Below are 72,089 nucleotides of genomic sequence, written 5' to 3' on the forward strand. Positions count from 1 at the left end.
CAATTTGAATTAAACATTTGGCACCATATAGTTCACAAGGCACTTTTTATGACCTATATAACTAATGTATAGTGCAAATGTTTTAGTTAAGTTCTTTTAACGATAACAGACAAACCTTTTATTGGTTAACTGTTATACTTTTATTATTTACTTATTAGACTCTAATAAACATTTTGAGACCCGTTAGAACTTTTTGCAATGTGAATTAAACATTTGGCACCATATAGTTCACAAGGCAATTTTTAGGACTTATATAACTAATGTATAGTGCAAATGTTTTAGTTAAGTTCTTTTAACGATAACAGACAAACCTTTTATTGGTTAACTGTTATATTTTTATTATTTACTTATTAGACTCTAATAAACATTTTGAGACCCGTTAGAACTTTTTGCAATGTGAATTAAACATTTGGCACCATATAGTTCACAAGGCACTTTTTAGGACCTATATAACTAATGTATAGTGCAAATGTTTTAGTTAAGTTCTTTTAACGATAACAGACAAACCTTTTATTGGTTAACTGTTATATTTTTATTATTTACTTATTAGACTCTAATAAACATTTTGAGACCCGTTAGAACTTTTTGCAATGTGAATTAAACATTTGGCACCATATAGTTCACAAGGCACTTTTTAGGACCTATATAACTAATGTATAGTGCAAATGTTTTAGTTAAGTTCTTTTAACGATAACAGACAAACCTTTTATTGGTTAACTGTTATACTTTTATTATTTACTTATTAGACTCTAATAAACATTTTGAGACCCGTTAGAACTTTTTGCAATGTGATTTGCACATTTGGCACCATATAGTTCACAAGGCACTTTTTAGGACCTATATAACTAATGTATATGGCAAATGTTTTAGTTAAGTTCTTTTAACGATAACAGACAAACCTTTTATTGGTTAACTGTTATAGTTTTATTATTTACTTATTAGACTCTAATAAACATTTTGAGACCCGTCAGAACTTTTTGCAATGTGAATTAAACATTTGGAATCATATAGTTCACAAGGCACTTTTTAGGACCTATATAACTAATGTATAGTGCAAATGTTTTAGTTAAGTTCTCTTAACGATAACAGACAAACCTTTTATTGGTTAACTGTTATACTTTTATTATTTACTTATTAGACTCTAATAAAAATTTTGAGACCCGTTAGAACTTTTTGCAATTTGAATTAAACATTTGGCACCATATAGTTCACAAGGCACTTTTTATGACCTATATAACTAATGTATAGTGCAAATGTTTTAGTTAAGTTCTTTTAACGATAACAGACAAACCTTTTATTGGTTAACTGTTATACTTTTATTATTTACTTATTAGACTCTAATAAACATTTTGAGACCCGTCAGAACTTTTTGCAATTTGAATTAAACATTTGGCACCATATAGTTCACAAGGCACTTTTTAGGACCTATATAACTAATGTATAGTGCAAATGTTTTAGTTAAGTTCTTTTAACGATAACAGACAAACCTTTTATTGGTTAACTGTTATACTTTTACTATTTACTTATTAGACTCTAATAAACATTTTGAGACCCGTCAGAACTTTTTGCAATGTGAATTAAACATTTGGCATCATATAGTTCACAAGGCACTTTTTAGGACCTATATAACTAATGTATAGAGCAAATGTTTTAGTTAAGTTCTTTTAACGATAACAGACAAACCTTTTATTGGTTAACTGATATACTTTTAATATTTACTTATTAGACTCTAATGAACATTTTGAGACCCGTTAGAACTTTCTGCAATGTGAAATAAACATTTGGCACCATATAGTTCACAAGGCACTTTTTAGGACCTATATAACTAATGTATAGTGCAAATGTTTTAGTTAAGTTCTTTTAACGATAACAGACAAACCTTTTATTGGTTAACTGTTATACTTTTATTATTTACTTATTAGACTCTAATAAACATTTTGAGACCCGTTAGAACTTTTTGCAATGTGAATTAAACATTTGGCTCCATATAGTTCACAAGGCACTTTTTAGGACCTATGTAACTAATGTATAGTGCAAATGTTTTAGTTAAGTTCTTTTAACGATAACAGACAAATCCTTTATTGGTTAACTGTTATACTTTTATTATTTACTTATTTAACTCTAATAAACATTTTGAGACCCGTTAGAACTTTTTGCAATGAGAATTAAACATTTGGCACCATATAGTTCACAAGGTACTTTTTATGACCTATATAACTAATGTATTTACTTATTAGACTCTAATAAACATTTTGAGACCCGTTAGAACTTTTTGCAATGTGAATTAAACATTTGGCACCATATAGTTCACAAGGCACTTTTTATGACCTATATAACTAATGTATAGTGCAAATGTTTTAGTTAAGTTCTTTTAACGATAACAGACAAATCTTTTATTGGTTAACTGTTATACTTTTATTATTTACTTATTAGACTCTAATAAACATTTTGAGACCCGTTAGAACTTTTTGCAATGTGAATTAAACATTTGGCACCATATAGTTCACAAGGCAATTTTTATGACCTATATAACTAATGTATAGTGCAAATGTTTTAGTTAAGTTCTTTTAACGATAACAGACAAACCTTTTATTGGTTAACTGTTATACTTTTATTATTTACTTATTAGACTCTAATAAACATTTTGAGACCCGTTAGAACTTTTTGCAATGTGAATTAAACATTTGGCACCATATAGTTCACAAGGCACTTTTTATGACCTATAAAACTAATGTATAGTGCAAATTTTTTAGTTAAGTTCTTTTAACGATAACAGACAAACCTTTTATTGGTTAACTGTTATACTTTTATTATTTACTTATTTGACTCTAATAAACATTTTGAGACCCGTTAGAACTTTTTGCAATGTGAATTAAACATTTGGCACCATATAGTTCACAAGGCACTTTTTAGGACCTATATAACTAATGTATAGTGCAAATGTTTTAGTTAAGTTCTTTTAACGATAACAGACAAACCTTTTATTGGTTAACTGTTATACTTTTATTATTTACTTATTAGACTCTAATAAACATTTTGAGACCCGTTAGAACTTTTTGCAATGTGAATTAAAAATTTGGCACCATATAGTTCACAAGGCACTTTTTAGGACCTATATAACTAATGTATAGTGCAAATGTTTTATTTAAGTTCTTTTAACGATAACAGACAAACCTTTTATTGGTTAACTGTTATACTTTTATTGTTTACTTATTGGATTCTAATAAACATTTTGAGACCCGTTAGAACTTTTTGCAATTTGAATTAAACATTTGGCACCATATAGTACACAAGGCACTTTTTAGGACCTATATAACTAATGTATAGTGCAAATGTTTTAGTTAAGTTCTTTTAACGATAACAGACAAACCTTTTATTGGTTAACTGTTATACTTTTATTATTTACTTATTAGACACTAATAAACATTTTGAGACCCGTTAGAACTTTTTGCAATGTGATTTGCACATTTGGCACCATATAGTTCACAAGGCACTTTTTAGGACCTATATAACTAATGTATAGTGCAAATGTTTTAGTTAAGTTCTTTTAACGATAACAGACAAACCTTTTATTGGTTAACTGTTATACTTTTATTATTTACTTATTAGACTCTAATAAACATTTTGAGACCCGTCAGAACTTTTTGCAATGTGAATTAAACATTTGGAATCATATAGTTCACAAGGCACTTTTTAGGACCTATATAACTAATGTATAGTGCAAATGTTTTAGTTAAGTTCTTTTAACGATAACAGACAAACCTTTTATTGGTTAACTGTTATACTTTTATTGTTTACTTATTGGACTCTAATAAACATTTTGAGACCCGTTAGAACTTTTTGCAATTTGAATTAAACATTTGGCACCATATAGTACACAAGGCACTTTTTAGGACCTATATAACTAATGTATAGTGCAAATGTTTTAGTTAAGTTCTTTTAACGATAACAGACAAACCATTTATTGGTTAACTGTTATACTTTTATTATTTACTTATTAGACTCTAATAAACATTTTGAGACCCGTTAGAACTTTTTGCAATGTGATTTGCACATTTGGCACCATATAGTTCACAAGGCACTTTTTAGGACCTATATAACTAATGTATAGTGCAAATGTTTTAGTTAAGTTCTTTTAACGATAACAGACAAACCTTTTATTGGTTAACTGTTATACTTTTATTATTTACTTATTAGACTCTAATAAACATTTTGAGACCCGTCAGAACTTTTTGCAATGTGAATTAAACATTTGGAATCATATAGTTCACAAGGCACTTTTTAGGACCTATATAACTAATGTATAGTGCAAATGTTTTAGTTAAGTTCTCTTAACGATAACAGACAAACCTTTTATTGGTTAACTGTTATACTTCTAATATTTACTTATTAGACTCTAATAAACATTTTGAGACCCGTTAGAACTTTTTGCAATGTGAAACAAACATTTGGCACCATATAGTTCACAAGGCACTTTTTAGGACCTATATAACTAATGTATAGTGCAAATGTTTTAGTTAAGTTCTTTTAACGATAACAGACAAACCTTTTATTGGTTAACTGTTATATTTTTATTTTTTACTTATTAGACTCTAATAAACATTTTGAGACCCGTTAGAACTTTTTGCAATGTGAATTAAACATTTGGCACCATATAGTTCACAAAGCACTTTTTTGGACCTATATAACTAATGTATAGTGCAAATGTTTTAGTTAAGTTCTTTTAACGATAACAGACAAATCTTTTATTGGTTAACTGTTATACTTTTATTATTTACTTATTAGACTCTAATAAAAATTTTGAGACCCGTTAGAACTTTTTGCAATTTGAATTAAACATTTGGCACCATATAGTTCACAAGGCACTTTTTATGACCTATATAACTAATGTATAGTGCAAATGTTTTAGTTAAGTTCTTTTAACGATAACAGACAAACCTTTTATTGGTTAACTGTTATACTTTTATTATTTACTTATTAGACTCTAATAAACATTTTGAGACCCGTTAGAACTTTTTGCAATGTGAATTAAACATTTGGCACCATATAGTTCACAAGGCACTTTTTAGGACCTATATAACTAATGTATAGTGCAAATGTTTTAGTTAAGTTCTTTTAACGATAACAGACAAACCTTTTATTGGTTAACTGTTATACTTTTATTATTTACTTATTAGACTCTAATAAACATTTTGAGACCCGTTAGAACTTTTTGCAATGTGATTTGCACATTTGGCACCATATAGTTCACAAGGCACTTTTTAGGACCTATATAACTAATGTATATGGCAAATGTTTTAGTTAAGTTCTTTTAACGATAACAGACAAACCTTTTATTGGTTAACTGTTATAGTTTTATTATTTACTTATTAGACTCTAATAAACATTTTGAGACCCGTCAGAACTTTTTGCAATGTGAATTAAACATTTGGAATCATATAGTTCACAAGGCACTTTTTAGGACCTATATAACTAATGTATAGTGCAAATGTTTTAGTTAAGTTCTCTTAACGATAACAGACAAACCTTTTATTGGTTAACTGTTATACTTTTATTATTTACTTATTAGACTCTAATAAACATTTTGAGACCCGTTAGAACTTTTTGCAATTTGAATTAAACATTTGGCACCATATAGTTCACAAGGCACTTTTTATGACCTATATAACTAATGTATAGTGCAAATGTTTTAGTTAAGTTCTTTTAACGATAACAGACAAACCTTTTATTGGTTAACTGTTATACTTTTATTATTTACTTATTAGACTCTAATAAACATTTTGAGACCCGTCAGAACTTTTTGCAATTTGAATTAAACATTTGGCACCATATAGTTCACAAGGCACTTTTTAGGACCTATATAACTAATGTATAGTGCAAATGTTTTAGTTAAGTTCTTTTAACGATAACAGACAAACCTTTTATTGGTTAACTGTTATACTTTTACTATTTACTTATTAGACTCTAATAAACATTTTGAGACCCGTCAGAACTTTTTGCAATGTGAATTAAACATTTGGCATCATATAGTTCACAAGGCACTTTTTAGGACCTATATAACTAATGTATAGAGCAAATGTTTTAGTTAAGTTCTTTTAACGATAACAGACAAACCTTTTATTGGTTAACTGTTATACTTTTATTATTTACTTATTAGACTCTAATAAACATTTTGAGACCCGTTAGAACTTTTTGCAATTTGAATTAAACATTTGGCACCATATAGTTCACAAGGCACTTTTTAGGACCTATTTAACTAATGTATAGAGCAAATGTTTTAGTTAAGTTCTTTTAACGATAACAGACAAACCTTTTATTGGTTAACTGTTATACTTTTAATATTTACTTATTAGACTCTAATAAACATTTTGAGACCCGTTAGAACTTTTTGCAATGTGAATTAAACATTTGGCTCCATATAGTTCACAAAGCACTTTTTTGGACCTTTATAACTAATGTATAGTGCAAATGTTTTAGTTAAGTTCTTTTAACGATAACAGACAAATCTTTTATTGGTTAACTGTTATACTTTTATTATTTACTTATTAGACTCTAATAAAAATTTTGAGACCCGTTAGAACTTTTTGCAATTTGAATTAAACATTTGGCACCATATAGTTCACAAGGCACTTTTTATGACCTATATAACTAATGTATAGTGCAAATGTTTTAGTTAAGTTCTTTTAACGATAACAGACAAACCTTTTATTGGTTAACTGTTATACTTTTATTATTTACTTATTAGACTCTAATAAACATTTTGAGACCCGTTAGAACTTTTTGCAATGTGATTTAAACATTTGGCACCATATAGTTCACAAGGCACTTTTTAGAACCTATATAACTAATGTATAGTGCAAATGTTTTAGTTAAGTTCTTTTAGCGATAACAGACAAACCTTTTATTGGTTAACTGTTATATTTTTATTATTTACTTATTAGACTCTAATAAACATTTTGAGACCCGTTAGAACTTTTTGCAATGTGAATTGCACATTTGGCACCATATAGTTCACAAGGCACTTTTTAGGACCTATATAACTAATGTATAGTGCAAATGTTTTAGTTAAGTTCTTTTAACGATAACAGACAAACCTTTTATTGGTTAACTGTTATACTTTTATTAGTTACTTATTAGACTTTAATAAACATTTTGAGACCCGTTAGAATTTTTTGCAATGTGAATTAAACATTTGGCATCATATAGTTCACAAGGCACTTTTTAGGACCTATATAACTAATGTATAGTGCAAATGTTTTAGTTAAGTTCTTTTAACGATAACAGACAAACCTTTTATTGGTTAACTGTTATACTTTTATTATTTACTTATTAGACTCTAATAAACATTTTGAGACCCGTTAGAACTTTTTGCAATGTGAATTGCACATTTGGCACCATATAGTTCACAAGGCACTTTTTAGGACCTATATAACTAATGTATAGTGCAAATGTTTTAGTTAAGTTCTTTTAACGATAACAGACAAATCTTTTATTGGTTAACTGTTATACTTTTATTATTTACTTATTAGACTCTAATAAACATTTTGAGACCCGTTAGAACTTTTTGCAATGTGAATTAAACATTTGGCACCATATAGTTCACAAGGCAATTTTTAGGACTTATATAACTAATGTATAGTGCAAATGTTTTAGTTAAGTTCTTTTAACGATAACAGACAAACATTTTATTGGTTAACTGTTATACTTTTATTATTTACTTATTAGACTCTAATAAACATTTTGAGACCCGTTAGAACTTTTTGCAATGTGAATTAAACATTTGGCTCCATATAGTTCACAAGGCACTTTTTAGGACCTATATAACTAATGTATAGTGCAAATGTTTTAGTTAAGTTCTTTTAACGATAACAGACAAACCTTTTATTGGTTAACTGTTATACTTTTATTATTTACTTATTAGACTCTAATAAACATTTTGAGACCCGTTAGAACTTTTTGCAATGTGAATTAAACATTTGGCTCCATATAGTTCACAAGGCACTTTTTAGGACCTATATAACTAATGTATAGTGCAAATGTTTTAGTTAAGTTCTTTTAACGATAACAGACAAATCCTTTATTGGTTAACTGTTATACTTTTATTATTTACTTATTTAACTCTAATAAAAATTTTGAGACCCGTTAGAACTTTTTGCAATGTGAATTAAACATTTGGCACCATATAGTTCACAAGGCACTTTTTATGACCTATATAACTAATGAATTTACTTATTAGACTCTAATAAACATTTTGAGACCCGTTAGAACTTTTTGCAATGTGAATTAAACATTTGGCACCATATAGTTGACAAGGCACTTTTTATGACCTATATAACTAATGTATAGTGCAAATGTTTTAGTTAAGTTCTTTTAACGATAACAGACAAACCTTTTATTGGTTAACTGTTATACTTTTATTATTTACTTATTAGACTCTAATAAACATTTTGAGACCCGTTAGAACTTTTTGCAATGTGAATTAAACATTTGGCACCATATAGTTCACAAGGCAATTTTTAGGACTTATATAACTAATGTATAGTGCAAATGTTTTAGTTAAGTTCTTTTAACGATAACAGACAAACCTTTTATTGGTTAACTGTTATACTTTTATTATTTACTTATTAGACTCTAATAAACATTTTGAGACCCGTTAGAACTTTTTGCAATGTGAATTAAACATTTGGCACCATATAGTTCACAAGGCACTTTTTAGGACCTATATAACTAATGTATAGTGCAAATGTTTTAGTTAAGTTCTTTTAACGATAACAGACAAACCTTTTATTGGTTAACTGTTATACTTTTATTATTTACTTATTAGACTCTAATAAACATTTTGAGACCCGTTAGAACTTTTTGCAATGTGAATTAAACATTTGGCACCATATAGTTCACAAGGCACTTTTTAGTACCTATATAACTAATGTATAGTGCAAATGTTTTAGTTAAGTTCTTTTAACGATAACAGACAAACCTTTTATTGGTTAACTGTTATCCTTTTATTAGTTACTTATTAGACTCTAATAAACATTTTGAGACCCGTCAGAACTTTTTGCAATGTGAATTGCACATTTGGCATCATATAGTTCACAAGGCACTTTTTAGGACCTATATAACTAATGTATAGTGCAAATGTTTTAGTTAAGTTCTTTTAACGATAACAGACAAACCTTTTATTGGTTAACTGTTATACTTTTAATATTTACTTATTAGACTCTAATAAACATTTTGAGACCCGTTAGAACTTTTTGCAATGTGAATTAAACATTTGGCACCATATAGTTCACAAGGCACTTTTTAGGACCTATATAACTAATGTATAGTGCAAATGTTTTAGTTAAGTTCTTTTAACGATAACAGACAAACCTTTTATTGGTTAACTGTTATACTTTTATTATTTACTTATTAAACTCTAATAAACATTTTGAGACCCGTTAGAACTTTTTGCAATGTGAATTAAACATTTGGCTCCATATAGTTCACAAGGCACTTTTTAGGACCTATATAACTAATGTATTTACTTATTAGACTCTAATAAACATTTTGAGACCCGTTAGAACTTTTTGCAATGTGAATTAAACATTTGGCACCATATAGTTCACAAGGCACTTTTTATGACCTATATAACTAATGTATAGTGCAAATGTTTTAGTTAAGTTCTTTTAACGATAACAGACAAATCTTTTATTGGTTAACTGTTATACTTTTATTATTTACTTATTAGACTCTAATAAACATTTTGAGACCCGTTAGAACTTTTTGCAATGTGAATTAAACATTTGGCACCATATAGTTCACAAGGCAATTTTTAGGACTTATATAACTAATGTATAGTGCAAATGTTTTAGTTAAGTTCTTTTAACGATAACAGACAAACCTTTTATTGGTTAACTGTTATACTTTTATTATTTACTTATTAGACTCTAATAAACATTTTGAGACCCGTTAGAACTTTTTGCAATGTGAATTAAACATTTGGCACCATATAGTTCACAAGGCACTTTTTAGGACCTATATAACTAATGTATAGTGCAAATGTTTTAGTTAAGTTCTTTTAACGATAACAGACAAACCTTTTATTGGTTAACTGTTATACTTTTATTATTTACTTATTAGACTCTAATAAACATTTTGAGACCCGTTAGAACTTTTTGCAATGTGATTTGCACATTTGGCACCATATAGTTCACAAGGCACTTTTTAGGACCTATATAACTAATGTATAGTGCAAATGTTTTAGTTAAGTTCTTTTAACGATAACAGACAAACCTTTTATTGGTTAACTGTTATACTTTTATTATTTACTTATTAGACTCTAATAAACATTTTGAGACCCGTCAGAACTTTTTGCAATGTGAATTAAACATTTGGAATCATATAGTTCACAAGGCACTTTTTAGGACCTATATAACTAATGTATAGTGCAAATGTTTTAGTTAAGTTCTCTTAACGATAACAGACAAACCTTTTATTGGTTAACTGTTATACTTCTAATATTTACTTATTAGACTCTAATAAACATTTTGAGACCCGTTAGAACTTTTTGCAATGTGAAACAAACATTTGGCACCATATAGTTCACAAGGCACTTTTTAGGACCTATATAACTAATGTATAGTGCAAATGTTTTAGTTAAGTTCTTTTAACGATAACAGACAAACCTTTTATTGGTTAACTGTTATATTTTTATTTTTTACTTATTAGACTCTAATAAACATTTTGAGACCCGTTAGAACTTTTTGCAATGTGAATTAAACATTTGGCACCATATAGTTCACAAAGCACTTTTTTGGACCTATATAACTAATGTATAGTGCAAATGTTTTAGTTAAGTTCTTTTAACGATAACAGACAAATCTTTTATTGGTTAACTGTTATACTTTTATTATTTACTTATTAGACTCTAATAAACATTTTGAGACCCGTTAGAACTTTTTGCAATTTGAATTAAACATTTGGCACCATATAGTTCACAAGGCACTTTTTATGACCTATATAACTAATGTATAGTGCAAATGTTTTAGTTAAGTTCTTTTAACGATAACAGACAAACCTTTTATTGGTTAACTGTTATACTTTTATTATTTACTTATTAGACTCTAATAAACATTTTGAGACCCGTTAGAACTTTTTGCAATGTGAATTAAACATTTGGCACCATATAGTTCACAAGGCAATTTTTAGGACTTATATAACTAATGTATAGTGCAAATGTTTTAGTTAAGTTCTTTTAACGATAACAGACAAACCTTTTATTGGTTAACTGTTATATTTTTATTATTTACTTATTAGACTCTAATAAACATTTTGAGACCCGTTAGAACTTTTTGCAATGTGAATTAAACATTTGGCACCATATAGTTCACAAGGCACTTTTTAGGACCTATATAACTAATGTATAGTGCAAATGTTTTAGTTAAGTTCTTTTAACGATAACAGACAAACCTTTTATTGGTTAACTGTTATACTTTTATTATTTACTTATTAGACTCTAATAAACATTTTGAGACCCGTTAGAACTTTTTGCAATGTGATTTGCACATTTGGCACCATATAGTTCACAAGGCACTTTTTAGGACCTATATAACTAATGTATATGGCAAATGTTTTAGTTAAGTTCTTTTAACGATAACAGACAAACCTTTTATTGGTTAACTGTTATACTTTTATTATTTACTTATTAGACTCTAATAAACATTTTGAGACCCGTCAGAACATTTTTGCAATGTGAATTAAACATTTGGAATCATATAGTTCACAAGGCACTTTTTAGGACCTATATAACTAATGTATAGTGCAAATGTTTTAGTTAAGTTCTCTTAACGATAACAGACAAATCTTTTATTGGTTAACTGTTATACTTTTATTATTTACTTATTAGACTCTAATAAAAATTTTGAGACCCGTTAGAACTTTTTGCAATTTGAATTAAACATTTGGCACCATATAGTTCACAAGGCACTTTTTATGACCTATATAACTAATGTATAGTGCAAATGTTTTAGTTAAGTTCTTTTAACGATAACAGACAAACCTTTTATTGGTTAACTGTTATACTTTTATTATTTACTTATTAGACTCTAATAAACATTTTGAGACCCGTCAGAACTTTTTGCAATTTGAATTAAACATTTGGCACCATATAGTTCACAAGGCACTTTTTAGGACCTATATAACTAATGTATAGTGCAAATGTTTTAGTTAAGTTCTTTTAACGATAACAGACAAACCTTTTATTGGTTAACTGTTATACTTTTACTATTTACTTATTAGACTCTAATAAACATTTTGAGACCCGTCAGAACTTTTTGCAATGTGAATTAAACATTTGGCATCATATAGTTCACAAGGCACTTTTTAGGACCTATATAACTAATGTATAGAGCAAATGTTTTAGTTAAGTTCTTTTAACGATAACAGACAAACCTTTTATTGGTTAACTGATATACTTTTAATATTTACTTATTAGACTCTAATGAACATTTTGAGACCCGTTAGAACTTTCTGCAATGTGAAATAAACATTTGGCACCATATAGTTCACAAGGCACTTTTTAGGACCTATATAACTAATGTATAGTGCAAATGTTTTAGTTAAGTTCTTTTAACGATAACAGACAAACCTTTTATTGGTTAACTGTTATACTTTTATTATTTACTTATTAGACTCTAATAAACATTTTGAGACCCGTTAGAACTTTTTGCAATGTGAATTAAACATTTGGCTCCATATAGTTCACAAGGCACTTTTTAGGACCTACGTAACTAATGTATAGTGCAAATGTTTTAGTTAAGTTCTTTTAACGATAACAGACAAATCTTTTATTGGTTAACTGTTATACTTTTATTATTTACTTATTTAACTCTAATAAACATTTTGAGACCCGTTAGAACTTTTTGCAATGAGAATTAAACATTTGGCACCATATAGTTCACAAGGTACTTTTTATGACCTATATAACTAATGTATTTACTTATTAGACTCTAATAAACATTTTGAGACCCGTTAGAACTTTTTGCAATGTGAATTAAACATTTGGCACCATATAGTTCACAAGGCACTTTTTATGACCTATATAACTAATGTATAGTGCAAATGTTTTAGTTAAGTTCTTTTAACGATAACAGACAAATCTTTTATTGGTTAACTGTTATACTTTTATTATTTACTTATTAGACTCTAATAAACATTTTGAGACCCGTTAGAACTTTTTGCAATGTGAATTAAACATTTGGCACCATATAGTTCACAAGGCACTTTTTAGGACCTATATAACTAATGTATAGTGCAAATGTTTTAGTTAAGTTCTTTTAACGATAACAGACAAACCTTTTATTGGTTAACTGTTATACTTTTATTATTTACTTATTAGACTCTAATAAACATTTTGAGACCCGTTAGAACTTTTTGCAATGTGAATTAAACATTTGGCACCATATAGTTCACAAGGCACTTTTTATGACCTATAAAACTAATGTATAGTGCAAATTTTTTAGTTAAGTTCTTTTAACGATAACAGACAAACCTTTTATTGGTTAACTGTTATACTTTTATTATTTACTTATTTGACTCTAATAAACATTTTGAGACCCGTTAGAACTTTTTGCAATGTGAATTAAACATTTGGCACCATATAGTTCACAAGGCACTTTTTAGGACCTATATAACTAATGTATAGTGCAAATGTTTTAGTTAAGTTCTTTTAACGATAACAGACAAACCTTTTATTGGTTAACTGTTATACTTTTATTATTTACTTATTAGACTCTAATAAACATTTTGAGACCCGTTAGAACTTTTTGCAATGTGAATTAAAAATTTGGCACCATATAGTTCACAAGGCACTTTTTAGGACCTATATAACTAATGTATAGTGCAAATGTTTTATTTAAGTTCTTTTAACGATAACAGACAAACCTTTTATTGGTTAACTGTTATACTTTTATTGTTTACTTATTGGACTCTAATAAACATTTTGAGACCCGTTAGAACTTTTTGCAATTTGAATTAAACATTTGGCACCATATAGTACACAAGGCACTTTTTAGGACCTATATAACTAATGTATAGTGCAAATGTTTTAGTTAAGTTCTTTTAACGATAACAGACAAACCTTTTATTGGTTAACTGTTATACTTTTATTATTTACTTATTAGACTCTAATAAACATTTTGAGACCCGTCAGAACTTTTTGCAATGTGAAACAAACATTTGGCACCATATAGTTCACAAGGCACTTTTTAGGACCTATATAACTAATGTATAGTGCAAATGTTTTAGTTAAGTTCTTTTAACGATAACAGACAAACCTTTTATTGGTTAACTGTTATACTTTTATTGTTTACTTATTGGACTCTAATAAACATTTTGAGACCCGTTAGAACTTTTTGCAATTTGAATTAAACATTTGGCACCATATAGTACACAAGGCACTTTTTAGGACCTATATAACTAATGTATAGTGCAAATGTTTTAGTTAAGTTCTTTTAACGATAACAGACAAACCTTTTATTGGTTAACTGTTATACTTTTATTATTTACTTATTAGACTCTAATAAACATTTTGAGACCCGTTAGAACTTTTTGCAATGTGATTTGCACATTTGGCACCATATAGTTCACAAGGCACTTTTTAGGACCTATATAACTAATGTATAGTGCAAATGTTTTAGTTAAGTTCTTTTAACGATAACAGACAAACCTTTTATTGGTTAACTGTTATACTTTTATTATTTACTTATTAGACTCTAATAAACATTTTGAGACCCGTCAGAACTTTTTGCAATGTGAATTAAACATTTGGAATCATATAGTTCACAAGGCACTTTTTAGGACCTATATAACTAATGTATAGTGCAAATGTTTTAGTTAAGTTCTCTTAACGATAACAGACAAACCTTTTATTGGTTAACTGTTATACTTCTAATATTTACTTATTAGACTCTAATAAACATTTTGAGACCCGTTAGAACTTTTTGCAATGTGAAACAAACATTTGGCACCATATAGTTCACAAGGCACTTTTTAGGACCTATATAACTAATGTATAGTGCAAATGTTTTAGTTAAGTTCTTTTAACGATAACAGACAAATATTTTATTGGTTAACTGTTATATTTTTATTTTTTACTTATTAGACTCTAATAAACATTTTGAGACCCGTTAGAACTTTTTGCAATGTGAATTAAACATTTGGCACCATATAGTTCACAAAGCACTTTTTTGGACTTATATAACTAATGTATAGTGCAAATGTTTTAGTTAAGTTCTTTTAACGATAACAGACAAATCTTTTATTGGTTAACTGTTATACTTTTATTATTTACTTATTAGACTCTAATAAAAATTTTGAGACCCGTTAGAACTTTTTGCAATTTGAATTAAACATTTGGCACCATATAGTTCACAAGGCACTTTTTATGACCTATATAACTAATGTATAGTGCAAATGTTTTAGTTAAGTTCTTTTAACGATAACAGACAAACCTTTTATTGGTTAACTGTTATACTTTTATTATTTACTTATTAGACTCTAATAAACATTTTGAGACCCGTTAGAACTTTTTGCAATGTGAATTAAACATTTGGCACCATATAGTTCACAAGGCAATTTTTAGGACTTATATAACTAATGTATAGTGCAAATGTTTTAGTTAAGTTCTTTTAACGATAACAGACAAACCTTTTATTGGTTAACTGTTATACTTTTATTTATTACTTATTAGACTCTAATAAACATTTTGAGACCCGTTAGAACTTTTTGCAATGTGAATTAAACATTTGGCACCATATAGTTCACAAGGCACTTTTTAGGACCTATATAACTAATGTATAGTGCAAATGTTTTAGTTAAGTTCTTTTAACGATAACAGACAAACCTTTTATTGGTTAACTGTTATACTTTTATTATTTACTTATTAGACTCTAATAAACATTTTGAGACCCGTCAGAACTTTTTGCAATGTGAATTAAACATTTGGAATCATATAGTTCACAAGGCACTTTTTAGGACCTATATAACTAATGTATAGTGCAAATGTTTTAGTTAAGTTCTCTTAACGATAACAGACAAACCTTTTATTGGTTAACTGTTATACTTCTAATATTTACTTATTAGACTCTAATAAACATTTTGAGACCCGTTAGAACTTTTTGCAATGTGAAACAAACATTTGGCACCATATAGTTCACAAGGCACTTTTTAGGACCTATATAACTAATGTATAGTGCAAATGTTTTAGTTAAGTTCTTTTAACGATAACAGACAAATATTTTATTGGTTAACTGTTATATTTTTATTTTTTACTTATTAGACTCTAATAAACATTTTGAGACCCGTTAGAACTTTTTGCAATGTGAATTAAACATTTGGCACCATATAGTTCACAAAGCACTTTTTTGGACCTATATAACTAATGTATAGTGCAAATGTTTTAGTTAAGTTCTTTTAACGATAACAGACAAATCTTTTATTGGTTAACTGTTATACTTTTATTATTTACTTATTAGACTCTAATAAAAATTTTGAGACCCGTTAGAACTTTTTGCAATTTGAATTAAACATTTGGCACCATATAGTTCACAAGGCACTTTTTATGACCTATATAACTAATGTATAGTGCAAATGTTTTAGTTAAGTTCTTTTAACGATAACAGACAAACCTTTTATTGGTTAACTGTTATACTTTTATTATTTACTTATTAGACTCTAATAAACATTTTGAGACCCGTTAGAACTTTTTGCAATGTGAATTAAACATTTGGCACCATATAGTTCACAAGGCAATTTTTAGGACTTATATAACTAATGTATAGTGCAAATGTTTTAGTTAAGTTCTTTTAACGATAACAGACAAACCTTTTATTGGTTAACTGTTATACTTTTATTTATTACTTATTAGACTCTAATAAACATTTTGAGACCCGTTAGAACTTTTTGCAATGTGAATTAAACATTTGGCACCATATAGTTCACAAGGCACTTTTTAGGACCTATATAACTAATGTATAGTGCAAATGTTTTAGTTAAGTTCTTTTAACGATAACAGACAAACCTTTTATTGGTTAACTGTTATACTTTTATTATTTACTTATTAGACTCTAATAAACATTTTGAGACCCGTTAGAACTTTTTGCAATGTGATTTGCACATTTGGCACCATATAGTTCACAAGGCACTTTTTAGGACCTATATAACTAATGTATATGGCAAATGTTTTAGTTAAGTTCTTTTAACGATAACAGACAAACCTTTTATTGGTTAACTGTTATAGTTTTATTATTTACTTATTAGACTCTAATAAACATTTTGAGACCCGTCAGAACTTTTTGCAATGTGAATTAAACATTTGGAATCATATAGTTCACAAGGCACTTTTTAGGACCTATATAACTAATGTATAGTGCAAATGTTTTAGTTAAGTTCTCTTAACGATAACAGACAAACCTTTTATTGGTTAACTGTTATACTTTTATTATTTACTTATTAGACTCTAATAAAAATTTTGAGACCCGTTAGAACTTTTTGCAATTTGAATTAAACATTTGGCACCATATAGTTCACAAGGCACTTTTTATGACCTATATAACTAATGTATAGTGCAAATGTTTTAGTTAAGTTCTTTTAACGATAACAGACAAACCTTTTATTGGTTAACTGTTATACTTTTATTATTTACTTATTAGACTCTAATAAACATTTTGAGACCCGTCAGAACTTTTTGCAATTTGAATTAAACATTTGGCACCATATAGTTCTCAAGGCACTTTTTAGGACCTATATAACTAATGTATAGTGCAAATGTTTTATTTAAGTTCTTTTAACGATAACAGACAAACCTTTTATTGGTAAACTGTTATACTTTTATTGTTTACTTATTGGACTCTAATAAACATTTTGAGACCCGTTAGAACTTTTTGCAATTTGAATTAAACATTTGGCACCATATAGTACACAAGGCACTTTTTAGGACCTATATAACTAATGTATAGTGCAAATGTTTTAGTTAAGTTCTTTTAACGATAACAGACAAACCTTTTATTGGTTAACTGTTATACTTTTATTATTTACTTATTAGACTCTAATAAACATTTTGAGACCCGTTAGAACTTTTTGCAATGTGAATTAAACATTTGGCACCATATAGTTCACAAGGCAATTTTTAGGACTTATATAACTAATGTATAGTGCAAATGTTTTAGTTAAGTTCTTTTAACGATAACAGACAAACCTTTTATTGGTTAACTGTTATACTTTTATTTATTACTTATTAGACTCTAATAAACATTTTGAGACCCGTTAGAACTTTTTGCAATGTGAATTAAACATTTGGCACCATATAGTTCACAAGGCACTTTTTAGGACCTATATAACTAATGTATAGTGCAAATGTTTTAGTTAAGTTCTTTTAACGATAACAGACAAACCTTTTATTGGTTAACTGTTATACTTTTATTATTTACTTATTAGACTCTAATAAACATTTTGAGACCCGTCAGAACTTTTTGCAATGTGAATTAAACATTTGGAATCATATAGTTCACAAGGCACTTTTTAGGACCTATATAACTAATGTATAGTGCAAATGTTTTAGTTAAGTTCTCTTAACGATAACAGACAAACCTTTTATTGGTTAACTGTTATACTTTTATTATTTACTTATTAGACTCTAATAAAAATTTTGAGACCCGTTAGAACTTTTTGCAATTTGAATTAAACATTTGGCACCATATAGTTCACAAGGCACTTTTTATGACCTATATAACTAATGTATAGTGCAAATGTTTTAGTTAAGTTCTTTTAACGATAACAGACAAACCTTTTATTGGTTAACTGTTATACTTTTATTATTTACTTATTAGACTCTAATAAACATTTTGAGACCCGTCAGAACTTTTTGCAATTTGAATTAAACATTTGGCACCATATAGTTCACAAGGCACTTTTTAGGACCTATATAACTAATGTATAGTGCAAATGTTTTAGTTAAGTTCTTTTAACGATAACAGACAAACCTTTTATTGGTTAACTGTTATACTTTTACTATTTACTTATTAGACTCTAATAAACATTTTGAGACCCGTCAGAACTTTTTGCAATGTGAATTAAACATTTGGCATCATATAGTTCACAAGGCACTTTTTAGGACCTATATAACTAATGTATAGAGCAAATGTTTTAGTTAAGTTCTTTTAACGATAACAGACAAACCTTTTATTGGTTAACTGATATACTTTTAATATTTACTTATTAGACTCTAATGAACATTTTGAGACCCGTTAGAACTTTCTGCAATGTGAAATAAACATTTGGCACCATATAGTTCACAAGGCACTTTTTAGGACCTATATAACTAATGTATAGTGCAAATGTTTTAGTTAAGTTCTTTTAACGATAACAGACAAACCTTTTATTGGTTAACTGTTATACTTTTATTATTTACTTATTAGACTCTAATAAACATTTTGAGACCCGTTAGAACTTTTTGCAATGTGAATTAAACATTTGGCTCCATATAGTTCACAAGGCACTTTTTAGGACCTATGTAACTAATGTATAGTGCAAATGTTTTAGTTAAGTTCTTTTAACGATAACAGACAAATCTATTATTGGTTAACTGTTATACTTTTATTATTTACTTATTTAACTCTAATAAACATTTTGAGACCCGTTAGAAATTTTTGCAATGAGAATTAAACATTTGGCACCATATAGTTCACAAGGTACTTTTTATGACCTATATAACTAATGTATTTACTTATTAGACTCTAATAAACATTTTGAGACCCGTTAGAACTTTTTGCAATGTGAATTAAACATTTGGCACCATATAGTTCACAAGGCACTTTTTATGACCTATATAACTAATGTATAGTGCAAATGTTTTAGTTAAGTTCTTTTAACGATAACAGACAAATCTTTTATTGGTTAACTGTTATACTTTTATTATTTACTTATTAGACTCTAATAAACATTTTGAGACCCGTTAGAACTTTTTGCAATGTGAATTAAACTTTTGGCACCATATAGTTCACAAGGCACTTTTTAGGACCTATATAACTAATGTATAGTGCAAATGTTTTAGTTAAGTTCTTTTAACGATAACAGACAAACCTTTTATTGGTTAACTGTTATACTTTTATTATTTACTTATTAGACTCTAATAAACATTTTGAGACCCGTTAGAACTTTTTGCAATGTGAATTAAACATTTGGCACCATATAGTTCACAAGGCACTTTTTATGACCTATATAACTAATGTATAGTGCAAATGTTTTAGTTAAGTTCTTTTAACGATAACAGACAAATCTTTTATTGGTTAACTGTTATACTTTTATTATTTACTTATTAGACTCTAATAAACATTTTGAGACCCGTTAGAACTTTTTGCAATGTGAATTAAACTTTTGGCACCATATAGTTCACAAGGCACTTTTTAGGACCTATATAACTAATGTATAGTGCAAATGTTTTAGTTAAGTTCTTTTAACGATAACAGACAAACCTTTTATTGGTTAACTGTTATACTTTTATTATTTACTTATTAGACTCTAATAAACATTTTGAGACCCGTTAGAACTTTTTGCAATGTGAATTAAACATTTGGCACCATATAGTTCACAAGGCACTTTTTATGACCTATAAAACTAATGTATAGTGCAAATGTTTTAGTTAAGTTCTTTTAACGATAACAGACAAACCTTTTATTGGTTAACTGTTATACTTTTATTATTTACTTATTTGACTCTAATAAACATTTTGAGACCCGTTAGAACTTTTTGCAATGTGAATTAAACATTTGGCACCATATAGTTCACAAGGCACTTTTTAGGACCTATATAACTAATGTATAATGCAAATGTTTTATTTAAGTTCTTTTAACGATAACAGACAAACCTTTTATTGGTTAACTGTTATACTTTTATTGTTTACTTATTGGACTCTAATAAACATTTTGAGACCCGTTAGAACTTTTTGCAATTTGAATTAAACATTTGGCACCATATAGTACACAAGGCACTTTTTAGGACCTATATAACTAATGTATAGTGCAAATGTTTTAGTTAAGTTCTTTTAACGATAACAGACAAACCTTTTATTGGTTAACTGTTATACTTTTATTATTTACTTATTAGACTCTAATAAACATTTTGAGACCCGTTAGAACTTTTTGCAATGTGATTTGCACATTTGGCACCATATAGTTCACAAGGCACTTTTTAGGACCTATATAACTAATGTATAGTGCAAATGTTTTAGTTAAGTTCTTTTAACGATAACAGACAAACCTTTTATTGGTTAACTGTTATACTTTTACTATTTACTTATTAGACTCTAATAAACATTTTGAGACCCGTCAGAACTTTTTGCAATGTGAATTAAACATTTGGCATCATATAGTTCACAAGGCACTTTTTAGGACCTATATAACTAATGTATAGAGCAAATGTTTTAGTTAAGTTCTTTTAACGATAACAGACAAACCTTTTATTGGTTAACTGTTATACTTTTAATATTTACTTATTAGACTCTAATGAACATTTTGAGACCCGTTAGAACTTTCTGCAATGTGAAATAAACATTTGGCACCATATAGTTCACAAGGCACTTTTTAGGACCTATATAACTAATGTATAGTGCAAATGTTTTAGTTAAGTTCTTTTAACGATAACAGACAAACCTTTTATTGGTTAACTGTTATACTTTTATTATTTACTTATTAGACTCTAATAAACATTTTGAGACCCGTTAGAACTTTTTGCAATGTGAATTAAACATTTGGCTCCATATAGTTCACAAGGCACTTTTTAGGATCTATATAACTAATGTATAGTGCAAATGTTTTAGTTAAGTTCTTTTAACGATAACAGACAAATCCTTTATTGGTTAACTGTTATACTTTTATTATTTACTTATTTAACTCTAATAAACATTTTGAGACCCGTTAGAACTTTTTGCAATGTGAATTAAACATTTGGCACCATATAGTTCACAAGGTACTTTTTATGACCTATATAACTAATGTATTTACTTATTAGACTCTAATAAACATTTTGAGACCCGTTAGAACTTTTTGCAATGTGAATTAAACATTTGGCACCATATAGTTCACAAGGCACTTTTTATGACCTATATAACTAATGTATAGTGCAAATGTTTTAGTTAAGTACTTTTAACGATAACAGACAAATCTTTTATTGGTTAACTGTTATACTTTTATTATTTACTTATTAGACTCTAATAAACATTTTGAGACCCGTTAGAACTTTTTGCAATGTGAATTAAACATTTGGCACCATATAGTTCACAAGGCACTTTTTAGGACTTATATAACTAATGTATAGTGCAAATGTTTTAGTTAAGTTCTTTTAACGATAACAGACAAACCTTTTATTGGTTAATTGTTATACTTTTATTATTTACTTATTAGACTCTAATAAACATTTTGAGACCCGTTAGAACTTTTTGCAATGTGAATTAAACATTTGGCACCATATAGTTCACAAGGCACTTTTTATGACCTATATAACTAATGTATAGTGCAAATGTTTTAGTTAAGTTCTTTTAACGATAACAGACAAACCTTTTATTGGTTAACTGTTATACTTTTATTATTTACTTATTTGACTCCAATAAACATTTTGAGACCCGTTAGAACTTTTTGCAATGTGAATTAAACATTTGGCACCATATAGTTCACAAGGCACTTTTTAGGACCTATATAACTAATGTATAGTGCAAATGTTTTAGTTAAGTTCTTTTAACGATAACAGACAAACCTTTTATTGGTTAACTGTTATACTTTTATTATTTACTTATTAGACTCTAATAAACATTTTGAGACCCGTTAGAAATTTTTGCAATGTGAATTAAAAATTTGGCACCATATAGTTCACAAGGCACTTTTTAGGACCTATATAACTAATGTATAGTGCAAATGTTTTAGTTAAGTTCTTTTAACGATAACAGACAAACCTTTTATTGGTTAACTGTTATACTTTTATTGTTTACTTATTGGACTCTAATAAACATTTTGAGACCCGTTAGAACTTTTTGCAATTTGAATTAAACATTTGGCACCATATAGTACACAAGGCACTTTTTAGGACCTATATAACTAATGTATAGTGCAAATGTTTTAGTTAAGTTCTTTTAACGATAACAGACAAACCTTTTATTGGTTAACTGTTATACTTTTATTATTTACTTATTAGACTCTAATAAACATTTTGAGACCCGTTAGAACTTTTTGCAATGTGAATTAAACATTTGGCACCATATAGTTCACAAGGCACTTTTTAGGACCTATATAACTAATGTATAGTGCAAATGTTTTAGTTAAGTTCTTTTAACGATAACAGACAAACCTTTTATTGGTTAACTGTTATACTTTTATTATTTACTTATTAGACTCTAATAAACATTTTGAGACCCGTTAGAAATTTTTGCAATGTGAATTAAAAATTTGGCACCATATAGTTCACAAGGCACTTTTTAGGACCTATATAACTAATGTATAGTGCAAATGTTTTAGTTAAGTTCTTTTAACGATAACAGACAAACCTTTTATTGGTTAACTGTTATACTTTTATTATTTACTTATTAGACTCTAATAAACATTTTGAGACCCGTTAGAACTTTTTGCAATGTGAATTAAACATTTGGCACCATATAGTTCACAAGGCACTTTTTAGGACCTATATAACTAATGTATAGTGCAAATGTTTTAGTTAAGTTCTTTTAACGATAACAGACAAACCTTTTATTGGTTAACTGTCATACTTTTATTATTTACTTATTAGACTCTAATAAACATTTTGAGACCCGTTAGAACTTTTTGCAATATCAATTGCACATTTGGCACCATATAGTTCACAAGGCACTTTTTGGGACCTATATAACTAATGTATAGTGCAAAGGTTTTAGTTAAGTTCTTTTAACGATAACAGACAAACCTTTTATTGGTTAACTGTTAAACTTTTATTATTTACTTATTAGACTCTAATAAACATTTTGAGACCCGTCAGAACTTTTTGCAATTTGAATTAAACATTTGGCACCATATAGTTCACAAGGCACTTTTTAGGACCTATATAACTAATGTATAGTGCAAATGTTTTAGTTAAGTTCTTTTAACGATAACAGACAAACCTTTTATTGGTTAACTGTTATACTTTTACTATTTACTTATTAGACTCTAATAAACATTTTGAGACCCGTCAGAATTTTTTGCAATGTGAATTAAACATTTGGCATCATATAGTTCACAAGGCACTTTTTAGGACCTATATAACTAATGTATAGTGCAAATGTTTTAGTTAAGTTCTTTTAACGATAACAGACAAACCTTTTATTGGTTAACTGTTATACTTTTAATATTTACTTATTAGACTCTAATAAACATTTTGAGACCCGTTAGAACTTTCTGCAATGTGAAATAAACATTTTGCACCATATAGTTCACAAGGCACTTTTTAGGACCTATATAACTAATGTATAGTGCAAATGTTTTAGTTAAGTTCTTTTAACGATAACAGAAAAACCTTTTATTGGTTAACTGTTATACTTTTATTATTTACTTATTAGACTCTAATAAACATTTTGAGACCCGTTAGAACTTTTTGCAATGTGAATTAAACATTTGGCTCCATATAGTTCACAAGGCACTTTTTAGGACCTATATAACTAATGTATAGTGCAAATGTTTTAGTTAAGTTCTTTTAACGATAACAGAAAAATCCTTTATTGGTTAACTGTTATACTTTTATTATTTACTTATTAAACTCTAATAAACATTTTGAGACCCGTTAGAACTTTTTGCAATGTGAATTAAACATTTGGCACCATATAGTTCACAAGGCACTTTTTAGGACCTATATAACTAATGTATAGTGCAAATGTTTTAGTTAAGTTCTCTTAACGATAACAGACAAACCTTTTATTGGTTAACTGTTATACTTTTATTATTTACTTATTAGACTCTAATAAACATTTTGAGACCCGTTAGAACTTTTTGCAATGTGAATTAAACATTTGGCACCATATAGTTCACAAGGCACTTTTTAGGACCTATAAAACTAATATATAGTGCAAATGTTTTAGTTAAGTTCTTTTAACGATAACAGACAAACCTTTTATTGGTTAACTGTCATACATTTATTATTTACTTATTAGACTCTAATAAACATTTTGAGACCCGTTAGAACTTTTTGCAATATCAATTGCACATTTGGCACCATATAGTTCACAAGGCACTTTTTATGACCTATATAACTAATGTATAGTGCAAAGGTTTTAGTTAAGTTCTTTTAACGATAACAGACAAACCTTTTATTGGTTAACTGTTAAACTTTTATTATTTACTTATTAGACTCTAATAAACATTTTGAGACCCGTTAGAACTTTTTGCAATGTGAATTGCACATTTGGCACCATATAGTTCACAAGGCACTTTTTAGGACCTATATAACTAATGTATAGTGCAAATGTTTTAGTTAAGTTCATTTAACGATAACAGACAAACCTTTTATTGGTTAACTCTTATATTTTGATTATTTACTTATTAGACTCTAATAAACATTTTGAGACCCGTTAGAACTTTTTGCAATGTGAATTAAACATTTGGCACCATATAGTTCACAAGGCACTTTTTAGGACCTATATAACTATTGTATAGTGCAAATGTTTTAGTTAAGTTCTTTTAACGATAACAGACAAATCTTTTATTGGTTAACTGTTATACTTTTATTATTTACTTATTAGACTCTAATAAACATTTTGAGACCCGTTAGAACTTTTTGCAATGTGAATTGCACATTTGGCACCATATAGTTCACAAGGCAATTTTTAGGACCTATATAACTAATGTATAGTTCAAATGTTTTAGTTAAGTTCTTTTAACGATAACAGACAAACCTTTTATTGGTTAACTGTTATACTTATATTATTTACTTATTAGACTCTAATAAACAATTTGAGACCCGTCAGAACTTTTTGCAATGTGAATTAAACATTTGGAATCATATAGTTCACAAGGCACTTTTTAGGACCTATATAACTAATGTATAGTGCAAATGTTTTAGTTAAGTTCTTTTAACGATAACAGACAAATCTTTTATTGGTTAACTGTTATACTTTTATTATTTACTTATTAGAATCTAATAAAAATTTTGAGACCCGTTAGAACTTTTTGCAATTTGAATTAAACATTTGGCACCATATAGTTCACAAGGCACTTTTTATGACCTATATAACTAATGTATAGTGCAAATGTTTTAGTTAAGTTCTTTTAACGATAACAGACAAACCTTTTATTGGTTAACTGTTATACTTTTATTATTTACTTATTAGACTCTAATAAACATTTTGAGACCCGTTAGAACTTTTTGCAATGTGAATTAAACATTTGGCACCATATAGTTCACAAGGCAATTTTTAGGACTTATATAACTAATGTATAGTGCAAATGTTTTAGTTAAGTTCTTTTAACGATAACAGACAAACCTTTTATTGGTTAACTGTTATACTTTTATTATTTACTTATTAGACTCTAATAAACATTTTGAGACCCGTTAGAACTTTTTGCAATGTGAATTAAACATTTGGCACCATATAGTTCACAAGGCACTTTTTAGGACCTATATAACTAATGTATAGTGCAAATGTTTTAGTTAAGTTCTTTTAACGATAACAGACAAACCTTTTATTGGTTAACTGTTATACTTTTATTATTTACTTATTAGACTCTAATAAAAATTTTGAGACCCGTTAGAACGTTTTGCAATGTGATTTGCACATTTGGCACCATATAGTTCACAAGGCACTTTTTAGGACCTATATAACTAATGTATAGTGCAAATGTTTTAGTTAAGTTCTTTTAACGATAACAGACAAACCTTTTATTGGTTAACTGTTATACTTTTATTATTTACTTATTAGACTCTAATAAACATTTTGAGACCCGTCAGAACTTTTTGCAATGTGAATTAAACATTTGGAATCATATAGTTCACAAGGCACTTTTTAGGACCTATATAACTAATGTATAGTGCAAATGTTTTAGTTAAGTTCTCTTAACGATAACAGACAAACCTTTTATTGGTTAACTGTTATACTTTTATTGTTTACTTATTGGACTCTAATAAACATTTTGAGACCCGTTAGAACTTTTTGCAATGTGAAACAAACATTTGGCACCATATAGTTCACAAGGCACTTTTTAGGACCTATATAACTAATGTATAGTGCAAATGTTTTAGTTAAGTTCTTTTAACGATAACAGACAAACCTTTTATTGGTTAACTGTTATATTTTTATTTTTTACTTATTAGACTCTAATAAACATTTTGAGACCCGTTAGAACTTTTTGCAATGTGAATTAAACATTTGGCACCATATAGTTCACAAGGCACTTTTTTGGACCTATATAACTAATGTATAGTGCAAATGTTTTAGTTAAGTTCTTTTAACGATAACAGACAAATCTTTTATTGGTTAACTGTTATACTTTTATTATTTACTTATTAGACTCTAATAAAAATTTTGAGACCCGTTAGAACTTTTTGCAATTTGAATTAAACATTTGGCACCATATAGTTCACAAGGCACTTTTTATGACCTATATAACTAATGTATAGTGCAAATGTTTTAGTTAAGTTCTTTTAACGATAACAGACAAACCTTTTATTGGTTAACTGTTATACTTTTATTATTTACTTATTAGACTCTAATAAACATTTTGAGACCCGTCAGAACTTTTTGCAATTTGAATTAAACATTTGGCACCATATAGTTCACAAGGCACTTTTTAGGACCTATATAACTAATGTATAGTGCAAAAGTTTTAGTTAAGTTCTTTTAACGATAACAGACAAACCTTTTATTGGTTAACTGTTATACTTTTACTATTTACTTATTAGACTCTAATAAACATTTTGAGACCCGTCAGAACTTTTTGCAATGTGAATTAAACATTTGGCACCATATAGTTCTCAAGGCACTTTTTAGGACCTATATAACTAATGTAAAGTGCAAATGTTTTAGTTAAGTTCTTTTAACGATAACAGACAAACCTTTTATTGGTTAACTGTTATACTTTTATTATTTACTTATTAGACTCTAATAAACATTTTGAGACCCGTTAGAACTTTTTGCAATGTGATTTGCACATTTGGCACCATATAGTTCACAAGGCAATTTTTAGGACCTATATAACTAATGTATAGTGCAAATGTTTTAGTTAAGTTCTTTTAACGATAACAAACAAACCTTTTATTGGTTAACTGTTATACTTTTATTATTTACTTATTAGACTCTAATAAACAATTTGAGACCCGTCAGAACTTTTTGCAATGTGAATTAAACATTTGGCACCATATAGTTCAAAAGGCACTTTTTAGGACCTATATAACTAATGTATAGTGCAAATTTTTTAGTTAAGTTCTTTTAACGATAACAGACAAACCTTTTATTGGTTAACTGTTATACTTTTATTATTTACTTATTAGACTCTAATAAAAATTTTGAGACCCGTTAGAACTTTTTGCAATTTGAATTAAACATTTGGCACCATATAGTTCACAAGGCACTTTTTATGACCTATATAACTAATGTATAGTGCAAATGTTTTAGTTAAGTTCTTTTAACGATAACAGACAAACCTTTTATTGGTTAACTGTTATACTTTTATTATTTACTTATTAGACTCTAATAAACATTTTGAGACCCGTCAGAACTTTTTGCAATTTGAATTAAACTATTGGCACCATATAGTTCACAAGGCACTTTTTAGGACCTATATAACTAATGTATAGAGCAAATGTTTTAGTTAAGTTCTTTTAACGATAACAGACAAACCTTTTATTGGTTAACTGTTATACTTTTACTATTTACTTATTAGACTCTAATAAACATTTTGAGACCCGTCAGAACTTTTTGCAATGTGAATTAAACAGTTGGCATCATATAGTTCACAAGGCACTTTTTAGGACCTATATAACTAATGTATAGAGCAAATGTTTTAGTTAAGTTCTTTTAACGATAACAGACAAACCTTTTATTGGTTAACTGATATACTTTTAATATTTACTTATTAGACTCTAATGAACATTTTGAGACCCGTTAGAACTTTCTGCAATGTGAAATAAACATTTGGCACCATATAGTTCACAAGGCACTTTTTAGGACCTATATAACTAATGTATAGTGCAAATGTTTTAGTTAAGTTCTTTTAACGATAACAGACAAACCTTTTATTGGTTAACTGTTATACTTTTATTGTTTACTTATTGGACTCTAATAAACATTTTGAGACCCGTTAGAACTTTTTGCAATTTGAATTAAACATTTGGCACCATATAGTACACAAGGCACTTTTTAGGACCTATATAACTAATGTATAGTGCAAATGTTTTAGTTAAGTTCTTTTAACGATAACAGACAAACCTTTTATTGGTTAACTGTTATACTTTTATTATTTACTTATTAGACTCTAATAAACATTTTGAGACCCGTTAGAACTTTTTGCAATGTGATTTGCACATTTGGCACCATATAGTTCACAAGGCAATTTTTAGGACCTATATAACTAATGTATAGTGCAAATGTTTTAGTTAAGTTCTTTTAACGATAACAGACAAACCTTTTATTGGTTAACTGTTATACTTTTATTATTTACTTATTAGACTCTAATAAACAATTTGAGACCCGTCAGAACTTTTTGCAATGTGAATTAAACATTTGGAATCATATAGTTCACAAGGCACTTTTTAGGACCTATATAACTAATGTATAGTGCAAATGTTTTAGTTAAGTTCTCTTAACGATAACAGACAAACCTTTTATTGGTTAACTGTTATACTTCTAATATTTACTTATTAGACTCTAATAAACATTTTGAGACCCGTTAGAACTTTTTGCAATGTGAATTAAACATTTGGCACCATATAGTTCACAAGGCAATTTTTAGGACTTATATAACTAATGTATAGTGCAAATGTTTTAGTTAAGTTCTTTTAACGATAACAGACAAACCTTTTATTGGTTAACTGTTATACTTTTATTATTTACTTATTAGACTCTAATAAAAATTTTGAGACCCGTTAGAACTTTTTGCAATTTGAATTAAACATTTGGCACCATATAGTTCACAAGGCACTTTTTATGACCTATATAACTAATGTATGGTGCAAATGTTTTAGTTAAGTTCTTTTAACGATAACAGACAAACCTTTTATTGGTTAACTGTTATACTTTTATTATTTACTTATTAGACTCTAATAAACATTTTGAGACCCGTCAGAACTTTTTGCAATTTGAATTAAACATTTGCCACCCTATAGTTCACAAGGCACTTTTTAGGACCTATATAACTAATGTATAGTGCAAATGTTTTAGTTAAGTTCTTTTAACGATAACAGACAAAACTTTTATTGGTTAACTGTTATACTTTTATTATTTACTTATTAGACTCTAATAAACATTTTGAGACCCGTTAGAACTTTTTGCAATGTGAATTAAACATTTGGCACCATATAGTTCACAAGGCACTTTTTAGGACCTATATAACTAATGTATAGTGCAAATGTTTTAGTTAAGTTCTTTTAACGATAACAGACAAACCTTTTATTGGTTAACTGTTATACTTTTATTATTTACTTATTAGACTCTAATAAACATTTTGAGACCCGTCAGAACTTTTTGCAATTTGAATTAAACATTTGGCACCATATAGTTCACAAGGCACTTTTTAGGACCTATATAACTAATGTATAGTGCAAATGTTTTAGTTAAGTTCTTTTAACGATAACAGACAAACCTTTTATTGGTTAACTGTTATACTTTTACTATTTACTTATTAGACTCTAATAAACATTTTGAGACCCGTCAGAACTTTTTGCAATGTGAATTAAACATTTGGCACCATATAGTTCTCAAGGCACTTTTTAGGACCTATATAACTAATGTATAGTGCAAATGTTTTAGTTAAGTTCTTTTAACGATAACAGACAAACCTTTTATTGGTTAACTGTTATATTTTTATTTTTTACTTATTAGACTCTAATAAACATTTTGAGACCCGTTAGAACTTTTTGCAATGTGAAACAAACATTTGGCACCATATAGTTCACAAGGCACTTTTTATGACCTATATAACTAATGTATAGTGCAAATGTTTTAGTTAAGTTCTTTTAACGATAACAGACAAACCTTTTATTGGTTAACTGTTATATTTTTAGTTTTTACTTATTAGACTCTAATAAACATTTTGAGACCCGTTAGAACTTTTTGCAATGTGAATTAAACATTTGGCACCATATAGTTCACAAAGCACTTTTTTGGACCTATATAACTAATGTACAGTGCAAATGTTTTAGTTAAGTTCTTTTAACGATAACAGACAAATCTTTTATTGGTTAACTGTTATACTTTTATTATTTACTTATTAGACTCTAATAAAAATTTTGAGACCCGTTAGAACTTTTTGCAATTTGAATTAAACATTTGGCACCATATAGTTCACAAGGCACTTTTTATGACCTATATAACTAATGTATAGTGCAAATGTTTTAGTTAAGTTCTTTTAACGATAACAGACAAACCTTTTATTGGTTAACTGTTATACTTTTATTATTTACTTATTAGACTCTAATAAACATTTTGAGACCCGTCAGAACTTTTTGCAATTTGAATTAAACATTTGGCACCATAAAGTTCACAAGGCACTTTTTAGGACCTATATAACTAATGTATAGTGCAAATGTTTTAGTTAAGTTCTTTTAACGATAACAGAAAAACCTTTTATTGGTTAACTGTTATACTTTTACTATTTACTTATTAGACTCTAATAAACATTTTGAGACCCGTCAGAACTTTTTGCAATGTGAATTAAACATTTGGCATCATATAGTTCACAAGGCACTTTTTAGGACCTATATAACTAATGTATAGAGCAAATGTTTTAGTTAAGTTCTTTTAACGATAACAGACAAACCTTTTATTGGTTAACTGTTATACTTTTAATATTTACTTATTAGACTCTAATGAACATTTTGAGACCCGTTAGAACTTTCTGCAATGTGAAATAAACATTTGGCACCATATAGTTCACAAGGCACTTTTTAGGACCTATATAACTAATGTATAGTGCAAATGTTTTAGTTAAGTTCTTTTAACGATAACAGACAAACCTTTTATTGGTTAACTGTTATACTTTTATTATTTACTTATTAGACTCTAATAAACATTTTGAGACCCGTTAGAACTTTTTGCAATGTGAATTAAACATTTGGCTCCATATAGTTCACAAGGCACATTTTAGGACCTATATAACTAATGTATAGTGCAAATGTTTTAGTTAAGTTCTTTTAACGATAACAGACAAATCCTTTATTGGTTAACTGTTATACTTTTATTATTTACTTATTTAACTCTAATAAAAATTTTGAGACCCGTTAGAACTTTTTGCAATGTGAATTAAACATTTGGCACCATATAGTTCACAAGGTACTTTTTATGACCTATATAACTAATGTATTTACTTATTAGACTCTAATAAACATTTTGAGACCCGTTAGAACTTTTTGCAATGTGAATTAAACATTTGGCTCCATATAGTTCACAAGGCACTTTTTATGACCTATATAACTAATGTATAGTGCAAATGTTTTAGTTAAGTTCTTTTAACGATAACAGACAAACCTTTTATTGGTTAACTGTTATACTTTTATTATTTACTTATTAGACTCTAATAAACATTTTGAGACCCGTCAGAACTTTTTGCAATTTGAATTAAACATTTGGCACCATAAAGTTCACAAGGCACTTTTTAGGACCTATATAACTAATGTATAGTGCAAATGTTTTAGTTAAGTTCTTTTAACGATAACAGAAAAACCTTTTATTGGTTAACTGTTATACTTTTACTATTTACTTATTAGACTCTAATAAACATTTTGAGACCCGTCAGAACTTTTTGCAATGTGAATTAAACATTTGGCATCATATAGTTCACAAGGCACTTTTTAGGACCTATATAACTAATGTATAGAGCAAATGTTTTAGTTAAGTTCTTTTAACGATAACAGACAAACCTTTTATTGGTTAACTGTTATACTTTTAATATTTACTTATTAGACTCTAATGAACATTTTGAGACCCGTTAGAACTTTCTGCAATGTGAAATAAACATTTGGCACCATATAGTTCACAAGGCACTTTTTAGGACCTATATAACTAATGTATAGTGCAAATGTTTTAGTTAAGTTCTTTTAACGATAACAGACAAACCTTTTATTGGTTAACTGTTATACTTTTATTATTTACTTATTAGACTCTAATAAACATTTTGAGACCCGTTAGAACTTTTTGCAATGTGAATTAAACATTTGGCTCCATATAGTTCACAAGGCACATTTTAGGACCTATATAACTAATGTATAGTGCAAATGTTTTAGTTAAGTTCTTTTAACGATAACAGACAAATCCTTTATTGGTTAACTGTTATACTTTTATTATTTACTTATTTAACTCTAATAAAAATTTTGAGACCCGTTAGAACTTTTTGCAATGTGAATTAAACATTTGGCACCATATAGTTCACAAGGTACTTTTTATGACCTATATAACTAATGTATTTACTTATTAGACTCTAATAAACATTTTGAGACCCGTTAGAACTTTTTGCAATGTGAATTAAGCATTTGGCACCATATAGTTCACAAGGCACTTTTTATGACCTATATAACTAATGTATAGTGCAAATGTTTTAGTTAAGTTCTTTTAACGATAACAGACAAACCTTTTATTGGTTAACTGTTATACTTTTATTATTTACTTATTAGACTCTAATAAACATTTTGAGACCCGTTAGAACTTTTTGCAATGTGAATTAAACATTTGGCACCATATAGTTCACAAGGCACTTTTTATGACCTATATAACTAATGTATAGTGCAAATGTTTTAGTTAAGTTCTTTTAACGATAACAGACAAACCTTTTATTGGTTAACTGTTATACTTTTATTATTTACTTATTAGACTCTAATAAACATTTTGAGACCCGTCAGAACTTTTTGCAATTTGAATTAAACATTTGGCACCATATAGTTCACAAGGCACTTTTTAGGACCTATATAACTAATGTATAGTGCAAATGTTTTAGTTAAGTTCTTTTAACGATAACAGAAAAACCTTTTATTGGTTAACTGTTATACTTTTACTATTTACTTATTAGACTCTAATAAACATTTTGAGACCCGTCAGAACTTTTTGCAATGTGAATTAAACATTTGGCATCATATAGTTCACAAGGCACTTTTTAGGACCTATATAACTAATGTATAGAGCAAATGTTTTAGTTAAGTTCTTTTAACGATAACAGACAAACCTTTTATTGGTTAACTGTTATACTTTTAATATTTACTTATTAGACTCTAATGAACATTTTGAGACCCGTTAGAACTTTCTGCAATGTGAAATAAACATTTGGCACCATATAGTTCACAAGGCACTTTTTAGGACCTATATAACTAATGTATAGTGCAAATGTTTTAGTTAAGTTCTTTTAACGATAACAGACAAACCTTTTATTGGTTAACTGTTATACTTTTATTATTTACTTATTAGACTCTAATAAACATTTTGAGACCCGTTAGAACTTTTTGCAATGTGAATTAAACATTTGGCTCCATATAGTTCACAAGGCACATTTTAGGACCTATATAACTAATGTATAGTGCAAATGTTTTAGTTAAGTTCTTTTAACGATAACAGACAAATCCTTTATTGGTTAACTGTTATACTTTTATTATTTACTTATTTAACTCTAATAAACATTTTGAGACCCGTTAGAACTTTTTGCAATGTGAATTAAACATTTGGCACCATATAGTTCACAAGGTACTTTTTATGACCTATATAACTAATGTATTTACTTATTAGACTCTAATAAACATTTTGAGACCCGTTAGAACTTTTTGCAATGTGAATTAAGCATTTGGCACCATATAGTTCACAAGGCACTTTTTATGACCTATATAACTAATGTATAGTGCAAATGTTTTAGTTAAGTTCTTTTAACGATAACAGACAAACCTTTTATTGGTTAACTGTTATACTTTTATTATTTACTTATTAGACTCTAATAAACATTTTGAGACCCGTTAGAACTTTTTGCAATGTGAATTAAACATTTGGCACCATATAGTTCACAAGGCACTTTTTATGACCTATATAACTAATGTATAGTGCAAATGTTTTAGTTAAGTTCTTTTAACGATAACAGACAAACCTTTTATTGGTTAACTGTTATACTTTTATTATTTACTTATTAGACTCTAATAAACATTTTGAGACCCGTCAGAACTTTTTGCAATTTGAATTAAACATTTGGCACCATATAGTTCACAAGGCACTTTTTAGGACCTATATAACTAATGTATAGTGCAAATGTTTTAGTTAAGTTCTCTTAACGATAACAGACAAACCTTTTATTGGTTAACTGTTATACTTCTAATATTTACTTATTAGACTCTAATAAACATTTTGAGACCCGTTAGAACTTTTTGCAATGTGAATTAAACATTTGGCACCATATAGTTCACAAGGCAATTTTTAGGACTTATATAACTAATGTATAGTGCAAATGTTTTAGTTAAGTTCTTTTAACGATAACAGACAAACATTTTATTGGTTAACTGTTATACTTTTATTATTTACTTATTAGACTCTAATAAAAATTTTGAGACCCGTTAGAACTTTTTGCAATTTGAATTAAACATTTGGCACCATATAGTTCACAAGGCACTTTTTATGACCTATATAACTAATGTATAGTGCAAATGTTTTAGTTAAGTTCTTTTAACGATAACAGACAAACCTTTTATTGGTTAACTGTTATACTTTTATTATTTACTTATTAGACTCTAATAAACATTTTGAGACCCGTCAGAACTTTTTGCAATTTGAATTAAACATTTGCCACCCTATAGTTCACAAGGCACTTTTTAGGACCTATATAACTAATGTATAGTGCAAATGTTTTAGTTAAGTTCTTTTAACGATAACAGACAAACCTTTTATTGGTTAACTGTTATACTTTTATTATTTACTTATTAGACTCTAATAAACATTTTGAGACCCGTTAGAACTTTTTGCAATGTGAATTAAACATTTGGCATCATATAGTTCACAAGGCACTTTTTATGACCTATATAACTAATGTATAGTGCAAATGTTTTAGTTAAGTTCTTTTAACGATAACAGACAAACCTTTTATTGGTTAACTGTTATACTTTTATTATTTACTTATTAGACTCTAATAAACATTTTGAGACCCGTCAGAACTTTTTGCAATTTGAATTAAACATTTGGCACCATATAGTTCACAAGGCACTTTTTAGGACCTATATAACTAATGTATAGTGCAAATGTTTTAGTTAAGTTCTTTTAACGATAACAGACAAACCTTTTATTGGTTAACTGTTATACTTTTACTATTTACTTATTAGACTCTAATAAACATTTTGAGACCCGTCAGAACTTTTTGCAATGTGAATTAAACATTTGGCACCATATAGTTCTCAAGGCACTTTTTAGGACCTATATAACTAATGTATAGTGCAAATGTTTTAGTTAAGTTCTTTTAACGATAACAGACAAACCTTTTATTGGTTAACTGTTATATTTTTATTTTTTACTTATTAGACTCTAGTAAACATTTTGAGACCCGTTAGAACTTTTTGCAATGTGAATTAAACATTTGGCACCATATAGTTCACAAGGCACTTTTTTGGACCTATATAACTAATGTATAGTGCAAATGTTTTAGTTAAGTTCTTTTAACGATAACAGACAAATCTTTTATTGGTTAACTGTTATACTTTTATTATTTACTTATTAGACTCTAATAAAAATTTTGAGACCCGTTAGAACTTTTTGCAATTTGAATTAAACATTTGGCACCATATAGTTCACAAGGCACTTTTTATGACCTATATAACTAATGTATAGTGCAAATGTTTTAGTTAAGTTCTTTTAACGATAACAGACAAACCTTTTATTGGTTAACTGTTATACTTTTATTATTTACTTATTAGACTCTAATAAACATTTTGAGACCCGTCAGAACTTTTTGCAATTTGAATTAAACATTTGGCACCATATAGTTCACAAGGCACTTTTTAGGACCTATATAACTAATGTATAGTGCAAAAGTTTTAGTTAAGTTCTTTTAACGATAACAGACAAACCTTTTATTGGTTAACTGTTATACTTTTACTATTTACTTATTAGACTCTAATAAACATTTTGAGACCCGTCAGAACTTTTTGCAATGTGAATTAAACATTTGGCACCATATAGTTCTCAAGGCACTTTTTAGGACCTATATAACTAATGTAAAGTGCAAATGTTTTAGTTAAGTTCTTTTAACGATAACAGACAAACCTTTTATTGGTTAACTGTTATACTTTTATTATTTACTTATTAGACTCTAATAAACATTTTGAGACCCGTTAGAACTTTTTGCAATGTGATTTGCACATTTGGCACCATATAGTTCACAAGGCAATTTTTAGGACCTATATAACTAATGTATAGTGCAAATGTTTTAGTTAAGTTCTTTTAACGATAACAAACAAACCTTTTATTGGTTAACTGTTATACTTTTATTATTTACTTATTAGACTCTAATAAACAATTTGAGACCCGTCAGAACTTTTTGCAATGTGAATTAAACATTTGGAATCATATAGTTCACAAGGCACTTTTTAGGACCTATATAACTAATGTATAGTGCAAATGTTTTAGTTAAGTTCTCTTAACGATAACAGACAAACCTTTTATTGGTTAACTGTTATACTTCTAATACTTACTTATTAGACTCTAATAAACATTTTGAGACCCGTTAGAACTTTTTGCAATATGAATTGCACATTTGGCACCATATAGTTCAAAAGGCACTTTTTAGGACCTATATAACTAATGTATAGTGCAAATTTTTTAGTTAAGTTCTTTTAACGATAACAGACAAACATTTTATTGGTTAACTGTTATACTTTTATTATTTACTTATTAGACTCTAATAAAAATTTTGAGACCCGTTAGAACTTTTTGCAATTTGAATTAAACATTTGGCACCATATAGTTCACAAGGCACTTTTTATGACCTATATAACTAATGTATAGTGCAAATGTTTTAGTTAAGTTCTTTTAACGATAACAGACAAACCTTTTATTGGTTAACTGTTATACTTTTATTATTTACTTATTAGACTCTAATGAACATTTTGAGACCCGTTAGAACTTTCTGCAATGTGAAATAAACATTTGGCACCATATAGTTCACAAGGCACTTTTTAGGACCTATATAACTAATGTATAGTGCAAATGTTTTAGTTAAGTTCTTTTAACGATAACAGACAAACCTTTTATTGGTTAACTGTTATACTTTTATTGTTTACTTATTGGACTCTAATAAACATTTTGAGACCCGTTAGAACTTTTTGCAATTTGAATTAAACATTTGGCACCATATAGTACACAAGGCACTTTTTAGGACCTATATAACTAATGTATAGTGCAAATGTTTTAGTTAAGTTCTTTTAACGATAACAGACAAACCTTTTATTGGTTAACTGTTATACTTTTATTATTTACTTATTAGACTCTAATAAACATTTTGAGACCCGTTAGAACTTTTTGCAATGTGATTTGCACATTTGGCACCATATAGTTCACAAGGTAATTTTTAGGACCTATATAACTAATGTATAGTGCAAATGTTTTAGTTAAGTTCTTTTAACGATAACAGACAAACCTTTTATTGGTTAACTGTTATACTTTTATTATTTACTTATTAGACTCTAATAAACAATTTGAGACCCGTCAGAACTTTTTGCAATGTGAATTAAACATTTGGAATCATATAGTTCACAAGGCACTTTTTAGGACCTATATAACTAATGTATAGTGCAAATGTTTTAGTTAAGTTCTCTTAACGATAACAGACAAACCTTTTATTGGTTAACTGTTATACTTCTAATATTTACTTATTAGACTCTAATAAACATTTTGAGACCCGTTAGAACTTTTTGCAATGTGAATTAAACATTTGGCACCATATAGTTCACAAGGAAATTTTTAGGACTTATATAACTAATGTATAGTGCAAATGTTTTAGTTAAGTTCTTTTAACGATAACAGACAAACCTTTTATTGGTTAACTGTTATACTTTTATTATTTACTTATTATACTCTAATAAAAATTTTGAGACCCGTTAGAACTTTTTGCAATTTGAATTAAACATTTGGCACCATATAGTTCACAAAGCACTTTTTATGACCTATATAACTAATGTATGGTGCAAATGTTTTAGTTAAGTTCTTTTAACGATAACAGACAAACCTTTTATTGGTTAACTGTTATACTTTTATTATTTACTTATTAGACTCTAATAAACATTTTGAGACCCGTCAGAACTTTTTGCAATGTGAATTAAACATTTGGCATCATATAGTTCACAAGGCACTTTTTAGGACCTATATAACTAATGTATAGAGCAAATGTTTTAGTTAAGTTCTTTTAACGATAACAGACAAACCTTTTATTGGTTAACTGATATAATTTTAATATTTACTTATTAGACTCTAATGAACATTTTGAGACCCGTTAGAACTTTCTGCAATGTGAAATAAACATTTGGCACCATATAGTTCACAAGGCACTTTTTAGGACCTATATAACTAATGTATAGTGCAAATGTTTTAGTTAAGTTCTTTTAACGATAACAGACAAACCTTTTATTGGTTAACTGTTATACTTTTATTGTTTACTTATTGGACTCTAATAAACATTTTGAGACCCGTTAGAACTTTTTGCAATTTGAATTAAACATTTGGCACCATATAGTACACAAGGCACTTTTTAGGACCTATATAACTAATGTATAGTGCAAATGTTTTAGTTAAGTTCTTTTAACGATAACAGACAAACCTTTTATTGGTTAACTGTTATACTTTTATTATTTACTTATTAGACTCTAATAAACATTTTGAGACCCGTTAGAACTTTTTGCAATGTGATTTGCACATTTGGCACCATATAGTTCACAAGGTAATTTTTAGGACCTATATAACTAATGTATAGTGCAAATGTTTTAGTTAAGTTCTTTTAACGATAACAGACAAACCTTTTATTGGTTAACTGTTATACTTTTATTATTTACTTATTAGACTCTAATAAACAATTTGAGACCCGTCAGAACTTTTTGCAATGTGAATTAAACATTTGGAATCATATAGTTCACAAGGCACTTTTTAGGACCTATATAACTAATGTATAGTGCAAATGTTTTAGTTAAGTTCTCTTAACGATAACAGACAAACCTTTTATTGGTTAACTGTTATACTTCTAATATTTACTTATTAGACTCTAATAAACATTTTGAGACCCGTTAGAACTTTTTGCAATGTGAATTAAACATTTGGCACCATATAGTTCACAAGGAAATTTTTAGGACTTATATAACTAATGTATAGTGCAAATGTTTTAGTTAAGTTCTTTTAACGATAACAGACAAACCTTTTATTGGTTAACTGTTATACTTTTATTATTTACTTATTATACTCTAATAAAAATTTTGAGACCCGTTAGAACTTTTTGCAATTTGAATTAAACATTTGGCACCATATAGTTCACAAAGCACTTTTTATGACCTATATAACTAATGTATGGTGCAAATGTTTTAGTTAAGTTCTTTTAACGATAACAGACAAACCTTTTATTGGTTAACTGTTATACTTTTATTATTTACTTATTAGACTCTAATAAACATTTTGAGACCCGTCAGAACTTTTTGCAATGTGAATTAAACATTTGGCATCATATAGTTCACAAGGCACTTTTTAGGACCTATATAACTAATGTATAGAGCAAATGTTTTAGTTAAGTTCTTTTAACGATAACAGACAAACCTTTTATTGGTTAACTGATATAATTTTAATATTTACTTATTAGACTCTAATGAACATTTTGAGACCCGTTAGAACTTTCTGCAATGTGAAATAAACATTTGGCACCATATAGTTCACAAGGCACTTTTTAGGACCTATATAACTAATGTATAGTGCAAATGTTTTAGTTAAGTTCTTTTAACGATAACAGACAAACCTTTTATTGGTTAACTGTTATACTTTTATTGTTTACTTATTGGACTCTAATAAACATTTTGAGACCCGTTAGAACTTTTTGCAATTTGAATTAAACATTTGGCACCATATAGTACACAAGGCACTTTTTAGGACCTATATAACTAATGTATAGTGCAAATGTTTTAGTTAAGTTCTTTTAACGATAACAGACAAACCTTTTATTGGTTAACTGTTATACTTTTATTATTTATTAATTATTAGACTCTAATAAACATTTTGAGACCCGTTAGAACTTTTTGCAATGTGATTTGCACATTTGGCACCATATAGTTCACAAGGCAATTTTTAGGACCTATATAACTAATGTATAGTGCAAATGTTTTAGTTAAGTTCTTTTAACGATAACAGACAAACCTTTTATTGGTTAACTGTTATACTTTTATTATTTACTTATTAGACTCTAATAAACAATTTGAGACCCGTCAGAACTTTTTGCAATGTGAATTAAACATTTGGAATCATATAGTTCACAAGGCACTTTTTAGGACCTATATAACTAATGTATAGTGCAAATGTTTTAGTTAAGTTCTCTTAACGATAACAGACAAACCTTTTATTGGTTAACTGTTATACTTCTAATATTTACTTATTAGACTCTAATAAACATTTTGAGACCCGTTAGAACTTTTTGCAATGTGAATTAAACATTTGGCACCATATAGTTCACAAGGCAATTTTTAGGACTTATATAACTAATGTATAGTGCAAATGTTTTAGTTAAGTTCTTTTAACGATAACAGACAAACCTTTTATTGGTTAACTGTTATACTTTTATTATTTACTTATTAGACTCTAATAAAAATTTTGAGACCCGTTAGAACTTTTTGCAATTTGAATTAAACATTTGGCACCATATAGTTCACAAGGCACTTTTTATGACCTATATAACTAATGTATGGTGCAAATGTTTTAGTTAAGTTCTTTTAACGATAACAGACAAACCTTTTATTGGTTAACTGTTATACTTTTATTATTTACTTATTAGACTCTAATAAACATTTTGAGACCCGTTAGAACTTTTTGCAATGTGAATTAAACATTTGGCACCATATAGTTCACAAGGTACTTTTTATGACCTATATAACTAATGTATTTACTTATTAGACTCTAATAAACATTTTGAGACCCGTTAGAACTTTTTGCAATGTGAATTAAGCATTTGGCACCATATAGTTCACAAGGCACTTTTTATGACCTATATAACTAATGTATAGTGCAAATGTTTTAGTTAAGTTCTTTTAACGATAACAGACAAACCTTTTATTGGTTAACTGTTATACTTTTATTATTTACTTATTAGACTCTAATAAACATTTTGAGACCCGTTAGAACTTTTTGCAATGTGAATTAAACATTTGGCACCATATAGTTCACAAGGCACTTTTTATGACCTATATAACTAATGTATAGTGCAAATGTTTTAGTTAAGTTCTTTTAACGATAACAGACAAACCTTTTATTGGTTAACTGTTATACTTTTATTATTTACTTATTAGACTCTAATAAACATTTTGAGACCCGTCAGAACTTTTTGCAATTTGAATTAAACATTTGGCACCATATAGTTCACAAGGCACTTTTTAGGACCTATATAACTAATGTATAGTGCAAATGTTTTAGTTAAGTTCTCTTAACGATAACAGACAAACCTTTTATTGGTTAACTGTTATACTTCTAATATTTACTTATTAGACTCTAATAAACATTTTGAGACCCGTTAGAACTTTTTGCAATGTGAATTAAACATTTGGCACCATATAGTTCACAAGGCAATTTTTAGGACTTATATAACTAATGTATAGTGCAAATGTTTTAGTTAAGTTCTTTTAACGATAACAGACAAACCTTTTATTGGTTAACTGTTATACTTTTATTATTTACTTATTAGACTCTAATAAAAATTTTGAGACCCGTTAGAACTTTTTGCAATTTGAATTAAACATTTGGCACCATATAGTTCACAAGGCACTTTTTATGACCTATATAACTAATGTATGGTGCAAATGTTTTAGTTAAGTTCTTTTAACGATAACAGACAAACCTTTTATTGGTTAACTGTTATACTTTTATTATTTACTTATTAGACTCTAATAAACATTTTGAGACCCGTCAGAACTTTTTGCAATTTGAATTAAACATTTGCCACCCTATAGTTCACAAGGCACTTTTTAGGACCTATATAACTAATGTATAGTGCAAATGTTTTAGTTAAGTTCTTTTAACGATAACAGACAAACCTTTTATTGGTTAACTGTTATACTTTTATTATTTACTTATTAGACTCTAATAAACATTTTGAGACCCGTTAGAACTTTTTGCAATGTGAATTAAACATTTGGCATCATATAGTTCACAAGGCACTTTTTATGACCTATATAACTAATGTATAGTGCAAATGTTTTAGTTAAGTTCTTTTAACGATAACAGACAAACCTTTTATTGGTTAACTGTTATACTTTTATTATTTACTTATTAGACTCTAATAAACATTTTGAGACCCGTCAGAACTTTTTGCAATTTGAATTAAACATTTGGCACCATATAGTTCACAAGGCACTTTTTAGGACCTATATAACTAATGTATAGTGCAAATGTTTTAGTTAAGTTCTTTTAACGATAACAGACAAACCTTTTATTGGTTAACTGTTATACTTTTACTATTTACTTATTAGACTCTAATAAACATTTTGAGACCCGTCAGAACTTTTTGCAATGTGAATTAAACATTTGGCACCATATAGTTCTCAAGGCACTTTTTAGGACCTATATAACTAATGTATAGTGCAAATGTTTTAGTTAAGTTCTTTTAACGATAACAGACAAACCTTTTATTGGTTAACTGTTATATTTTTATTTTTTACTTATTAGACTCTAGTAAACATTTTGAGACCCGTTAGAACTTTTTGCAATGTGAATTAAACATTTGGCACCATATAGTTCACAAGGCACTTTTTTGGACCTATATAACTAATGTATAGTGCAAATGTTTTAGTTAAGTTCTTTTAACGATAACAGACAAACCTTTTATTGGTTAACTGTTATACTTTTATTATTTACTTATTAGACTCTAATAAACATTTTGAGACCCGTCAGAACTTTTTGCAATTTGAATTAAACATTTGGCACCATATAGTTCACAAGGCACTTTTTAGGACCTATATAACTAATGTATAGTGCAAAAGTTTTAGTTAAGTTCTTTTAACGATAACAGACAAACCTTTTATTGGTTAACTGTTATACTTTTACTATTTACTTATTAGACTCTAATAAACATTTTGAGACCCGTCAGAACTTTTTGCAATGTGAATTAAACATTTGGCACCATATAGTTCTCAAGGCACTTTTTAGGACCTATATAACTAATGTAAAGTGCAAATGTTTTAGTTAAGTTCTTTTAACGATAACAGACAAACCTTTTATTGGTTAACTGTTATACTTTTATTATTTACTTATTAGACTCTAATAAACATTTTGAGACCCGTTAGAACTTTTTGCAATGTGATTTGCACATTTGGCACCATATAGTTCACAAGGCAATTTTTAGGACCTATATAACTAATGTATAGTGCAAATGTTTTAGTTAAGTTCTTTTAACGATAACAAACAAACCTTTTATTGGTTAACTGTTATACTTTTATTATTTACTTATTAGACTCTAATAAACAATTTGAGACCCGTCAGAACTTTTTGCAATGTGAATTAAACATTTGGAATCATATAGTTCACAAGGCACTTTTTAGGACCTATATAACTAATGTATAGTGCAAATGTTTTAGTTAAGTTCTCTTAACGATAACAGACAAACCTTTTATTGGTTAACTGTTATACTTCTAATACTTACTTATTAGACTCTAATAAACATTTTGAGACCCGTTAGAACTTTTTGCAATATGAATTGCACATTTGGCACCATATAGTTCAAAAGGCACTTTTTAGGACCTATATAACTAATGTATAGTGCAAATTTTTTAGTTAAGTTCTTTTAACGATAACAGACAAACCTTTTATTGGTTAACTGTTATACTTTTATTATTTACTTATTAGACTCTAATAAAAATTTTGAGACCCGTTAGAACTTTTTGCAATTTGAATTAAACATTTGGCACCATATAGTTCACAAGGCACTTTTTATGACCTATATAACTAATGTATAGTGCAAATGTTTTAGTTAAGTTCTTTTAACGATAACAGACAAACCTTTTATTGGTTAACTGTTATACTTTTATTATTTACTTATTAGACTCTAATAAACATTTTGAGACCCGTCAGAACTTTTTGCAATTTGAATTAAACTATTGGCACCATATAGTTCACAAGGCACTTTTTAGGACCTATATAACTAATGTATAGAGCAAATGTTTTAGTTAAGTTCTTTTAACGATAACAGACAAACCTTTTATTGGTTAACTGTTATACTTTTACTATTTACTTATTAGACTCTAATAAACATTTTGAGACCCGTCAGAACTTTTTGCAATGTGAATTAAACATTTGGCATCATATAGTTCACAAGGCACTTTTTAGGACCTATATAACTAATGTATAGAGCAAATGTTTTAGTTAAGTTCTTTTAACGATAACAGACAAACCTTTTATTGGTTAACTGATATACTTTTAATATTTACTTATTAGACTCGAATGAACATTTTGAGACCCGTTAGAACTTTCTGCAATGTGAAATAAACATTTGGCACCATATAGTTCACAAGGCACTTTTTAGGACCTATATAACTAATGTATAGTGCAAATGTTTTAGTTAAGTTCTTTTAACGATAACAGACAAACCTTTTATTGGTTAACTGTTATACTTTTATTGTTTACTTATTGGACTCTAATAAACATTTTGAGACCCGTTAGAACTTTTTGCAATTTGAATTAAACATTTGGCACCATATAGTACACAAGGCACTTTTTAGGACCTATATAACTAATGTATAGTGCAAATGTTTTAGTTAAGTTCTTTTAACGATAACAGACAAACCTTTTATTGGTTAACTGTTATACTTTTATTATTTACTTATTAGACTCTAATAAACATTTTGAGACCCGTTAGAACTTTTTGCAATGTGATTTGCACATTTGGCACCATATAGTTCACAAGGTAATTTTTAGGACCTATATAACTAATGTATAGTGCAAATGTTTTAGTTAAGTTCTTTTAACGATAACAGACAAACCTTTTATTGGTTAACTGTTATACTTTTATTATTTACTTATTAGACTCTAATAAACAATTTGAGACCCGTCAGAACTTTTTGCAATGTGAATTAAACATTTGGAATCATATAGTTCACAAGGCACTTTTTAGGACCTATATAACTAATGTATAGTGCAAATGTTTTAGTTAAGTTCTCTTAACGATAACAGACAAACCTTTTATTGGTTAACTGTTATACTTCTAATATTTACTTATTAGACTCTAATAAACATTTTGAGACCCGTTAGAACTTTTTGCAATGTGAATTAAACATTTGGCACCATATAGTTCACAAGGCAATTTTTAGGACTTATATAACTAATGTATAGTGCAAATGTTTTAGTTAAGTTCTTTTAACGATAACAGACAAACCTTTTATTGGTTAACTGTTATACTTTTATTATTTACTTATTATACTCTAATAAAAATTTTGAGACCCGTTAGAACTTTTTGCAATTTGAATTAAACATTTGGCACCATATAGTTCACAAGGCACTTTTTATGACCTATATAACTAATGTATGGTGCAAATGTTTTAGTTAAGTTCTTTTAACGATAACAGACAAACCTTTTATTGGTTAACTGTTATACTTTTATTATTTACTTATTAGACTCTAATAAAAATTTTGAGACCCGTCAGAACTTTTTGCAATTTGAATTAAACATTTGCCACCCTATAGTTCACAAGGCACTTTTTAGGACCTATATAACTAATGTATAGTGCAAATGTTTTAGTTAAGTTCTTTTAACGATAACAGACAAACCTTTTATTGGTTAACTGTTATACTTTTATTATTTACTTATTAGACTCTAATAAACATTTTGAGACCCGTCAGAACTTTTTGCAATGTGAATTAAACATTTGGCATCATATAGTTCACAAGGCACTTTTTAGGACCTATATAACTAATGTATAGAGCAAATGTTTTAGTTAAGTTCTTTTAACGATAACAGACAAACCTTTTATTGGTTAACTGATATAATTTTAATATTTACTTATTAGACTCTAATGAACATTTTGAGACCCGTTAGAACTTTTTGCAATGTGAAATAAACATTTGGCACCATATAGTTCACAAGGCACTTTTTAGGACCTATATAACTAATGTATAGTGCAAATGTTTTAGTTAAGTTCTTTTAACGATAACAGACAAACCTTTTATTGGTTAACTGTTATACTTTTATTGTTTACTTATTGGACTCTAATAAACATTTTGAGACCCGTTAGAACTTTTTGCAATTTGAATTAAACATTTGGCACCATATAGTACACAAGGCACTTTTTAGGACCTATATAACTAATGTATAGTGCAAATGTTTTAGTTAAGTTCTTTTAACGATAACAGACAAACCTTTTATTGGTTAACTGTTATACTTTTATTATTTATTAATTATTAGACTCTAATAAACATTTTGAGACCCGTTAGAACTTTTTGCAATGTGATTTGCACATTTGGCACCATATAGTTCACAAGGCAATTTTTAGGACCTATATAACTAATGTATAGTGCAAATGTTTTAGTTAAGTTCTTTTAACGATAACAGACAAACCTTTTATTGGTTAACTGTTATACTTTTATTATTTACTTATTAGACTCTAATAAACAATTTGAGACCCGTCAGAACTTTTTGCAATGTGAATTAAACATTTGGAATCATATAGTTCACAAGGCACTTTTTAGGACCTATATAACTAATGTATAGTGCAAATGTTTTAGTTAAGTTCTCTTAACGATAACAGACAAACCTTTTATTGGTTAACTGTTATACTTCTAATATTTACTTATTAGACTCTAATAAACATTTTGAGACCCGTTAGAACTTTTTGCAATGTGAATTAAACATTTGGCACCATATAGTTCACAAGGCAATTTTTAGGACTTATATAACTAATGTATAGTGCAAATGTTTTAGTTAAGTTCTTTTAACGATAACAGACAAACCTTTTATTGGTTAACTGTTATACTTTTATTATTTACTTATTAGACTCTAATAAAAATTTTGAGACCCGTTAGAACTTTTTGCAATTTGAATTAAACATTTGGCACCATATAGTTCACAAGGCACTTTTTATGACCTATATAACTAATGTATGGTGCAAATGTTTTAGTTAAGTTCTTTTAACGATAACAGACAAACCTTTTATTGGTTAACTGTTATACTTTTATTATTTACTTATTAGACTCTAATAAACATTTTGAGACCCGTTAGAACTTTTTGCAATTTGAATTAAACATTTGCCACCCTATAGTTCACAAGGCACTTTTTAGGACCTATATAACTAATGTATAGTGCAAATGTTTTAGTTAAGTTCTTTTAACGATAACAGACAAACCTTTTATTGGTTAACTGTTATACTTTTATTATTTACTTATTAGACTCTAATAAACATTTTGAGACCCGTTAGAACTTTTTGCAATGTGAATTAAACATTTGGCACCATATAGTTCACAAGGCACTTTTTATGACCTATATAACTAATGTATAGTGCAAATGTTTTAGTTAAGTTCTTTTAACGATAACAGACAAACCTTTTATTGGTTAACTGTTATACTTTTATTATTTACTTATTAGACTCTAATAAACATTTTGAGACCCGTCATAACTTTTTGCAATTTGAATTAAACATTTGGCACCATATAGTTCACAAGGCACTTTTTAGGACCTATATAACTAATGTATAGTGCAAATGTTTTAGTTAAGTTCTTTTAACGATAACAGACAAACCTTTTATTGGTTAACTGTTATACTTTTACTATTTACTTATTAGACTCTAATAAACATTTTGAGACCCGTCAGAACTTTTTGCAATGTGAATTAAACATTTGGCACCATATAGTTCTCAAGGCACTTTTTAGGACCTATATAACTAATGTATAGTGCAAATGTTTTAGTTAAGTTCTTTTAACGATAACAGACAAACCTTTTATTGGTTAACTGTTATATTTTTATTTTTTACTTATTAGACTCTAATAAACATTTTGAGACCCGTTAGAACTTTTTGCAATGTGAAACAAACATTTGGCACCATATAGTTCACAAAGCACTTTTTAGGACCTATATAACTAATGTATAGTGCAAATGTTTTAGTTAAGTTCTTTTAACGATAACAGACAAACCTTTTATTGGTTAACTGTTATATTTTTATTTTTTACTTATTAGACTCTAATAAACATTTTGAGACCCGTTAGAACTTTTTGCAATGTGAATTAAACATTTGGCACCATATAGTTCACAAAGCACTTTTTTGGACCTATATAACTAATGTACAGTGCAAATGTTTTAGTTAAGTTCTTTTAACGATAACAGACAAATCTTTTATTGGTTAACTGTTATACTTTTATTATTTACTTATTAGACTCTAATAAAAATTTTGAGACCCGTTAGAACTTTTTGCAATTTGAATTAAACATTTGGCACCATATATTTCACAAGGCACTTTTTATGACCTATATAACTAATGTATAGTGCAAATGTTTTAGTAAAGTTCTTTTAACGATAACAGACAAACCTTTTATTGGTTAACTGTTATACTTTTATTATTTACTTATTAGACTCTAATAAACATTTTGAGACCCGTCAGAACTTTCTGCAATTTGAATTAAACATTTGGCACCATATAGTTCACAAGGTACTTTTTAGGACCTATGTAACTAATGTATAGTGCAAATGTTTTAGTTAAGTTCTTTTAACGATAACAGAAAAACCTTTTATTGGTTAACTGTTATACTTTTACTATTTACTTATTAGACTCTAATAAACATTTTGAGACCCGTCAGAACTTTTTGCAATGTGAATTAAACATTTGGCATCATATAGTTCACAAGGCACTTTTTAGGACCTATATAACTAATGTATAGAGCAAATGTTTTAGTTAAGTTCTTTTAACGATAACAGACAAACCTTTTATTGGTTAACTGTTATACTTTTAATATTTACTTATTAGACTCTAATGAACATTTTGAGACCCGTTAGAACTTTCTGCAATGTGAAATAAACATTTGGCACCATATAGTTCACAAGGCACTTTTTAGGACCTATATAACTAATGTATAGTGCAAATGTTTTAGTTAAGTACTTTTAACGATAACAGACAAACCTTTTATTGGTTAACTGTTATACTTTTATTATTTACTTATTAGACTCTAATAAACATTTTGAGACCCGTTAGAACTTTTTGCAATGTGAATTAAACATTTGGCTCCATATAGTTCACAAGGCACTTTTTAGGACCTATATAACTAATGTATAGTGCAAATGTTTTAGTTAAGTTCTTTTAACGATAACAGACAAATCCTTTATTGGTTAACTGTTATACTTTTATTATTTACTTATTGGACTCTAATAAACATTTTGAGACCCGTTAGAACTTTTTGCAATGTGAATTAAACATTTGGCACCATATAGTTCACAAGGTACTTTTTATGACCTATATAACTAATGTATTTACTTATTAGACTCTAATAAACATTTTGAGACCCGTTAGAACTTTTTGCAATGTGAATTAAGCATTTGGCACCATATAGTTCACAAGGCACTTTTTATGACCTATATAACTAATGTATAGTGCAAATGTTTTAGTTAAGTTCTTTTAACGATAACAGACAAACCTTTTATTGGTTAACTGTTATACTTTTATTATTTACTTATTAGACTCTAATAAACATTTTGAGACCCGTTAGAACTTTTTGCAATGTGAATTAAACATTTGGCACCATATAGTTCACAAGGCACTTTTTATGACCTATATAACTAATGTATAGTGCAAATGTTTTAGTTAAGTTCTTTTAACGATAACAGACAAACCTTTTATTGGTTAACTGTTATACTTTTATTATTTACTTATTAGACTCTAATAAACATTTTAAGACCCGTCAGAACTTTTTGCAATTTGAATTAAACATTTGGCACCATATAGTTCACAAGGCACTTTTTAGGACCTATATAACTAATGTATAGTGCAAATGTTTTAGTTAAGTTCTCTTAACGATAACAGACAAACCTTTTATTGGTTAACTGTTATACTTCTAATATTTACTTATTAGACTCTAATAAACATTTTGAGACCCGTTAGAACTTTTTGCAATGTGAATTAAACATTTGGCACCATATAGTTCACAAGGCAATTTTTAGGACTTATATAACTAATGTATAGTGCAAATGTTTTAGTTAAGTTCTTTTAACGATAACAGACAAACCTTTTATTGGTTAACTGTTATACTTTTATTATTTACTTATTAGACTCTAATAAAAATTTTGAGACCCGTTAGAACTTTTTGCAATTTGAATTAAACATTTGGCACCATATAGTTCACAAGGCACTTTTTATGACCTATATAACTAATGTATGGTGCAAATGTTTTAGTTAAGTTCTTTTAACGATAACAGACAAACCTTTTATTGGTTAACTGTTATACTTTTATTATTTACTTATTAGACTCTAATAAACATTTTGAGACCCGTCAGAACTTTTTGCAATTTGAATTAAACATTTGCCACCCTATAGTTCACAAGGCACTTTTTAGGACCTATATAACTAATGTATAGTGCAAATGTTTTAGTTAAGTTCTTTTAACGATAACAGACAAACCTTTTATTGGTTAACTGTTATACTTTTATTATTTACTTATTAGACTCTAATAAACATTTTGAGACCCGTTAGAACTTTTTGCAATGTGAATTAAACATTTGGCACCATATAGTTCACAAGGCACTTTTTATGACCTATATAACTAATGTATAGTGCAAATGTTTTAGTTAAGTTCTTTTAACGATAACAGACAAACCTTTTATTGGTTAACTGTTATACTTTTATTATTTACTTATTAGACTCTAATAAACATTTTGAGACCCATCAGAACTTTTTGCAATTTGAATTAAACATTTGGCACCATATAGTTCACAAGGCACTTTTTAGGACCTATATAACTAATGTATAGTGCAAATGTTTTAGTTAAGTTCTTTTAACGATAACAGACAAACCTTTTATTGGTTAACTGTTATACTTTTACTATTTACTTATTAGACTCTAATAAACATTTTGAGACCCGTCAGAACTTTTTGCAATGTGAATTAAACATTTGGCACCATATAGTTCTCAAGGCACTTTTTAGGACCTATATAACTAATGTATAGTGCAAATGTTTTAGTTAAGTTCTTTTAACGATAACAGACAAACCTTTTATTGGTTAACTGTTATATTTTTATTTTTTACTTATTAGACTCTAATAAACATTTTGAGACCCGTTAGAACTTTTTGCAATGTGAAACAAACATTTGGCACCATATAGTTCACAAGGCACTTTTTATGACCTATATAACTAATGTATAGTGCAAATGTTTTAGTTAAGTTCTTTTAACGATAACAGACAAACCTTTTATTGGTTAACTGTTATATTTTTATTTTTTACTTATTAGACTCTAATAAACATTTTGAGACCCGTTAGAACTTTTTGCAATGTGAATTAAACATTTGGCACCATATAGTTCACAAAGCACTTTTTTGGACCTATCTAACTAATGTACAGTGCAAATGTTTTAGTTAAGTTCTTTTAACGATAACAGACAAATCTTTTATTGGTTAACTGTTATACTTTTATTATTTACTTATTAGACTCTAATAAAAATTTTGAGACCCGTTAGAACTTTTTGCAATTTGAATTAAACATTTGGCACCATATAGTTCACAAGGCACTTTTTATGACCTATATAACTAATGTATAGTGCAAATGTTTTAGTTAAGTTCTTTTAACGATAACAGACAAACCTTTTATTGGTTAACTGTTATACTTTTATTATTTACTTATTAGACTCTAATAAACATTTTGAGACCCGTTAGAACTTTTTGCAATGTGAATTAAACATTTGGCACCATATAGTTCACAAGGCACTTTTTATGACCTATATAACTAATGTATAGTGCAAATGTTTTAGTTAAGTTCTTTTAACGATAACAGACAAACCTTTCATTGGTTAACTGTTATACTTTTATTATTTACTTATTAGACTCTAATAAACATTTTGAGACCCGTCAGAACTTTTTGCAATTTGAATTAAACATTTGGCACCATATAGTTCACAAGGCACTTTTTAGGACCTATATAACTAATGTATAGTGCAAATGTTTTAGTTAAGTTCTCTTAACGATAACAGACAAACCTTTTATTGGTTAACTGTTATACTTCTAATATTTACTTATTAGACTCTAATAAACATTTTGAGACCCGTTAGAACTTTTTGCAATGTGAATTAAACATTTGGCACCATATAGTTCACAAGGCAATTTTTAGGACTTATATAACTAATGTATAGTGCAAATGTTTTAGTTAAGTTCTTTTAACGATAACAGACAAACCTTTTATTGGTTAACTGTTATACTTTTATTATTTACTTATTAGACTCTAATAAAAATTTTGAGACCCGTTAGAACTTTTTGCAATTTGAATTAAACATTTGGCACCATATAGTTCACAAGGCACTTTTTATGACCTATATAACTAATGTATGGTGCAAATGTTTTAGTTAAGTTCTTTTAACGATAACAGACAAACCTTTTATTGGTTAACTGTTATACTTTTATTATTTACTTATTAGACTCTAATAAACATTTTGAGACCCGTCAGAACTTTTTGCAATTTGAATTAAACATTTGCCACCCTATAGTTCACAAGGCACTTTTTAGGACCTATATAACTAATGTATAGTGCAAATGTTTTAGTTAAGTTCTTTTAACGATAACAGACAAACCTTTTATTGGTTAACTGTTATACTTTTACTATTTACTTATTAGACTCTAATAAACATTTTGAGACCCGTCAGAACTTTTTGCAATGTGAATTAAACATTTGGCACCATATAGTTCTCAAGGCACTTTTTAGGACCTATATAACTAATGTATAGTGCAAATGTTTTAGTTAAGTTCTTTTAACGATAACAGACAAACCTTTTATTGGTTAACTGTTATATTTTTATTTTTTACTTATTAGACTCTAATAAACATTTTGAGACCCGTAAGAACTTTTTGCAATGTGAAACAAACATTTGGCACCATATAGTTCACAAGGCACTTTTTAGGACCTATATAACTAATGTATAGTGCAAATGTTTTAGTTAAGTTCTTTTAACGATAACAGACAAACCTTTTATTGGTTAACTGTTATATTTTTATTTTTTACTTATTAGACTCTAATAAACATTTTGAGACCCGTTAGAACTTTTTGCAATGTGAATTAAACATTTGGCACCATATAGTTCACAAAGCACTTTTTTGGACCTATCTAACTAATGTACAGTGCAAATGTTTTAGTTAAGTTCTTTTAACGATAACAGACAAATCTTTTATTGGTTAACTGTTATACTTTTATTATTTACTTATTAGACTCTAATAAAAATTTTGAGACCCGTTAGAACTTTTTGCAATTTGAATTAAACATTTGGCACCATATAGTTCACAAGGCACTTTTTATGACCTATATAACTAATGTATAGTGCAAATGTTTTAGTTAAGTTCTTTTAACGATAACAGACAAACCTTTTATTGGTTAACTGTTATACTTTTATTATTTACTTATTAGACTCTAATAAACATTTTGAGACCCGTTAGAACTTTTTGCAATGTGAATTAAACATTTGGCACCATATAGTTCACAAGGCACTTTTTATGACCTATATAACTAATGTATAGTGCAAATGTTTTAGTTAAGTTCTTTTAACGATAACAGACAAACCTTTTATTGGTTAACTGTTATACTTTTATTATTTACTTATTAGACTCTAATAAACATTTTGAGACCCGTCAGAACTTTTTGCAATTTGAATTAAACATTTGGCACCATATAGTTCACAAGGCACTTTTTAGGACCTATATAACTAATGTATAGTGCAAATGTTTTAGTTAAGTTCTCTTAACGATAACAGACAAACCTTTTATTGGTTAACTGTTATACTTCTAATATTTACTTATTAGACTCTAATAAACATTTTGAGACCCGTTAGAACTTTTTGCAATGTGAATTAAACATTTGGCACCATATAGTTCACAAGGCAATTTTTAGGACTTATATAACTAATGTATAGTGCAAATGTTTTAGTTAAGTTCTTTTAACGATAACAGACAAACCTTTTATTGGTTAACTGTTATACTTTTATTATTTACTTATTAGACTCTAATAAAAATTTTGAGACCCGTTAGAACTTTTTGCAATTTGAATTAAACATTTGGCACCATATAGTTCACAAGGCACTTTTTATGACCTATATAACTAATGTATGGTGCAAATGTTTTAGTTAAGTTCTTTTAACGATAACAGACAAACCTTTTATTGGTTAACTGTTATACTTTTATTATTTACTTATTAGACTCTAATAAACATTTTGAGACCCGTCAGAACTTTTTGCAATTTGAATTAAACATTTGCCACCCTATAGTTCACAAGGCACTTTTTAGGACCTATATAACTAATGTATAGTGCAAATGTTTTAGTTAAGTTCTTTTAACGATAACAGACAAACCTTTTATTGGTTAACTGTTATACTTTTATTATTTACTTATTAGACTCTAATAAACATTTTGAGACCCGTTAGAACTTTTTGCAATGTGAATTAAACATTTGGCACCATATAGTTCACAAGGCACTTTTTATGACCTACATAACTAATGTATAGTGCAAATGTTTTAGTTAAGTTCTTTTAACGATAACAGACAAACCTTTTATTGGTTAACTGTTATACTTTTATTATTTACTTATTAGACTCTAATAAACATTTTGAGACCCATCAGAACTTTTTGCAATTTGAATTAAACATTTGGCACCATATAGTTCACAAGGCACTTTTTAGGACCTATATAACTAATGTATAGTGCAAATGTTTTAGTTAAGTTCTTTTAACGATAACAGACAAACCTTTTATTGGTTAACTGTTATACTTTTACTATTTACTTATTAGACTCTAATAAACATTTTGAGACCCGTCAGAACTTTTTGCAATGTGAATTAAACATTTGGCACCATATAGTTCTCAAGGCACTTTTTAGGACCTATATAACTAATGTATAGTGCAAATGTTTTAGTTAAGTTCTTTTAACGATAACAGACAAACCTTTTATTGGTTAACTGTTATATTTTTATTTTTTACTTATTAGACTCTAATAAACATTTTGAGACCCGTTAGAACTTTTTGCAATGTGAAACAAACATTTGGCACCATATAGTTCACAAGGCACTTTTTAGGACCTATATAACTAATGTATAGTGCAAATGTTTTAGTTAAGTTCTTTTAACGATAACAGACAAACCTTTTATTGGTTAACTGTTATATTTTTATTTTTTACTTATTAGACTCTAATAAACATTTTGAGACCCGTTAGAACTTTTTGCAATGTGAATTAAACATTTGGCACCATATAGTTCACAAAGCACTTTTTTGGACCTATCTAACTAATGTACAGTGCAAATGTTTTAGTTAAGTTCTTTTAACGATAACAGACAAATCTTTTATTGGTTAACTGTTATACTTTTATTATTTACTTATTAGACTCTAATAAAAATTTTGAGACCCGTTAGAACTTTTTGCAATTTGAATTAAACATTTGGCACCATATAGTTCACAAGGCACTTTTTATGACCTATATAACTAATGTATAGTGCAAATGTTTTAGTTAAGTTCTTTTAACGATAACAGACAAACCTTTTATTGGTTAACTGTTATACTTTTACTATTTACTTATTAGACTCTAATAAACATTTTGAGACCCGTCAGAACTTTTTGCAATGTGAATTAAACATTTGGCACCATATAGTTCACAAGGCACTTTTTAGGACCTATATAACTAATGTATAGAGCAAATGTTTTAGTTAAGTTCTTTTAACGATAACAGACAAACCTTTTATTGGTTAACTGTTATACTTTTAATATTTACTTATTAGACTCTAATGAACATTTTGAGACCCGTTAGAACTTTCTGCAATGTGAAATAAACATTTGGCACCATATAGTTCACAAGGCACTTTTTAGGACCTATATAACTAATGTATAGTGCAAATGTTTTAGTTAAGTTCTTTTAACGATAACAGACAAACCTTTTATTGGTTAACTGTTATACTTTTATTATTTACTTATTAGACTCTAATAAACATTTTGAGACCCGTTAGAACTTTTTGCAATGTGAATTAAACATTTGGCTCCATATAGTTCACAAGGCACTTTTTAGGACCTATATAACTAATGTATAGTGCAAATGTTTTAGTTAAGTTCTTTTAACGATAACAGACAAATCCTTTATTGGTTAACTGTTATACTTTTATTATTTACTTATTTAACTCTAATAAACATTTTGAGACCCGTTAGAACTTTTTGCAATGTGAATTAAACATTTGGCACCATATAGTTCACAAGGTACTTTTTATGACCTATATAACTAATGTATTTACTTATTAGACTCTAATAAACATTTTGAGACCCGTTAGAACTTTTTGCAATGTGAATTAAGCATTTGGCACCATATAGTTCACAAGGCACTTTTTATGACCTATATAACTAATGTATAGTGCAAATGTTTTAGTTAAGTTCTTTTAACGATAACAGACAAACCTTTTATTGGTTAACTGTTATACTTTTAATATTTACTTATTAGACTCTAATAAACATTTTGAGACCCGTTAGAACTTTTTGCAATGTGAATTAAACATTTGGCACCATATAGTTCACAAGGCACTTTTTATGACCTATATAACTAATGTATAGTGCAAATGTTTTAGTTAAGTTCTTTTAACGATAACAGACAAACCTTTTATTGGTTAACTGTTATACTTTTATTATTTACTTATTAGACTCTAATAAACATTTTGAGACCCGTCAGAACTTTTTGCAATTTGAATTAAACATTTGGCACCATATAGTTCACAAGGCACTTTTTAGGACCTATATAACTAATGTATAGTGCAAATGTTTTAGTTAAGTTCTTTTAACGATAACAGACAAACCTTTTATTGGTTAACTGTTATACTTTTACTATTTACTTATTAGACTCTAATAAACATTTTGAGAACCGTCAGAACTTTTTGCAATGTGAATTAAACATTTGGCACCATATAGTTCTCAAGGCACTTTTTAGGACCTATATAACTAATGTATAGTGCAAATGTTTTAGTTAAGTTCTTTTAACGATAACAGACAAACCTTTTATTGGTTAACTGTTATATTTTTATTTTTTACTTATTAGACTCTAATAAACATTTTGAGACCCGTTAGAACTTTTTGCAATGTGAAACAAACATTTGGCACCATATAGTTCACAAGGCACTTTTTAGGACCTATATAACTAATGTATAGTGCAAATGTTTTAGTTAAGTTCTTTTAACGATAACAGACAAACCTTTTATTGGTTAACTGTTATATTTTTATTTTTTACTTATTAGACTCTAATAAACATTTTGAGACTCGTTAGAACTTTTGCAATGTGAATTAAACATTTGGCACCATATAGTTCACAAAGCACTTTTTTGGACCTATATAACTAATGTACAGTGCAAATGTTTTAGTTAAGTTCTTTTAACGATAACAGACAAATCTTTTATTGGTTAACTGTTATACTTTTATTATTTACTTATTAGACTCTAATAAAAATTTTGAGACCCGTTAGAACTTTTTGCAATTTGAATTAAACATTTGGCACCATATAGTTCACAAGGCACTTTTTATGACCTATATAACTAATGTATAGTGCAAATGTTTTAGTTAAGTTCTTTTAACGATAACAGACAAATCTTTTATTGGTTAACTGTTATACTTTTATTATTTACTTATTAGACTCTAATAAAAATTTTGAGACCCGTTAGAACTTTTTGCAATTTGAATTAAACATTTGGCACCATATAGTTCACAAGGCACTTTTTATGACCTATATAACTAATGTATAGTGCAAATGTTTTAGTTAAGTTCTTTTAACGATAACAGACAAACCTTTTATTGGTTAACTGTTATACTTTTATTATTTACTTATTAGACTCTAATAAACATTTTGAGACCCGTCAGAACTTTTTGCAATTTGAATTAAACATTTGGCACCATATAGTTCACAAGGCACTTTTTAGGACCTATATAACTAATGTATAGTGCAAATGTTTTAGTTAAGTTCTTTTAACGATAACAGACAAACCTTTTATTGGTTAACTGTTATACTTTTACTATTTACTTATTAGACTCTAATAAACATTTTGAGACCCGTCAGAACTTTTTGCAATGTGAATTAAACATTTGGCACCATATAGTTCACAAGGCACTTTTTAGGACCTATATAACTAATGTATAGAGCAAATGTTTTAGTTAAGTTCTTTTAACGATAACAGACAAACCTTTTATTGGTTAACTGTTATACTTTTAATATTTACTTATTAGACTCTAATGAACATTTTGAGACCCGTTAGAACTTTCTGCAATGTGAAATAAACATTTGGCACCATATAGTTCACAAGGCACTTTTTAGGACCTATATAACTAATGTATAGTGCAAATGTTTTAGTTAAGTTCTTTTAACGATAACAGACAAACCTTTTATTGGTTAACTGTTATACTTTTATTATTTACTTATTAGACTCTAATAAACATTTTGAGACCCGTTAGAACTTTTTGCAATGTGAATTAAACATTTGGCACCATATAGTTCACAAGGTACTTTTTATGACCTATATAACTAATGTATTTACTTATTAGACTCTAATAAACATTTTGAGACCCGTTAGAACTTTTTGCAATGTGAATTAAGCATTTGGCACCATATAGTTCACAAGGCACTTTTTATGACCTATATAACTAATGTATAGTGCAAATGTTTTAGTTAAGTTCTTTTAACGATAACAGACAAACCTTTTATTGGTTAACTGTTATACTTTTATTATTTACTTATTAGACTCTAATAAACATTTTGAGACCCGTTAGAACTTTTTGCAATGTGAATTAAACATTTGGCACCATATAGTTCACAAGGCACTTTTTATGACCTATATAACTAATGTATAGTGCAAATGTTTTAGTTAAGTTCTTTTAACGATAACAGACAAACCTTTTATTGGTTAACTGTTATACTTTTATTATTTACTTATTAGACTCTAATAAACATTTTGAGACCCGTCAGAACTTTTTGCAATTTGAATTAAACATTTGGCACCATATAGTTCACAAGGCACTTTTTAGGACCTATATAACTAATGTATAGTGCAAATGTTTTAGTTAAGTTCTTTTAACGATAACAGACAAACCTTTTATTGGTTAACTGTTATACTTTTACTATTTACTTATTAGACTCTAATAAACATTTTGAGAACCGTCAGAACTTTTTGCAATGTGAATTAAACATTTGGCACCATATAGTTCTCAAGGCACTTTTTAGGACCTATATAACTAATGTATAGTGCAAATGTTTTAGTTAAGTTCTTTTAACGATAACAGACAAACCTTTTATTGGTTAACTGTTATATTTTTATTTTTTACTTATTAGACTCTAATAAACATTTTGAGACCGGTTAGAACTTTTTGCAATGTGAAACAAACATTTGGCACCATATAGTTCACAAGGCACTTTTTAGGACCTATATAACTAATGTATAGTGCAAATGTTTTAGTTAAGTTCTTTTAACGATAACAGACAAACCTTTTATTGGTTAACTGTTATATTTTTATTTTTTACTTATTAGACTCTAATAAACATTTTGAGACCCGTTAGAACTTTTGCAATGTGAATTAAACATTTGGCACCATATAGTTCACAAAGCACTTTTTTGGACCTATATAACTAATGTACAGTGCAAATGTTTTAGTTAAGTTCTTTTAACGATAACAGACAAATCTTTTATTGGTTAACTGTTATACTTTTATTATTTACTTATTAGACTCTAATAAAAATTTTGAGACCCGTTAGAACTTTTTGCAATTTGAATTAAACATTTGGCACCATATAGTTCACAAGGCACTTTTTATGACCTATATAACTAATGTATAGTGCAAATGTTTTAGTTAAGTTCTTTTAACGATAACAGACAAACCTTTTATTGGTTAACTGTTATACTTTTATTATTTACTTATTAGACTCTAATAAACATTTTGAGACCCGTCAGAACTTTTTGCAATTTGAATTAAACATTTGGCACCATATAGTTCACAAGGCACTTTTTAGGACCTATATAACTAATGTATAGTGCAAATGTTTTAGTTAAGTTCTTTTAACGATAACAGACAAACCTTTTATTGGTTAACTGTTATACTTTTACTATTTACTTATTAGACTCTAATAAACATTTTGAGACCCGTCAGAACTTTTTGCAATGTGAATTAAACATTTGGCATCATATAGTTCACAAGGCACTTTTTAGGACCTATATAACTAATGTATAGAGCAAATGTTTTAGTTAAGTTCTTTTAACGATAACAGACAAACCTTTTATTGGTTAACTGTTATACTTTTAATATTTACTTATTAGACTCTAATGAACATTTTGAGACCCGTTAGAACTTTCTGCAATGTGAAATAAACATTTGGCACCATATAGTTCACAAGGCACTTTTTAGGACCTATATAACTAATGTATAGTGCAAATGTTTTAGTTAAGTTCTTTTAACGATAACAGACAAACCTTTTATTGGTTAACTGTTATACTTTTATTATTTACTTATTAGACTCTAATAAACATTTTGAGACCCGTTAGAACTTTTTGCAATGTGAATTAAACATTTGGCTCCATATAGTTCACAAGGCACTTTTTAGGACCTATATAACTAATGTATAGTGCAAATGTTTTAGTTAAGTTCTTTTAACGATAACAGACAAATCCTTTATTGGTTAACTGTTATACTTTTATTATTTACTTATTTAACTCTAATAAACATTTTGAGACCCGTTAGAACTTTTTGCAATGTGAATTAAACATTTGGCACCATATAGTTCACAAGGTACTTTTTATGACCTATATAACTAATGTATTTACTTATTAGACTCTAATAAACATTTTGAGACCCGTTAGAACTTTTTGCAATGTGAATTAAGCATTTGGCACCATATAGTTCACAAGGCACTTTTTATGACCTATATAACTAATGTATAGTGCAAATGTTTTAGTTAAGTTCTTTTAACGATAACAGACAAATCTTTTATTGGTTAACTGTTATACTTTTATTATTTACTTATTAGACTCTAATAAACATTTTGAGACCCGTTAGAACTTTTTGCAATGTGAATTAAACATTTGGCACCATATAGTTCACAAGGCACTTTTTATGACCTATATAAATAATGTATAGTGCAAATGTTTTAGTTAAGTTCTCTTAACGATAACAGACAAACCTTTTATTGGTTAACTGTTATACTTCTAATATTTACTTATTAGACTCTAATAAACATTTTGAGACCCGTTAGAACTTTTTGCAATGTGAATTAAACATTTGGCACCATATAGTTCACAAGGCAATTTTTAGGACTTATATAACTAATGTATAGTGCAAATGTTTTAGTTAAGTTCTTTTAACGATAACAGACAAACCTTTTATTGGTTAACTGTTATACTTTTATTATTTACTTATTAGACTCTAATAAAAATTTTGAGACCCGTTAGAACTTTTTGCAATTTGAATTAAACATTTGGCACCATATAGTTCACAAGGCACTTTTTATGACCTATATAACTAATGTATGGTGCAAATGTTTTAGTTAAGTTCTTTTAACGATAACAGACAAACCTTTTATTGGTTAACTGTTATACTTTTATTATTTACTTATTAGACTCTAATAAACATTTTGAGACCCGTCAGAACTTTTTGCAATTTGAATTAAACATTTGCCACCCTATAGTTCACAAGGCACTTTTTAGGACCTATATAACTAATGTATAGTGCAAATGTTTTAGTTAAGTTCTTTTAACGATAACAGACAAACCTTTTATTGGTTAACTGTTATACTTTTATTATTTACTTATTAGACTCTAATAAACATTTTGAGACCCGTTAGAACTTTTTGCAATGTGAATTAAACATTTGGCACCATATAGTTCACAAGGCACTTTTTATGACCTATATAACTAATGTATAGTGCAAATGTTTTAGTTAAGTTCTTTTAACGATAACAGACAAACCTTTTATTGGTTAACTGTTATACTTTTATTATTTATTTATTAGACTCTAATAAACATTTTGAGACCCGTCAGAACTTTTTGCAAATTGAATTAAACATTTGGCACCATATAGTTCACAAGGCACTTTTTAGGACCTATATAACTAATGTATAGTGCAAATGTTTTAGTTAAGTTCTTTTAACGATAACAGACAAACCTTTTATTGGTTAACTGTTATACTTTTACTATTTACTTATTAGACTCTAATAAACATTTTGAGACCCGTCAGAACTTTTTGCAATGTGAATTAAACATTTGGCACCATATAGTTCTCAAGGCACTTTTTAGGACCTATATAACTAATGTATAGTGCAAATGTTTTAGTTAAGTTCTTTTAACGATAACAGACAAACCTTTTATTGGTTAACTGTTATATTTTTATTTTTTACTTATTAGACTCTAATAAACATTTTGAGACCCGTTAGAACTTTTTGCAATGTGAAACAAACATTTGGCACCATATAGTTCACAAGGCACTTTTTAGGACCTATATAACTAATGTATAGTGCAAATGTTTTAGTTAAGTTCTTTTAACGATAACAGACAAACCTTTTATTGGTTAACTGTTATATTTTTATTTTTTACTTATTAGACTCTAATAAACATTTTGAGACCCGTTAGAACTTTTTGCAATGTGAATTAAACATTTGGCACCATATAGTTCACAAAGCACTTTTTAGGACCTATATAACTAATGTACAGTGCAAATGTTTTAGTTAAGTTCTTTTAACGATAACAGACAAATCTTTTATTGGTTAACTGTTATACTTTTATTATTTACTTATTAGACTCTAATAAAAATTTTGAGACCCGTTAGAACTTTTTGCAATTTGAATTAAACATTTGGCACCATATAGTTCACAAGGCACTTTTTATGACCTATATAACTAATGTATAGTGCAAATGTTTTAGTTAAGTTCTTTTAACGATAACAGACAAACCTTTTATTGGTTAACTGTTATACTTTTATTATTTACTTATTAGACTCTAATAAACATTTTGAGACCCGTCAGAACTTTTTGCAATTTGAATTAAACATTTGGCACCATATAGTTCACAAGGCACTTTTTAGGACCTATATAACTAATGTATAGTGCAAATGTTTTAGTTAAGTTCTTTTAACGATAACAGACAAACCTTTTATTGGTTAACTGTTATACTTTTACTATTTACTTATTAGACTCTAATAAACATTTTGAGACCCGTCAGAACTTTTTGCAATGTGAATTAAACATTTGGCATCATATAGTTCACAAGGCACTTTTTAGGACCTATATAACTAATGTATAGAGCAAATGTTTTAGTTAAGTTCTTTTAACGATAACAGACAAACCTTTTATTGGTTAACTGTTATACTTTTAATATTTACTTATTAGACTCTAATGAACATTTTGAGACCCGTTAGAACTTTCTGCAATGTGAAATAAACATTTGGCACCATATAGTTCACAAGGCACTTTTTAGGACCTATATAACTAATGTATAGTGCAAATGTTTTAGTTAAGTTCTTTTAACGATAACAGACAAACCTTTTATTGGTTAACTGTTATACTTTTATTATTTACTTATTAGACTCTAATAAACATTTTGAGACCCGTTAGAACTTTTTGCAATGTGAATTAAACATTTGGCTCCATATAGTTCACAAGGCACTTTTTAGGACCTATATAACTAATGTATAGTGCAAATGTTTTAGTTAAGTTCTTTTAACGATAACAGACAAATCCTTTATTGGTTAACTGTTATACTTTTATTATTTACTTATTTAACTCTAATAAACATTTTGAGACCCGTTAGAACTTTTTGCAATGTGAATTAAACATTTGGCACCATATAGTTCACAAGGTACTTTTTATGACCTATATAACTAATGTATTTACTTATTAGACTCTAATAAACATTTTGAGACCCGTTAGAACTTTTTGCAATGTGAATTAAGCATTTGGCACCATATAGTTCACAAGGCACTTTTTATGACCTATATAACTAATGTATAGTGCAAATGTTTTAGTTAAGTTCTTTTAACGATAACAGACAAATCTTTTATTGGTTAACTGTTATACTTTTATTATTTACTTATTAGACTCTAATAAACATTTTGAGACCCGTTAGAACTTTTTGCAATGTGAATTAAACATTTGGCACCATATAGTTCACAAGGCACTTTTTATGACCTATATAACTAATGTATAGTGCAAATGTTTTAGTTAAGTTCTTTTAACGATAACAGACAAACCTTTTATTGGTTAACTGTTATACTTTTATTATTTACTTATTTGACTCTAATAAACATTTTGAGACCCGTTAGAACTTTTTGCAATGTGAATTAAACATTTGGCACCATATAGTTCACAAGGCACTTTTTAGGACCTATATAACTAATGTATAGTGCAAATGTTTTAGTTAAGTTCTTTTAACGATAACAGACAAACCTTTTATTGGTTAACTGTTATACTTTTATTATTTACTTATTAGACTCTAATAAACATTTTGAGACCCGTTAGAAATTTTTGCAATGTGAATTAAAAATTTGGCACCATATAGTTCACAAGGCACTTTTTAGGACCTATATAACTAATGTATAGTGCAAATGTTTTAGTTAAGTTCTTTTAACGATAACAGACAAACCTTTTATTGGTTAACTGTTATACTTTTACTGTTTACTTATTGGACTCTAATAAACATTTTGAGACCCGTTAGAACTTTTTGCAATTTGAATTAAACATTTGGCACCATATAGTACACAAGGCACTTTTTAGGACCTATATAACTAATGTATAGTGCAAATGTTTTAGTTAAGTTCTTTTAACGATAACAGACAAACCTTTTATTGGTTAACTGTTATACTTTTATTATTTACTTATTAGACTCTAATAAACATTTTGAGACTCGTTAGAACTTTTTGCAATTTGAATTAAACATTTGGCACCATATAGTTCACAAGGCACTTTTTAGGACCTATATAACTAATGTATAGTGCAAATGTTTTAGTTAAGTTCTTTTAACGATAACAGACAAACCTTTTATTGGTTAACTGTTATACTTTTATTATTTACTTATTTGACTCTAATAAACATTTTGAGACCCGTTAGAACTTTTTGCAATGTGAATTAAACATTTGGCACCATATAGTTCACAAGGCACTTTTTAGGACCTATATAACTAATGTATAGTGCAAATGTTTTAGTTAAGTTCTTTTAACGATAACAGACAAACCTTTTATTGGTTAACTGTTATACTTTTATTATTTACTTATTAGACTCTAATAAACATTTTGAGACCCGTTAGAAATTTTTGCAATGTGAATTAAAAATTTGGCACCATATAGTTCACAAGGCACTTTTTAGGACCTATATAACTAATGTATAGTGCAAATGTTTTAGTTAAGTTCTTTTAACGATAACAGACAAACCTTTTATTGGTTAACTGTTATACTTTTACTGTTTACTTATTGGACTCTAATAAACATTTTGAGACCCGTTAGAACTTTTTGCAATTTGAATTAAACATTTGGCACCATATAGTACACAAGGCACTTTTTAGGACCTATATAACTAATGTATAGTGCAAATGTTTTAGTTAAGTTCTTTTAACGATAACAGACAAACCTTTTATTGGTTAACTGTTATACTTTTATTATTTACTTATTAGACTCTAATAAACATTTTGAGACTCGTTAGAACTTTTTGCAATTTGAATTAAACAATTGGCACCATATAGTTCACAAGGCACTTTTTAGGACCTATATAACTAATGTATAGTGCAAATGTTTTAGTTAAGTTCTTTTAACGATAACAGACAAACCTTTTATTGGTTAACTGTCATACTTTTATTATTTACTTATTAGACTCTAATAAACATTTTGAGACCCGTTAGAACTTTTTGCAATATCAATTGCACATTTGGCACCATATAGTTCACAAGGCACTTTTTGGGACCTATATAACTAATGTATAGTGCAAAGGTTTTAGTTAAGTTCTTTTAACGATAACAGACAAACCTTTTATTGGTTAACTGTTAAACTTTTATTATTTACTTATTAGACTCTAATAAACATTTTGAGACCCGTTAAAACTTTTTTGCAATTTGAATTAAACATTTGGCACCATATAGTTCACAAGGCACTTTTTAGGACCTATATAACTAATGTATAGTGCAAATGTTTTAGTTAAGTTCTTTTAACGATAACAGACAAACCTTTTATTGGTTAACTGTTATACTTTTACTATTTACTTATTAGACTCTAATAAACATTTTGAGACCCATCAGAACTTTTTGCAATGTGAATTAAACATTTGGCATCATATAGTTCACAAGGCACATTTTAGGACCTATATAACTAATGTATAGTGCAAATGTTTTAGTTAAGTTCTTTTAACGATAACAGAAAAACCTTTTATTGGTTAACTGTTATACTTTCATTATTTACTTATTAGACTCTAATAAACATTTTGAGACCCGTTAGAACTTTTTGCAATGTGAATTAAACATTTGGCTCCATATAGTTCACAAGGCACTTTTTAGGACCTATATAACTAATGTATAGTGCAAATGTTTTAGTTAAGTTCTTTTAACGATAACAGAAAAATCCTTTATTGGTTAACTGTTATACTTTTATTATTTACTTATTAAACTCTAATAAACATTTTGAGACCCGTTAGAACTTTTTGCAATGTGAATTAAACATTTGGCACCATATAGTTCACAAGGCACTTTTTAGGACCTATATAACTAATGTATAGTGCAAATGTTTTAGTTAAGTTCTCTTAACGATAACAGACAAACCTTTTATTGGTTAACTGTTATACTTTTATTATTTACTTATTAGACTCTAATAAACATTTTGAGACCCGTTAGAACTTTTTGCAATGTGAATTAAACATTTGGCACCATATAGTTCACAAGGCACTTTTTAGGACCTATATAACTAATGTATAGTGCAAATGTTTTAGTTAAGTTCTTTTAACGATAACAGACAAACCTTTTATTGGTTAACTGTCATACATTTATTATTTACTTATTAGACTCTAATAAACATTTTGAGACCCGTTAGAACTTTTTGCAATATCAATTGCACATTTGGCACCATATAGTTCACAAGGCACTTTTTGGGACCTATATAACTAATGTATAGTGCAAAGGTTTTAGTTAAGTTCTTTTAACGATAACAGACAAACCTTTTATTGGTTAACTGTTAAACTTTTATTATTTACTTATTAGACTCTAATAAACATTTTGAGACCCGTTAGAACTTTTTGCAATTTGAATTAAACATTTGGCACCATATAGTTCACAAGGCACTTTTTAGGACCTATATAACTAATGTATAGTGCAAATGTTTTAGTTAAGTTCTTTTAACGATAACAGACAAACCTTTTATTGGTTAACTGTTATACTTTTACTATTTACTTATTAGACTCTAATAAACATTTTGAGACCCGTTAGAACTTTTTGCAATGTAAATTAAACATTTGGCTCCATATAGTTCACAAGGCACTTTTTAGGACCTATATAACTAATGTATAGTGCAAATGTTTTAGTTAAGTTCTTTTAACGATAACAGACAAATCCTTTATTGGTTAACTGTTATACTTTTATTATTTACTTATTTAACTCTAATAAACATTTTGAGACCCGTTAGAACTTTTTGCAATGTGAATTAAACATTTGGCACCATATAGTTCACAAGGTACTTTTTATGACCTATATAACTAATGTATTTACTTATTAGACTCTAATAAACATTTTGAGACCCGTTAGAACTTTTTGCAATGTGAATTAAGCATTTGGCACCATATAGTTCACAAGGCACTTTTTATGACCTATATAACTAATGTATAGTGCAAATGTTTTAGTTAAGTTCTTCTAACGATAACAGACAAATCTTTTATTGGTTAACTGTTATACTTTTATTATTTACTTATTAGACTCTAATAAACATTTTGAGACCCGTTAGAACTTTTTGCAATGTGAATTAAACATTTGGCACCATATAGTTCACAAGGCACTTTTTAGGACCTATATAAATAATGTATAGTGCAAATGTTTTAGTTAAGTTCTTTTAACGATAACAGACAAACCTTTTATTGGTTAACTGTTATACTTTTATTATTTACTTATTAGACTCTAATAAACATTTTGAGACCCGTTAGAACTTTTTGCAATGTGAATTAAACATTTGGCACCATATAGTTCACAAGGCACTTTTTAGGACCTATATAACTAATGTATAGTGCAAATGTTTTAGTTAAGTTCTTTTAACGATAACAGACAAACCTTTTATTGGTTAACTGTTATACTTTTACTGTTTACTTATTGGACTCTAATAAACATTTTGAGACCCGTTAGAACTTTTTGCAATTTGAATTAAACATTTGGCACCATATAGTACACAAGGCACTTTTTAGGACCTATATAACTAATGTATAGTGCAAATGTTTTAGTTAAGTTCTTTTAACGATAACAGACAAACCTTTTATTGGTTAACTGTTATACTTTTATTATTTACTTATTAGACTCTAATAAACATTTTGAGACTCGTTAGAACTTTTTGCAATTTGAATTAAACAATTGGCACCATATAGTTCACAAGGCACTTTTTAGGACCTATATAACTAATGTATAGTGCAAATGTTTTAGTTAAGTTCTTTTAACGATAACAGACAAACCTTTTATTGGTTAACTGTCATACTTTTATTATTTACTTATTAGACTCTAATAAACATTTTGAGACCCGTTAGAACTTTTTGCAATATCAATTGCACATTTGGCACCATATAGTTCACAAGGCACTTTTTGGGACCTATATAACTAATGTATAGTGCAAAGGTTTTAGTTAAGTTCTTTTAACGATAACAGACAAACCTTTTATTGGTTAACTGTTAAACTTTTATTATTTACTTATTAGACTCTAATAAACATTTTGAGACCCGTTAAAACTTTTTTGCAATTTGAATTAAACATTTGGCACCATATAGTTCACAAGGCACTTTTTAGGACCTATATAACTAATGTATAGTGCAAATGTTTTAGTTAAGTTCTTTTAACGATAACAGACAAACCTTTTATTGGTTAACTGTTATACTTTTACTATTTACTTATTAGACTCTAATAAACATTTTGAGACCCATCAGAACTTTTTGCAATGTGAATTAAACATTTGGCATCATATAGTTCACAAGGCACATTTTAGGACCTATATAACTAATGTATAGTGCAAATGTTTTAGTTAAGTTCTTTTAACGATAACAGAAAAACCTTTTATTGGTTAACTGTTATACTTTCATTATTTACTTATTAGACTCTAATAAACATTTTGAGACCCGTTAGAACTTTTTGCAATGTGAATTAAACATTTGGCTCCATATAGTTCACAAGGCACTTTTTAGGACCTATATAACTAATGTATAGTGCAAATGTTTTAGTTAAGTTCTTTTAACGATAACAGAAAAATCCTTTATTGGTTAACTGTTATACTTTTATTATTTACTTATTAAACTCTAATAAACATTTTGAGACCCGTTAGAACTTTTTGCAATGTGAATTAAACATTTGGCACCATATAGTTCACAAGGCACTTTTTAGGACCTATATAACTAATGTATAGTGCAAATGTTTTAGTTAAGTTCTCTTAACGATAACAGACAAACCTTTTATTGGTTAACTGTTATACTTTTATTATTTACTTATTAGACTCTAATAAACATTTTGAGACCCGTTAGAACTTTTTGCAATGTGAATTAAACATTTGGCACCATATAGTTCACAAGGCACTTTTTAGGACCTATATAACTAATGTATAGTGCAAATGTTTTAGTTAAGTTCTTTTAACGATAACAGACAAACCTTTTATTGGTTAACTGTCATACATTTATTATTTACTTATTAGACTCTAATAAACATTTTGAGACCCGTTAGAACTTTTTGCAATATCAATTGCACATTTGGCACCATATAGTTCACAAGGCACTTTTTGGGACCTATATAACTAATGTATAGTGCAAAGGTTTTAGTTAAGTTCTTTTAACGATAACAGACAAACCTTTTATTGGTTAACTGTTAAACTTTTATTATTTACTTATTAGACTCTAATAAACATTTTGAGACCCGTTAGAACTTTTTGCAATTTGAATTAAACATTTGGCACCATATAGTTCACAAGGCACTTTTTAGGACCTATATAACTAATGTATAGTGCAAATGTTTTAGTTAAGTTCTTTTAACGATAACAGACAAACCTTTTATTGGTTAACTGTTATACTTTTACTATTTACTTATTAGACTCTAATAAACATTTTGAGACCCGTTAGAACTTTTTGCAATGTAAATTAAACATTTGGCTCCATATAGTTCACAAGGCACTTTTTAGGACCTATATAACTAATGTATAGTGCAAATGTTTTAGTTAAGTTCTTTTAACGATAACAGACAAATCCTTTATTGGTTAACTGTTATACTTTTATTATTTACTTATTTAACTCTAATAAACATTTTGAGACCCGTTAGAACTTTTTGCAATGTGAAT

The sequence above is a fragment of the Clavelina lepadiformis genome, chromosome 6 (assembly GCF_947623445.1).
Source record: "Clavelina lepadiformis chromosome 6, kaClaLepa1.1, whole genome shotgun sequence".
NCBI classification, from domain to species: Eukaryota; Metazoa; Chordata; class Ascidiacea; order Aplousobranchia; family Clavelinidae; genus Clavelina; species Clavelina lepadiformis.